The sequence below is a fragment of the Lynx rufus genome, unplaced genomic scaffold, assembly GCF_022079265.1.
Source record: "Lynx rufus isolate CCGP_SWC_20201006 ecotype Redwood Valley unplaced genomic scaffold, mLynRuf1.p SCAF_9, whole genome shotgun sequence".
Classification (NCBI taxonomy): Eukaryota; Metazoa; Chordata; class Mammalia; order Carnivora; family Felidae; genus Lynx; species Lynx rufus.
In genome coordinates this window covers 63,646,006-63,714,346 of record NW_025814897.1, presented here as the reverse complement: position 1 = coordinate 63,714,346, position 68,341 = coordinate 63,646,006, and the positions used below count along the sequence as shown (strand labels likewise).

The 68,341-nt window shown below is 50.4% G+C and overlaps 5 protein-coding genes across 7 annotated transcripts; 4 read left to right on the top strand and 1 right to left on the bottom strand.

Moving 5' to 3' along the window:
- Nucleotides 1-25,714: 25,714 nt before the first annotated feature.
- Nucleotides 25,715-46,052, top strand: DCHS1 (dachsous cadherin-related 1). Its single transcript, XM_047072562.1, has 20 exons — nt 25,715-27,505; nt 33,222-33,410; nt 33,507-33,738; nt 33,878-34,114; nt 34,400-35,425; nt 35,634-35,827; nt 36,074-36,170; nt 36,272-36,429; nt 36,629-37,493; nt 37,586-37,825; nt 37,917-38,042; nt 38,671-38,880; nt 40,136-41,014; nt 41,141-41,254; nt 41,421-41,632; nt 41,721-41,875; nt 42,073-42,203; nt 42,319-42,602; nt 42,968-43,106; nt 43,441-46,052. Exons 1-20 carry the CDS (start codon nt 25,715-25,717, stop codon nt 46,050-46,052), a joined length of 9,891 nt encoding a protein of 3,296 aa, XP_046928518.1.
- A 1,209-nt stretch (nt 46,053-47,261) lies between these two features.
- TPP1 (tripeptidyl peptidase 1) lies at nt 47,262-54,144 on the top strand. The gene is made up of 13 exons (XM_047071174.1): nt 47,262-47,318; nt 47,433-47,504; nt 47,767-47,906; nt 49,065-49,215; nt 49,435-49,562; nt 49,714-49,892; nt 50,079-50,277; nt 50,425-50,613; nt 50,815-50,884; nt 51,324-51,444; nt 51,528-51,686; nt 51,859-51,984; nt 52,153-54,144. Exons 1-13 carry the CDS (start codon nt 47,275-47,277, stop codon nt 52,291-52,293), a joined length of 1,719 nt encoding a protein of 572 aa, XP_046927130.1. The 5' UTR covers nt 47,262-47,274; the 3' UTR covers nt 52,294-54,144.
- Nucleotides 54,145-54,630: 486 nt separating this feature from the next.
- On the top strand, nt 54,631-56,031 carry TAF10 (TATA-box binding protein associated factor 10). Its single transcript, XM_047071106.1, has 5 exons — nt 54,631-54,877; nt 55,019-55,173; nt 55,409-55,473; nt 55,564-55,678; nt 55,861-56,031. The coding sequence occupies exons 1-5, from the start codon at nt 54,646-54,648 to the stop codon at nt 55,948-55,950; spliced, it is 657 nt and encodes a 218-aa protein (XP_046927062.1). The 5' UTR covers nt 54,631-54,645; the 3' UTR covers nt 55,951-56,031.
- ILK (integrin linked kinase) lies at nt 56,002-62,641 on the bottom strand. Of its 3 annotated transcripts, XM_047071103.1 has the most exons (13): nt 62,543-62,641; nt 61,981-62,117; nt 58,625-58,790; nt 58,386-58,481; nt 58,099-58,195; nt 57,915-57,998; nt 57,723-57,808; nt 57,472-57,581; nt 57,236-57,363; nt 57,033-57,154; nt 56,835-56,934; nt 56,597-56,727; nt 56,002-56,412 (listed from the first exon to the last, which is right to left on the bottom strand). In XM_047071103.1, exons 2-13 carry the CDS (start codon nt 62,067-62,069, stop codon nt 56,263-56,265), a joined length of 1,359 nt encoding a protein of 452 aa, XP_046927059.1. In that variant the 5' UTR covers nt 62,070-62,117; nt 62,543-62,641; the 3' UTR covers nt 56,002-56,262. The 3 variants fall into 3 exon arrangements, with proteins under 3 accessions (XP_046927059.1, XP_046927061.1, XP_046927060.1); XM_047071105.1 differs by lacking the exon at nt 61,981-62,117 and having other exon boundaries at nt 62,543-62,638; XM_047071104.1 differs by lacking the exon at nt 62,543-62,641 and having other exon boundaries at nt 61,981-62,385.
- A 150-nt stretch (nt 62,642-62,791) lies between these two features.
- Nucleotides 62,792-68,092, top strand: RRP8 (ribosomal RNA processing 8). The gene is made up of 7 exons (XM_047072260.1): nt 62,792-62,947; nt 64,095-64,461; nt 64,690-65,143; nt 65,233-65,362; nt 65,541-65,647; nt 65,732-65,828; nt 66,054-68,092. Exons 1-7 carry the CDS (start codon nt 62,849-62,851, stop codon nt 66,171-66,173), a joined length of 1,374 nt encoding a protein of 457 aa, XP_046928216.1. The 5' UTR covers nt 62,792-62,848; the 3' UTR covers nt 66,174-68,092.
- Nucleotides 68,093-68,341: the final 249 nt, after the last annotated feature.

Here is a 68,341-nt window from a genome sequence, read left to right as displayed (position 1 = left end):
AGAATCCACAGAAGAAGATATACAAATAGCCAATAAGCATATAAAAAGATGCTGAGGGGGTGCCCAGGTGGCTCAGTCCCTTAAGCATCTGACTCTTGATTTTGTCTCAGGTCGTGATCTCACAGATCATGAGTTCGAGCCCCACGTGGGGCTCTGTACTGACAGAGCAGAGCCTGCTTAGGATTCTCTGTCTCCCTCTCTCTCTGCCCGTCCCCTGCTTGCTCTCTTTCTCCCTCTGTCTCTCTTTCTCTCTCTCTCTCTCTCTCTCTCTCACACACACACACACAAATATATAAATAAATATTTTTTAAAAAAAGATGTTAAACATTAGTCATTAGAGAAAGGCAAATCAAAACCACAGTGAGATACCACTCCACACCCAATAGGATGATTATAATAAAAAAAGATGAATAATAAGTGTTGGAGAGGATGTAGAGAAATTAGGACCTTCATACACTCCTAGAAGAAATGTAAAACGGTGCAGCTTCTATAGAAAAGTTTGGCAACATTTTCTCAAAATTTCCTCAAAATGTGAACCACGGTTTACAATATATGACATACCAGCAGTTCATTCCTAGGTATATACCCGAAGGAACTAAAAAGATATGTACACACTAAAACTTGTATATAAATGTTCATAGTATTATTCCTAATAGCCAAAAAGTGAGAAAAAATCCAAATGTCTATCAACTGATGAATGAATAAACAAAATGTGATCTATCCATCTGGTGGGATATTAGTCAGTCATAAAAGGGAATGAAGTACTGATACATGCTAAAACATGGATGAACAGGGGCACCTGGGTGCTCAGTCGGTTAAGTGTCAGACTCTTGATTTTGGCTCCGGTCATGATCTCATGGTTCGTGAAATCAAACCCCTCATCAAGCTCTGTGCTAACAGTGTGAAGCCTGCTTATGATTCTCTCCCCCTCTCTCTGCCCCTACCCCTCTCAAAATAGATAAATAAACATTTAAAAGATTGTAAAGTAAAACATGGATGAACCTTGAAAACATGCTAAGTGAAAGAGGCCAAGTCCTTGCCCGGCTAGCTCAGTCAGTAGAGCATAAGACTCTTAAGCAAAAGAAGCCAAACACAAAAGACTACATACTGTATAGTTCCACTATGAACTATGCAGAAAAGGCAAACCCACAGATACAGAAAATAAATTATTGGTTGCAAGGGGCTGAGGGGAGGAAAGAATGGGGGTTTCAGAACAGAAAAACTTGGGAGGTATGTCCACCCTGGAAAGGATTAAACAGCAGGGAAGCAGCCGAAGGAAAACTTAACAATGGGCAAGATCAGTGTGGGGATGACCAAATGAGAAAGGAAAGATGACCCAGAAGGCCTGACTTGTGAACAATGATCCTGAATGACAGAATAAGGGCTGACAGTTCTCGCTGGCTCTGTTATTCATTTAATTCTTCTTAGTGCCAGAAGAGGCACTGGGTAGCATCAGAGCTCAGTTTCAGACTGCTCCACTCCTTAGCCCCCTGTTCAAATGCTCATGAGAAGCTGCAATCATCAGAACTCTTTGGTCCAGCCCAGCCCTGGAGAAACTGAGCAGGAGTATTAACAATGGCCAGAGTCCAGCATGGTCTGAATTGGGATCTTCCAAGACCAAGTATATTTTCCAGCCTCTGAAGGACTTCAGTTCCCCATAGACATTCTAGGACAGAAAAAAGGAAACTTTGATTCTCTCCACAGGGCAAGAGCCAGAGGAAACAGAAGAGGATAGGATCTAGAACATAGGTGGAGGGATTAAGCATGGAGAGGAGGAAGGACTCCTATCCTCTGGAATGGGAAGTAAAGAAAGCCAGTTTTTTTTTATTTAATTTTTTAAAATGTTTATTTATTTTTGAGACAGAGAGAGACAGAGCATGAACAGGGGAGGGTCAGAGAGAGAGGGAGACACAGAATCCGAAGCAGGCTCTGGGCTGTGAGCTGTCGGCACAGAGCCCGACGCAGGGCTTGAACTCATGGACGGACCATGAGATTATGACCTGAGCTGAAGTCGGATGCTCAGCTGACTGAGCCACCCAGGTGCTCCGCGAAGGCCGGTTCTTTCAATTTCAATTCACAGTGATCAATTTGCTGAAATTACCAATTTTGTCAATTTAACAAAATTTTTTTTCTTTTAATTGTATGTATAGTTTACAACAACTTGCATGGTTGGGCAGATTTTAAGTACTTTTGGAAGATTTCTACAAAGTATCAGTTCACTCATTTGAAGTTTAGCTTAGCTTACTTTTAGTTTTAATTTATTTGCAGCTGTTTCACTGAAGTCACTTTGGCATGGCTGGCCAAAGTTCAGTGTATTCTAAGTTTTTCCTTCGAATCTATGACTTTTGGGAATGAGAACTTGGGTAGTTTGCTCTACAAGTGTTATGCGATGACTCAAATGTAAAAAAATTTTGGTAAACAATCATGGTGGGGGGTTCTATCTTCTAAAAGATTTTCTTTTCCTGTTTTTTTTAAAAATGTTTTTTTTTAATTTATTTTGAGGGAGAAAGAGGGAGGGAGAGGGGCAGAGAGAGAGAGGGAGAGTCAGTCCCAAGCAGGCTCCTTGACATCAGTGCAGAGCCCGACTTGGGGCTCCATCTGATGAACTGTGAGATCATGACCTGAGCCAAAATCAAGGGTCAGTCACTTAACTGACTGAGCCACCCAGGTGCCCCTTTTCTAAAAGATTTTCAATCCAATAATTTGCCTTTTTATTTTTTTCCCAATAATTTGCCTTTTTAAAAACTTCTTTTTGTCCATTGCAATTTTAATAAATATATAGTTGTGGGCTGATTATGACCATACTGTTATTTTTTTTTTAATTTTTTTTTCAACGTTTACTTATTTTTGGGACAGAGAGAGACAGAGCATGAATGGGGGAGGGGCAGAGAGAGAGGGAGACACAGAATCAGAAACAGGCTCCAGGCTCTGAGCCATCAGCCCAGAGCCTGACGCGGGGCTCGAACTCACGGACCGCGAGATCGTGACCTGGCTGAAGTCGGACGCTTAACCGACTGCGCCACCCAGGCACCCCCATACTGTTATTTTTATACTGGTTGGTAGATGATATTAAGTTACTATAATAAGTGATAAAGTTAACTATATAAATTCCAATATAAACTCATTAATTCAAGATAATTATTCTAAGATATCATGATGACGATTGGTAAATGAGCCTTGTGCCATAGTGACATCTAAGAAGCATTGGTAGAATTTCTGCCAGTTCCATTCATATCAGAATAGGAAGACTGTACTTTAGAAAGATCTTACTTATTCTTATCCTTGAGAATGTAGTTATTACTTCTAAATAGTTTTTACTTTGATTTTGTTTTTTATGTTTTAGTTTTATTGCAATACAATTTATATACCCTGAAATTCATCTTTATGAAGTGTACAATTCACAGTGGTTTTTAGTGTATTCAGAGTTGTGTATCCATCACCATATATTCCAGAGTATTTTCATTGAACCAAACGAAACCCCATACCCTCTAGCAATTACTCCCCATTCTTTCCCTGGAGTCTCCAGTCTCAGGGCTCCCCAAGGTCCAAATACAGACAACCACTTCACACATGCACCAACCTTTGAGAATCACACCATGTTGTCATACAAGCCTCCACCCTCCTCAGCACTGTCATGAAATGACCTCCCTTCCTTATCATCAAGGACTTTAGTGTGGCTATGGCTGTGTCCTCTGTCCTCTCACAGCATCCTCAACTGGCCACCAGTCTCCTTACCAGTGTCTCCACTCCTTTAACACTCACCTGAAGTTCCCTAACATATTGCCTCTCTCCCCAACTCCCCTCCAGAGAGAAGGAGATCGATCATTTGATGGCCTCAAATCCCTGTCCTGTCCACCCTCCTCCCCCACTGCCATCATACCCTCACACATGAACTTTCTGCATCCTCCCCACCTTCCCTTCCTATCTCTTCTGCTAAAAAACAATTGTTTCTTGTACTCATGATGACTTCTCCAGTCCCTCTTCTCTCCTCTGGGACCTGCTCCACCAGTCATTGCCTCTCTGTGAGATCCTGACCTACGGTGTCAAACATGGTCCTGCTGCTTTCTTCCAAGCAGCTGTCCATTAGTCCTTCCCTTCCCCACTCTTCCTCCCAGCCACCTGCTGCTGCCTCTCTCTCCTCACTGCACTCACTGAGTAGTGCTCCTTGATTCTGCTACCTCGGTAATATCCTTTCTTCAACTGTGGAATAGAAGCCCACTTCATATCAGTCATACCCTTAACAAATATTGACTGAACACCACCTATGTGCACGCAAGCAAGTCTGTGCTACAAAGGAGAACACACCAGATAGACTGTTTAGTGACGTATTTAGGTATTTAATCAAGTATTCACACACCAGAAACTTGCAATTGTGATAACTACCACAAAGGAGGAGTACCAGGCACCATGAGAATCCATCAAATGTACTGATCTAGTTGGAGAAGTCAGGAAGGAGGTCTGTGACTAAGTGATGCTTCAGCTGAGGTCTGAAGGTTAAGTGAGAGGTCACTTAACCAAGGAAAGAACCAAAGCATGCCCTGGTCAAAAGGACAAGTTCATGCCAAAGCATTTTTAACAATCATTCTAAATAGGAGCTGCCATCCTCTTAATTGATCTTGACTCTGCTCCCAAGATTGATCTAAATGGGCATGTGAGTCAGCCCAGACCATCTGGAGTCTTTCTCCAGGATTTCTGATTTTTTTTTTTTTGGTGTTTAATAAGACCTACTTACCTATTTTTTAGACTAATCACATATGTAATATTAATTTTAAGATTAGTGTAAAACATCAGGAAGGATAAGAGATGAATCTTCCAAACAGAGTAATTCCAAATAATATACTACATAATATAATGTAGATCATATGTGCCCCCCGTCCAGGAGGTGGAGCTTAATTTCCTCCTCCCTCACTATGGGACTTAGAAACTCACTTTCAAAGAACAGAATATGGAAAGAGAAAAAAAAAAGTAGCTTTACAGTACAAAGATCTGGCAGACACAACCTTAATGAAGCGATCAAAGTCAACATCACCAGTGATAATTCATGTTGCTATCATGTACACCCAATATAATGGAATGAGAAGGGCACTGTACCTCCCTGGCACCTCTTTCCAGGTTAATCATAAGAAAAGCATCCAAGAAACCTGAACTGAGGGATGTTTCCCAAAATGACTGGCCAGTACTCTACAAAATTGTCAAAGTCATGAAAAAAACAAAAACAAACACAAAAAACAAAGACAGAGAAACTGTCACAGACCAGAGGAGACTAACTAATCGTGAAGATTAAATGCAATGTGGTATCCTGAATTGAACCCTGGGATTGAAAAAGAACATTAGTGGAAAAAAAAACTGGTGAAATCAGAATAAAGTCTGGAGTTCAGTGGACAGTGATGTACCAGCGTTAACCTCTTGTTTTTGACAAATGTATCATAATTATTTAGGATGTTATCATTAGAGGAACCCGGGTGAAGGGTACGTGGGAACTCTCAATACTATCTTGGCAACTTTGCAATCTAAAATTCACTCCAAAATAAAATAAAAAATTTAAATAAGTAGGAGAAGATGAAGCAAAATAAAATAAAATGAAAAACAGAAACTAGAGACACAGAGGAAGTCTTGGTGGTATTTGAGTTTCTGTTCCATTTGCCAGTCAACTCCCAGGTTTGGTACCCTGGGCCACTAAATATACCCTTCTTTCCTCAGGGAATTCAATTGGGTTTCTTTCACAGACCATGAAGTGTTCACTCTTACACAGTCACTACCGTTTTACCTCCACTCCCTCCTTCTCCCTCTGTGGTCTGGTTTCTTTCCCATTTTCTCTCTCTCTCTCTCTCTCTCTCTCTCTCTCAATCTCTCCTTTCTCTTAGCAAATTTTATTTATAAAATACAGTATTATCAACTATAGTCACCATGCCATACATTAGATCCTCAGACCTTATTTGTCTTCTAACTGAAAGTTTGCACCCTTTTACCAATCTCTTCCCATTTTTCCCATCCCCCACCTATCCCCTGGTAACCATCATCCTATAAGCTTCTGTGAGTTCAGTTTGTTTTTTTTTAAAGATTCTACATGCAAGTGATACAGTGCAGTATTTGTCTTTCTCTTTCTGGCCTATTTCACTTAGAATTATGGCCTCCAGTTTCAGCTATGTGGTCATGAATAGCAGGGTTCCCTTCATTTTTAAAGCTAAATAATATTGTTTTATTATCTATCTATCCATACCACATTTTATTTATCCATTCATCCATTGACAGACACTTACTTAGGCTGTTTCCATGTCTTTGCTTCTGTCAACATTGCTATAATGAACATGCGGTGCAGATATCTATTTGAAATGATTTCATTTCCTTCAGATATATACTCAGAAGTAAGACTGCTGGATAATGTGGCAGTTCTATTTTTAATTTTTTGGGAAACCTCCATACGTTTTTCATAGTGGTCATACTAGTTTACATTCCCACCAACATTGTACAGGGGGTTGTTTCTTCACATCCTCACCAGCATTTGTTATCTCTTGATTTTGTTGTTTATTTTGTGCTTTTGGAATAGACATCCTAACAGGTATGAAGTGATATTTCATTGTGATTTTGATTTGCATTTCCCTGATGACCAGTGACGTTAAACATCTTTTCCTGTACTTAGTGGTCATTTGGATGTCTTCTTTGGGAAAATATCCATTAAGGCCCTTTGCCCTTTTTTAAATTAGGCTATGGGCTTTTTGCTACCGAGTTGTATGAATTTCTTATATGTTTTGGATATTAACCCCTTATAGGATATGTGGTTTGGAAATATTTTTTCCCGTTCCACAGGCTCCCTTTTCATTTTGTTGATGATTTCCTTTGCTGTTTGTTTGTACTTTTGTTGCCTTTGCTTTTGGTGTCAAATCCAGAAGATCATTGCCAAGACCAATGTTAAGGAGCTTACCCTCTATGTTGAAGTGCTTCTAGGAGTTTATAGTTTCAGCTCTTACATTCAAGTCCTTAGTCCATTTTGAGTTGATTTTTATGTATGGTATAAGATAGTGGTCTAGTTTCATTCTCTTGTATGTGTATAGCCACTTTCCCTAATACCCTTTATTGAATACGGTATCTTTTCCTCTTTGTGTATTCTTGGCAGCTTTGTCAAAAATTAATTGACAATACACGCATAGGTTTATTTCTGGGCTCCCTATTCTGTTCCATTGATCTACGTGTCTGTTTTTATGTCAATACCATACTGTTTTGATTACTAAGCTTTGTAGTATAGTTTGAATTCAGGAAGTGTGGTGCCTCTAGATTTGTTCTTCACCTCCTCTCTTTTGATCACTGAGGTCATCAGCTCCACCCTAATTCCAAAATCTAATGGAAACCTGCCATACCTCATCTTATTGTGGTATTTTTACTCTGTTGACAATTCTCATTTTGTAGTGGTTTCTTTCCTTGTCTTCTGTGAAAACACATTGGGCACCACTCTCTTGTTCAATTCTTACCTTGTCAGTTGCTTCTTCCCAATCTCATTCATGAATCTTCTTTTGTTATCTACCCCTTAAAAGCTGCCCACAACCTGTTTTCACTACATATTCTCCATAAGTGACCACATCCATTCTCATGGTTCTACATAACCACCTTTAGTCTGGTGGCTCTCAAATATTTATCCTCTGAAAATACTCAACTGTCTCTTCTGAGTTCCAAATTTTATATTTAACCACCTACTAGACATCTTCATTCGGCTATTTCACATATGCCTTAAACTCATCGTTTCCGGGGCGCCTGGGTGGCTCAGTCGGTTAAGTGGCCGACTTCAGCTCAGGTCACGATCTCGCGGTCCATGAGTTCGAGCCCCGCATCGGGCTCTGGGCTGATGGCTCAGAGCCTGGAGCCTGCTTCCGATTCTGTGTCTCCCTCTCTCTCTGCCCCTCCCCCGTTCATGCTCTGTCTCTCTCTGTCTCAAAAATAAGTAAAAAACGTTAAAATAAAAAATAATAAAAAAAAAAGAAAAAAAAAACTCATCGTTTCCAAAACCAGATTCATTATCTTATCTCTCTCTTCACAAACCTGCTTTTCCTTTGTTTCCCCAACTTTACGAGCAACATCACTACTACATGACCCAGGAACACGGAAAGCATCTTAGAATCCTCCTGTCACTACTTCTTCTAGTCAGTCTATAATTTCTCTCATAGTCTACTCCTCTTTTCTAATCTTACTATCACTAACTTAGGTTAGACCCTCACTACAGTATAAGCTGGGCAACTGAAACTAACTCATATCTCATCTCCTGTGATCCTCAGTATTGCAGCCATAATGATGTTAATGTCACATAACCTACTCATTTTATTTCCTGTATTAAATAAAACTTTCAATGGCTGCTCAGAGCCTAAACCCTTTGTATGACGTATAATATCCTCCATGATTTGGTCCCATTTACTTTTTCTGGTTTCTCCTTTCATACTAGCCAATATTCCCTACACTCCAGCTAACTCAATCTACTCAGAACCACCACCACTACCACTTATACACCAATCTCCATGGCCAGAAACTATTTTCTTTAATGCTGTTGTGCTTTGGAACATGGTGCTGCTGTTTATTCTGCCTGAAAGTTGTTTCTCCAACTTCTTCATTTGCTATGCTTCTACTCATCCTACAAGATCCAGTTCCAATATCCTCTTTGTGACACCATTGGCTGACATCCCAACCCTGAGCTGGATGAGGAATCCCCTCTATGTGCACAATCCCATATTTTCCTCTATCATTATACTCCCCAGTACCAATTTGCAGATATGTCTTCACAGTTTACTCTTTAGTCATATCTTAAATATGTATCTTAAGTATAGAGCTGGCACATAGTGGGCACTTACATGTGTCTTCAGTAAATGAAGGAAGCAAGAAAATACATTTAGGTCCTCCCATTTGAAAAACTCTGGCCTCCTAAAATACCTGTCTACCCCCCCCCCTTGCTATTGATCTCTCTTCTTGCCTGCAGTCAAGCCTCTTTAAGGAGCAAGCAGGCTGTACTCAAAGTCTTCAGGCCCTCACCTTTCGCTCATTCATTTACTGAGTGCTGACTAGTTTCCACTGCTACAACTCCACCAACCCCATCGTCCCCAAGGTCACCAGCAGCCTACCTCTGGCTAAATCCAGTGGATACTCTTCAGTCCTTACCTCTAGCATCTTCTGTGCCATTCAACCTTGATGACCACTCCCTGCTTTTGTGACTTCTTTCTTGGCCTTTCCCTTGGCTTTAGTGGTACCACTCGCTTCCCTTTCTTTTCTCTCCCTCTCTGGCCACTCCCCACTTTTCTTTGAGGACTGCTCCTCCTCTCTTCAACCTTTAAATATTGGAGCTTCTCAGGATCTGTCCTAAACACCCTTCTCTTCCCAATGTACATGCTGCCCCTGAGCAACCTTAGTCACTCCCTTAACTTCTCTTGCCATTTGTCACATTTACAACACAAGCAACCCAAAGATAAGGTGATACCTCATTTTCCCAGTGAGAAAATCCAAAGAGCTTTTGACCAACCCAAAAACTTATACCTTTAGGGATGAGTATGAAATAATCAAAAGTCTACTTCTATTAGTTAATTTACTACACATACACTATACATACTACAATAGTTAATTTACTATACACATATTTAAATTCAGGCATTGATTTATAAAATAATAAACTACATATATATTAATATATTGGCTTACATATAATATAAAAATATATTGGCTTATAGATTTGCTTTTTTTCCATTCTCATAATTCAGTAAACAATTTTATTCATACTCTTGGCATGCATCTCCAAAGCAGTGTCTTTCTTACTATTAGGGTCACTTTTAGTCATCTTACCCATTTTCCCAGAATGGATGATCTTCTCTCCAGTCTAAGTGAAGAGTTTGGGACAGGACACAGCACAATTTGAATCCACATATGATTCAGTCACTGGAAACTTTATCCCAAGTCACAAGGGCCATTTACATCACACTAGGGCAGTTGGTTTTTGGCCTGTATCCTGCAACAGTATGTTCTTGACCTCTAAAAACCACTTAGTGTATTATTGCCTTTTAAAAATAATTTCAGTTGTTAATTTCTCTTACTGAAGTAACATTCATACAGCAAAAGCATAAATCATAAGTGTTCCACTCAATAATTTGTCACAAGGCGAAACACAACATCACTGAAGTCAAGAAATAGAACACTTCCAGCACCCCAGAAGCCCCTCCCAAGTACTACTGTATTATTTTTTAAAGCAATCTTTTAAAAGCATATTTAGAGGCATCCAACATATGCAGTTGTGAGGTCATACCACCAGGAATAGTTACCAAAGCTGTGTTAAACATCTTTGACAATGGATTCTGTGACAAGTGATCTATACAAGCATCCAAAATAGCATTGTCGAGGACATTTGAGGTTAATGAGTCTTGCCACAAGAGTAAAAAATAGCACTTATTGAGCACTTACTATGTGCCAGGTGCATAGTCTTCTCTGTATATTAAATCATTTAATCCAGGGGCGCCTGGGTGGCTCAGTGGATTAAGCGATGAACTCTTGATTTCAGCTCAGGTCATGATCTGAGGGTCATGAGATGGGGCTCCTTGCTGAGCATGGAGCCCACTCAGGATTTCCTCTCTCCTTCTCTCTCTGCTGTTCCCTGCTCTCATTCTCGCTTTCATATTCATGCTCTCTCTCTCTCTGTCTCTCTCAAAACAAACAAACAAACAAACAAATAAATAAATAAATAAATAAATAAACTTAAAAAAATAATTTAATCCTTAGACCCACTGTATAGATGAGAAAACTGAGGCAAAGGCAAGTTAAGTAACTTTTCAAAAGCCACAAAGCTTGTAAATGGCAGAGTCTGGACCCCAAACCAGGCAGTCTGGCTCCAGAGTCCACAAGCTTAGTCACCATACCATACTGCCCTATCCAGTGGTTTGTTGTTCAAAATAAATGAGAGCAAACCCTGTAATATGAGAGACTTTGTAAGGACTCAAATATAAGGTTACTCCCTCTTTCCTGAGGGAAGATTTTGGAAAAACAAAAAAGGCAAAACCTCACCCTGTATTCAAGCTTATACGGTATTTGCAGATGACTCCCAAATATTTATGCCCATCCAGGCCATTGTTCTAAGCTACAAAACCTACCTACCCAGCAGGCACTTCAAAGTCAGCAGCCCAAATGTAAAGTCATCATCTTTCTATGTCAACCTGCAAGCTACTGCTGCTCCTTTTGTCTCGCACAGTGAATGTCATTGCCATCCACTCAGCTTGCAAACCAGAAATCTAGATGTTACCAAGGACTCCAGCCTCTCCTTCACTCCTCTCTTTCCAAATCGCACCCCCTTCTGCTTTAACTGAAACTTTGTTTTCTTTTCTCAGAAGTTCCCAGTCCCTCTGTACCATTTTTACACCTCTCAAGCACAGAAGACTTTTGGACTCAGCCTACTCACAGTCATCAGGAAAGACAGAAGGGGAAGGGTCAAAACTCTCCCAGTTCTTTGATCCTCTCCACCTCTGTCTGATTTCACTCCTTCCCATTTTCTCTTCCAAGTTGTCCCTCGAGCCCCTTCCCAACTCCCTGCCCAGTTCCTATCTCATTTTCCTTTTCTGGGGACTATCTCCCGAGTTAAACCATCAGCCGCAAATCTCTTCTTTCCAAACCTTCCAATCTGTAGCCTCAAATTGGGGATGAAAGAAGAGGGGAGTGAAAGAGAGCTGAGCCATGAAGAAGGGAAAAGGGACAGTGCATGGGATTAACAGAAGTGACTAGGAGGGAATGGAAAGACGAAGATGGAAGAAGAGGATGGGGAAAGAGGAGGATCGAGAAAGGGATGGCAGAAGGGAATGGGGAGAAGGTGAGTGGAAAGGGGCAAGAGGAGACAGGGAGAATGGGAAGGCAGAATGGGTCGGTGATAAAGGGGAAGAGAAGAGAAGGACAGAAGGGGATGGGGAGACGGGGAAGGAAGCCGGGTACAAGAGAAGGGTTGAGGAAGGAGATGGGGAGAATTTGATAGACAAGAGGCTAGGGAGAGAGAGGACTGAGCGGAGGGGATGGGAAGGGAAGAAACGGGTGGAGAGAAAAGGCCGAGGGAAGGGGTGAGAAGCAGGGGACGGGGAGAAAGGGAGAGGAGATGGAGAAAAAAGGGTGGGAGGGAGAAGGGCTGGGCGAGAGAGAGCGGGAGAGCGGGACAGCGAGGGGGAAGAGGGACGTCCGGGCAATAGGGGCTGGGAAAGAAGATGGAAGAAGAGGACGAGGCAGAGGATGTCGAGATCGGGATGGGAGGAGGGGGCCGGGCGCAGTGACCGGGAGCAGGGACGAGAACGGGGACGTGAGGACCGCGCGGCGCTGGGGCTGGATCCGGCGCCGAGGACTGGGGCCGGGAAGTCGAGGGGCGGAGGGAGGACGGGCGGGCGCTGGGGGGGCCGCGGCGCGGAGCGCGGGTGGGGGCGGGGGCGGGGGCTCCGCGGGCGGAGGGGCGGGGGCTCGGGTTACCGCGCGGAGGGCGGGGGAGGGGAGGGGAGGGGGCGCGGGGCCGCGGCGGCGAATCTCGCATCCTCCGCGGGGCGGCTGTGGAGGAGGCGGCGCCCCGGCGGCGGCGGCTAAGGGAAGGACGGACCGACGGCCAGGGGCGCACGGACCGACGGCTGGCTGCCCGGAGCTGATCGCGGGCCCGGAGACGGCGGCGGGGGACGATGCGCGGCCCCAGGCCCCGCGCGGGCGGGCGCTGCCCGGGGGGCTGACCGCGGCCGGACGGCGCCCCAGGACCGGGCGAGGGAGCCCGCGCCGCGCGGAGGTCAGTGCCCGCGCCCGCCCGGCCCGTCCGGCCGCGCCCGCCCGGCCCTCCGGCCTCTCCCGGGCGGCGGCGGCGGCGGTGCAGCCGGGGGCTTTGTTCTGAGCCGGAGACAATGGGGGAGGGGGGGCCTGGGCCTGCGGGACGAGGGCGAGCGTGAACGTGAGCGTGGGGGCAGGGCCTGGGGGTCTTTGTGTGTGTGACATCGAGTCGGGTGTGCGGCGTGAGAGTGTGAGGGGGGTGTGGGTGCGGGGTGCGAGCAGGGTGTGTGTGTGCTACTCCGAGTGTGAGTGCATCAGCAGAGTGTGAGTCAGTGCGTGTCACTGGGAGGTTGTGTGTCCGTGTGTGTCTGTCTGGTTGTGTGTGTATGTGCGTGTCACTCCGAGGGTGTGTGGGTCAGAATGAGTGTGTGTCATGGTGAGCAAGTCCCAGTCAGGGTGTGTGTGTGTGTGTGTGTGTGTGTGTGTGTGTTGCCTGCCTCTTTGGAAGCCATGTGTCAGAATGTGGAGGATGGGTGTGTGACAGAGACAAACTGAGACAGAGACAAAGAAACTAAGGGGGAGAAGTAAAGAGAAACAGAGGAGAAACAGGCAAAGCCTGGAGTGGAAGTGGGGCATCCAGCCTGGTGCTCTGAGTTTGTGCCCAGGATGCTTAGATGAGAATCTTGTTCAGGAGACAGAGGGAGGTCACCACAGGCCTGGTCCCACGTGGAGGGGGTGGGGAGAGGGAGGTCTAGAAGCACAATGAAGTCAGTGTGGTGTGGGTTGGGCCTGCAGCCATGGGGTCATAGGCCAGAAAAATATTGTTACTTATGTCAACTCCCCAAATACCCACAGGGGACACGGTCATAGCCCTACTCAACCCACAAGGGACACAATCCTAGGCAACACACACCCACCAGAGATACCTTCACAGCCATCACATACCCCCAGGAAGTACTGTCAGAGCCAACACACGCAGATGATGCTCTCAGGACAACACACACCCACAAGAGAATTGGTGCAGCCAACACATCCCCCCCACAAGATCGTTGTCAAGGCCAACACGTACCATGGGAGACACACTATTACTGCCAACATCTCCTTGTAGACACTGTCACAGCCATGCACATCCACTGGAAACAGTCACAGCCAACCCATCATCTAGGTTATACTTCATCATAGCAGGTGTTCCAGAGTCCTGACACTGACAGGACACTGTGTTGCAGTGGCCCTTACCACACACCCACTGGAACAACCCCTGCTTTTTTGGTGACATGAATATACCAGGAGTGAGCTGTCCCAATTTCTAAACAAGCTCCCATTAACTTACGATGCTCTCACTCCTCCTCCATAGACCCCTAGGCTCAACGTCTTGTTCCCTGAAAAGTGGGGACCTGGATCAGTCTTCCCTTCATCCTATAGCCTGCCTTGATTTGAAGTGTCCTTCTAATACCCCAGCCTCACAGCTTCTTGAGCTCCTTAGCTCCTGTTATCTCCTTCTTCCCTCCCAGGACTACTTTGTAGAACTGGTCCATCTCTAAAATTGTAAACCCCTCCTTTCCACTCTCTGCCCACAGCCTCCTGTGTCCTTCCAGCTCTCAGATGCCCTCACTCCCATTATACTTACTCTTCAACCTCATAATGGCCTCTTGCCCTTGACCTCTTTGCTTTTTCCTCATCTGCCCCTTTCTGGCTTTGTGCTTTCCTTCCAGTATACACACCCAGGACTATCCCTTCAGACACTCCTTGGCCACTCTTTGTCTCATTGTCCTTGAGCCCACCCACCCCACAAAGTCTCAACCCAAATTCTCAACCACACCAAGTAATGCTTCTATAAATTCATGCTTCTATAAATTCCACCCTCAACTGGCCCTCCATAAATAATTAGAGGAAATGTTTTCTGTTTTCTTCATACCCCTTAACCTCACATCCCTCAGCCCATTGTTTTCAGCAGATTAGTCAATCCACTGGTTTATTCATTCAGCAAACCCATATTAAGTACCTGCCCTGTGCCAGGCAGTGTGGTAGGTGTGGCATTACAAGGGTGAATGAAATGGACATGGTCGTTGCCCTCACGGAGCTTACAGGCTATCTGGTGAGTGCTGTGCCACGGTAGCACACAGCAAGGAAAGCTAAGAGAATATAGGGATGTCAGAAGAGGCTTTCTGGAGGAAATGACGTTTAAGCTTAAGCTCAATGGATAAATAGGGAGTCAGCCAAGCAAAGGAGAGGTGGAGATGAGGTAGACTGGGTGGAAAATATTCAAAACCATGGGAGCAAACATGGAAAAGCCCACTTGCAAGAAGTATTTTATGTCCAAGAGGTAAAGCAATCCAGTGAGCCTGGCACTAATAGTATGTTGTGAGGAGAGGTGAGAAAGTCTGGGAGAGGTGGAGAGACAGCTAGTCAGATCATGTGGTTCTTGTAGGTCACAGGAAAAAGATTATCTAACCCCACAATAATGGAAAGTCTCCTAATGTTTTGAAGCTACAGTGTGATATGATCAGATCTGGTTTAGAACTACCAAGTCTGACAGTGTGGAGACTGAAAGGAGGGATCTGTAAAGGAGGATCATTGGCTGTTGCAGGAAGCAGGAGAGGAGGACACTGGCCTGAACTGGAATGGTAGCAGCAGAGAGGGAGAAAGTAGATGGTTTCAAGAGTTGTGTAGGCAGCAGGGTCAGCAGGGCTCAGCAGTGGGGTGGATGTAGAGGTGAAGGGGAGGGAAGCAGTAAGAGTAGGCAATCTGGTCTGTTCACTCACTGAGAAAAGTGAGGCCATCCAATTTGAATTTCCTCAGCTTTCTGCCTCCACCCTCAAATTTTATCTGCATTCCCCTCAATCTTTTCTTTTTTTTTCCTATGAAGAGGTGTCTCTTCTGTTTAAGACTACTTCACCCATCCCCTCCTGCCTCCATGGGGACATCACTCCCCTAATTATTCTGTGTCTTATTCATTCTCCAGTTTCTCCCTTTGTACCCATTCCTCCTGCGAGCATACACAGAGCCTCCAGTCTCCCCTGCCTCCCTGAAGCCTGTAGTCCCCAATGAGCTAAGAGACCCTCTCATGTTGCTTCACTGTGAAAGGGTCTTCTGCATGGAGCTGTTCCCACTTCCTCACTTCCCCTTTACTCTTGCCCCTCCAGGGTCATGGCTGTCCCTAAGAGAAAGTGACCTCTCACCTGCCAAATCTAGAGGTTCTTTTCAAAAGTCCTCAACTGCCTGACCCCTTGGCATGGTCTGACATTGTTGACCATTCTTTTCTCTTTAGTCATTCTTGTCTTATGGCTTCTGAGCCACCATTTTATTCTGTCCACATTTAGTGAGGTCTCAAGTGCCAACCACAATGCCAGGTGATGGGAATATTATGAGAGAAGACACTATTCATACACTCAGGAAGTTTAAACCTCAGTGGAAGAGCCAGGCAGATAAACAGATGATTACAATATGATGGGGTCCATGCATCTCTCTCCCAGAGCTCCTCCTTGCTGTTCCTTCTCAGTCTGCTTTGGAGAGCCCCTAAATGTTACTGTTCCTTAGGGTTCTGGTTTGGACCTTCTTATTGTCTCACTGTATACACTCCTCTAGGTGATCCATCTCATTCATTTCCAGGGCTTTAATTATCATCTCTATAGGCTGATGACTCCCAAATGTCTACTTTTTCCGGACCTCTCTTCTGACCTGCAGACCTCCATATCTGCTTCCTACCTGGTCTTTGCTATACAGCTCAGAAGCACCTAAATGTCCAAACCTGAACTCATCATTCCTTCCTTCCACCACCACTGTCTGCATTGAGTTATCAAGCTACGCATCCAGAAGTCAACTTCAGCCAATGCCTTGCCTTTGCCATCTGTCTTTCTCCAACCCAGAAAGTCACTGGAACCTGCTGGTCCTACCTCCTTTCCAGCGCTCTCTGGGATCCCATCCCCTTTGCTCCATGGCTTCAGCTACTGCCCTCACCTCATTGTCTGTTCACAAAAATTACTACAAGAGCCTCCTAACTTGTCTCCCTAGACTTCTACTCTTCCTCTTCCAGGCTATTCTTTTCAATGCAGCAGGAGGGATCTCTCTAAAGTGCAAATCCTGCCATGCATTCCCTGCTCAGTATTCTGCAATGTTTTTCCATTATCTTGGGTGAATTCTCCACTTTAATGAGGCTCAGGAGATCCCTCACGATCTGACTCCCCTCGGCCTTCCCAGTCTCATCATCTGTGTCATTTCCCTACCTTCCTCACATTCCAGGTTCTAGCCATATTGAATTCCTTGTAGTTCCTCAAAGACATGGCATTCTGCTAAGCTTCTAGCCCTTTGCACATACTGTTCTCTGCCCTAAAAGCCCTTTACTCCCCTCTTCTTATGGCTAGCCCCTTTCCATCCTCAGATCTAGTCTCAAACCCCACCTTTCCTGACTTTACCGTGCAGGCTTGGGATCCTCTTGTCTGACTGTTGTCATTGCCTCTTCCCCGTTCTGTCTCTCTGACTGGGCTGGGGCCTCTTGATGGCAGGGTTGCATATTATATATCTTCATCTCCCTGGGACCCTTCACATTCACATTCATGGCAATGAACAAATGCATGAATAAATGAAGCTGCTTACTGCATATACCTCACCCTCATTCACTCTTTAGAAGATTGACATCTGGTCTCAGCTGCCCACACAATCGAGACATTTCCACACGTACCCACTTGTCCCACTGGAGACATTGCCACTCCTCTCCCCCACAAACTGTCCTTCCTCACCCTATGTTCTCCTCCGCTCTGCCCTTCACATGGGCTTCTCTTTTCCTGGATCTTCTTCCTCTCCCTCTCTGTACTTGATTTCTCTTTCATTCAGTTGGCAAATATTTAAGAAGCACCAGAAATTTGCAGATACAAATATATTGCTCCAGGTGCCTATTGGGGTTCCTGGAAGGAGAGGAAGATGAGGAAGCTGTGACCTGCCTTCAGGCCACAAGGCACGATAGTGCCCACCATCTGCTCCACTCCAGCAAGCCCCCTTCCTGGGAGGTGCCATAGGCTGCTCCTCCCTCCACCACCCCTCACACACACCCACTGTGGGTCCTCCCAAATCCTGGCACCCTTGGCCTTGCCCCTCCCCATATCAGGTGCCCAGACACCTGTGTGTGCCCTCTTCCTCTTCCCTATCCTTCCTGTGGTAACAGAAGCAACTGGACTGTCTGATGCCCTGAGACCTGCAAGCAAAAGCCCCTCCCAGGAGTTCATGCTGCTGGATCCTATCTTCTTCCTGGCTTCCCTCTGCCTGCCCCTTACTTCAGTTCTATGGTCCATGTTTCCTCGGTAACCCTCTGACTCCCAGGCATTTTCAACTACTGACACTTGGGAGGGACTACTACTGAGTTCCTATGTCCACTGGTGAGAGGGTACCTCCTCCCACTGGTCTGCTTGGAACCCCCAAGCCTGGGTCAGGATGCCCCTCTGTGTTCACTTGGCACACTAGAATGTCCTTGTTTATGTTTGTCTCTCTAGGCTGCTCATGGAAGGAGCTAGACTGCATCTCCCATTTGGTTGGTGAGGAAGGAGGAGGGGAAGAAGGAAAGGGAGGAAAGGAGAGGGTGTAGGTGTGTGTTAGTTCTGACAGTGCTTCCAGGGGGGATGTGACGGCTATGAAGTTATTCCTTGTGGATGTGTGTTGCTGAGGACTGTGTCCTTTGTGGGTTGAGTAGAGCTGACCTTCCAGCCCCACCATTTACCACCTTAGCTTCTCTGAGCTCCCCTTTCCTCAGGTGAAAATGGAGGCAACATTCAGAGAGTTGCTTGAGAATTTAGAAAGAAAACAACTGGTAAGTGTTGAACGGTTAACTTAGTTTACTTCCAACATCTCAGTTCTTCTGTGTTCCCCTGACCCTCAACCTCTCACTTCCCTAAACTTGTTCTTTCCTCTTGACATCTCTGGGTTGCTGCTACGTTTTCACCTTCTTTTCTTGCTCCAGCCTCACTGGCCTCCTCTGCAACCCAGACTATCAGGGTCATCCCTTGCTGCCCATCACCACCAGCCCTTGCCCTCTCACCCTGCCATGCCTGTCCCAGATCATGTCTCCCTACCTGTGGACACCATGAAGGCAGGGACTCTGTCTGTCCAAGTCACTGCTATATCTCTACTGCTTAGGATGATGGTTGGCCCGTTGTAGGCCTTCAATAGATATTTGTTGAATAAATCTATAAATGAATCATTTCACATGCATGCCCTGGGCCAGCTTCTCCCCATTTTTTCTTTGTCTCCTAGAGACCTCCAAGCATCCTCTGGCCCCTTCTCCTGTCTCACCACCTGACTCCATGCCCACCTGACCCTCTACTTGGACTGGCGTTTCCTCATCACAGATCTCCTCCTCTAACCCACCTTGTGCACACTGTCAGAATTATTCTCTTATAGCAGAATTCTGCTTGTTCTCCTTCCCTGTTGTGTTGCCTCGCCCTTCATCAGAGCATTCCAAGCCTTCCAGTAGAGAAGCAATATAAGGTAACGAAGCACTAACTTTGGAGTCCATCAGAGCTGTGTTCCACATCTCTCTGCCACCCACTCTGACCCTCAGTTTCCTCATCTGTGAAATAACACTTATCCCAGAGTTGTCGTGTGTGTCTGGCACACAAGAGCAGCTGATATTTATTCAGCCTTCACTGTATGCCAGACGATGTGCTAAGTTTTTGGTAACATTCTTTCATTTAACTCTTGTGTCAACCATATAAAATGGACACTTTAATCCCCTCATTACCAAGGAGGAAACTAAGAAAGGTTGAACAATTCACCCAGGACTACACTGTAAGTGGCAGAGTCAGAATTTGCACTGAAGTCTGTCTCACAGCAGAGCCTATCTTCTTAATTATGCTTGGGCACTTACAAAACACATACTGTGTGCCAGACACTGTTCTAACAGCAAACACTGTAGGAAGTGCTATTATTGTCTCTACTTTATAAATGAAGAACTGGAAGCTCAGAGAAATTGAGTGGCTTTCCCAGTGTCACAAAGCTAGTAAGTGTGAAGCTGGGCAAAAAACATTTGGTTTGGCCCCAGAGTCCACGTTTTCACCACTATCCTGTCCTGCCCTACTGTGATATATTGCCTCCCTATCATAGAAGTGCAGCGTGTAGTGATGAATCAATCTATGCTGTGTTGTTGAGTTGTTTAGTTGATTTATTCTTTATCATTTCCCACTGCAGGAGGCTTGCACCCTTCAGACTCTCCTGAAACTATTCTCTCCAGATCTCTAGTGAATTCCTTACTGATAAAATCAATGGCCACTTCTCAGCCCTCGTCTTGCATGAAGTCTCAGCAGCCCTGGACACTATTGATCCCTCCCTTCTTGTTGAAATATTTCCTCCCTTAACTTCTGTGATACTGCCTCCTCTTCTTCTTCTCTGAGAAGAATAAAGGTCTCCTCAGTCCGCCCCTTAAATATGACTACTCCTCAGGGTTCTATGCTAGACCCTTTTCTTCCTCTGCACATCCTAGCTGATGGGTCTCCAAGCCCATGGTTTTCACCTACCCCTGATTTGGTAGGTGAAAAATCCCTGTCTCCAACCCAGACCTCTCTCCTCCAGACCTGCAAATCCAATTGTGTCTGGGACATCACCATGTGGGGATCCCAATGGGCACCTGAAAAATGGCTTCTCCTCGGTGGTATCCTAATGGCACCACTTTAGTAACCAGGCCAGAACCCTGGGATCAGTCTAGACCCTTCCATTCCCTCACCCTTCCTGACGCATCAGTGGCCAAGTTTTAACCAACTTCACCTCCATTATCTGTGTCTTCTGCTACTGACCTGGGCTGTCACAGACACCTCATACCTGGTCTCTCTCCTCCCATATGTTCTCTTCTTCAGGCCTCCATTGTCTTGCTAGCACTCCCTCCCTTCAGCTCCCCTGCCATTTCTTCCTTTCTTCATCCTTCCCTTCTCTCTGCATCCTAGGCAGCATGGAGTGCATAGTCTTGGGATCAAATTGGGGCTGTGTTAACTCAGAAAAGTTGTTTCACACTGAGGAAGGCAGGACACCTTCCTCACAGGGTTGTTATGATTAAATGGGGGTATGTCTGTGAACTACCTGGCATAGAGCCCAGCACACCATTAAAGCTCAGAAAAGGGACTTTTCCTCTGCTTGTATCTGTCCCCAGCCTCTCTGAAGTGGCTCCCAGGAACCAGTCCTCAGGAGGAACACAACCCTCCCATGAGTTTTCTCAGGGATATCCTGGAAAGCAAGTTTGTCAGCCTTCTCCTTCCTCCCTTCCTCACCCTCCTCTCCTCTCTGCCCTCCAACACAGCTCTGTCTCCCACCTCTATTTACCTCCCCCACCTCTCCAGGCTAGCTGTGTCCACTCTGACTTAGCTCCCCCCTCTGTAGTAACTGCACTCACCCTCTCCTTTGCCCTTTGCCACATGTGCTCTCTCCTTTGTCACACTGGCTTACTTTCTCTCAGTCTTGCCCCAGTCATCCCCACCAGCATTCTCACGTCCCTTCCTCTCCCCGTTATGCCTAGCCCTCCCTTTGCTCACCAAGGTTACTCTCTTCCTCCATGATTTCTACACCAATCTGCCTTTCTAGTCCCCCCCCTCACTCTGTTGTCTTTCTGGTCCCTGCCCCTCCCTGGCCCTAGGACAGGAAGTTGAGGGAGGAGGCCTGGGCGGTGCCAGCTCCCCCAGCCTGCTTCCCTTCGGTACCTCGGCCACTCCTCTACTTCCTTCTGGAGCACCCCCTTCCTTTATGGTCCCCCTACTCCTCCCCCAACCCACCTCTCTTTCCTCTCCCATGTTCCCCCTGCTCCCAGGTCCTGTAGACACACAGGCTGCGGTGGGGGGAGGATTGACATCACATCGAAGGCCCCAATGAACAGCCTCGCCCCTCCCCCTCCTAATGAGAACCAGCTGTGGTTCCAGAGGCCCAGATGTGGGGCTAGAGAGGGAGAGCGGGATGGAGCCAGAGGACAGAGCAACAGGACCAAAACACTGAGGGCATGCAGCAAGGCAGAACTTGGTGGGAGAGGACAAGTGACCCATCTGGGGGAAGAAAGAAGACAGGTCTGGGCAGGAGACAGGTGGACTACTGAGGCCAGATCTGGGGGAAGGGACAGGACAGACCTGGAGAAGGAAAGAGACAGGAACAGGGAGGAGGAGCCAGTCCTGGGGAAGAGGCACTGAAAAGCACCGGACAGATGGGGAGATGGTGAGAGGAGAGTTGGAGACAGGATGAGACAGTCTCTGGAGAGAGTCTGGAGTGCGAGTTTGGAACTGGAAGTCCTGGAGCAGGAAGTGATGAGGCACAGTCCAGACAGAGGCCCCAGGGACCTAAAGGTCACAGCTGCAGCCACAGAGCTGACCACGAGTGCCCCGGCAGCATGTGCGAGAGCATGCCTGTGTGTGGGTGGGTCTGCGAGTGTATGGCACATGCCTGCCGGTGTGTCTGCACACGTGAAAGTGTGTCTGTCTGTGTACCTGGTTGGGATGTGTATGTGAATGTGCCCGTGTGTATATTGTGGGGGGATATCATGCGAACATGCCTGCCCATGTGAGGCTGGTAAGAAAGTGTCTTTCTGTGTGTACAAAAGCAGGCCTGTATGTGTCTTTGTATGCCTGCATGTGTATGTGGGCGGGAGTAGGTTCCATGGGAATGAATATGCCCATCTGTGTGTGTGAAAACATGCTTCTCTGTGGGGGGGGGGTGTATCTGCATATGTGCACTGGCTGTGTATATGTCAACGTAGCCCCTGTCCAAATATGTATGAGTGTGTGCTGAACGTGCCTATCTGTATGTGAGTCTGTGTAGCTGGCTGTACATGGGTCTGTGACTGTGAGTATGCACCTTTCTGTGCCCATTGTGAGATTATACTGGGGGTGTTTGCAATGGACAGGAACCCAGGTTATACAGGTTAGGATAAGGGGCAACTGCCTGGGCCTGAATGCCTCTTCTTTCAAGGCTGATGATTCACCTGAGCTTTTATCTCATACCACTCATACATCCTTTCATTCAGAAAACATATTGATCACAAACTATGTACCATGCTCCGTGCTACACACAACAGTGAATAAGATACAATCCTAGCCTCTCACATAGCTGACATCCTGTCTCTGGGTGGGGAGACAGAGAATTATAATACAGTAATAAATACATCGGCCTCACTGTCCATTATCTTCTCTCCCCATCCACCATAACTGCTTTTTCTCCACTGATTGATTAAATAAATACAACCAACTCTTAACCCTTGATCCTTAACCCAGTCTCTAGGCCCAGATCCCTGACCTGAGCCCCTGGGCCAACCCTGTGCACTCACCCTCTCTGCTCTCTGAGTCAGACCTATGTTCACTCACTTCCTTGTTCTGAATTCCTCCGACCTATTATCCAATGTGGCAGTTCCATGAGCTTCTCAGACTTGAGTCCCCAGGGAGAGTGCACACAGAGCAGCCCAGAACTCTGAAGCCAGGATGAAGGGATCCATCAGAGATGGTGTTGAGAGGTGCTGAGAAAGCAGCTTCCAGATGCCCGGCTCTGAGCTCCTTGGTTCCATTGCCTCTAATTCTCACAGAATCATCTGGATTAGGAAAATAACTCAAACTTCAGAATCCCTACTGTTTTTATTGCCTCACACAGGTGGGAGGGATGGGGAATGGAAGTGTAAGTGAGAGGTCAGAAACTCCCTTGAGAGGACAGGAAGTCCTAAAGCAGAGCTAATACATAAAAACCTGAGGACACACTTCTGTAGCCACAGGACTGACCTTGGTGCCTCAGGGGCACAGGCTCACATGTGTTTGTGTATGTCATCTGAGTTGGCATGTCCATGGACATGCTGTCTGTGTCAGCACCTGAGTGTAGTGGTGTAGAATTATAAGGCTCTGACCTTGCACTCAGCATTGATTGCCTGCTCAACCATGCTGGACAGAGTCCAACTAAGACCCTGAAGTTGCTGCCCTCAAGGAGCCTGTAATTCAGGGCTGCTATGCAGTTTATTGCCAGTGTGCACCTAGAGCAGTGAGAGCCCAGAGGCTCTGATGGTACGACGGGCTCTGCAGGTAGGGGGAGAGAGACATCATAGAAGATTCCACAGAAGACAGGTCATTGGAATTGGATCTTGAAGACTGAATAGGAGATGGCCACTTGGAGAGGACTTTTAAAGGATATCACAAGACGAGAGAGCTGTGCATACAGGGTGAAGAGTGGGGATGGCTTTAGTGTTGGGATGCAGGGTGTGGTGGAAGAAAGTAAAGGTAGGGCGCACTGGAGAGGTGGCAGGCTCAGATCAGGAAGCTATACATTAAGGACACTGTACTTTATCTTTTGGGCTAGAGGTTGCCTATGAACTCCCTGAAACTGCAGACACAGTCTGCGTATATGTGTACGTGCATTTTTTTTTTCTGGAGAGGAGCAGCAGTTTTTTGCTGTCAGTAATGGGGAACCCATGGAAGCCTGTCTTCAGGAGTGATTTGGTTAAAGCTGCATGGATAGCTCTGGTCAGGTGGAGATGGGTCAAAAGGTCCAAGCCAGGAGGCAGGGGGAGGAGTAAGTAAGGGGCTGCTGTAGGAATCAAAAGGACAGATGACTGTGTTCAGACTAGGTCAGCAGCTGCAAAGCAAGAGGAAAGAGCAGACTTGAGACATGTCTTATTGAGATGGTCAGGTGTTGATGACTAACTAGAAATCAGACTGAAAAAAAGCAAAGAAGCAAGAAGAGCTGCTGAGTGGTTGTACTGTTCACAGGAAGGAGAGTGAAGGAAGAAAATCAGCTTGAGGTGAAGGTTAGGGATACGGTGTTCTGCAGCTCTCCCTGTAGGCCTGGAATCCACAGCCACATACTCTGTATGATCCATTCGGCCAACTCTCACTGGTTCTTCAAAGGCCCCTTCCTCTGGGCTTCCACAGCACCTCATATGCCATCTGACACAGCACTAGTTACTAGTGTGTCTCCCTATCTAGACTGGGACCTGCCTGGGAACAAGACCGTGCTCTTTCTTTCTTCCTTGGGACCAGCACAGTGCCAAGCTTATAGCGGGTTAATTCTTGAATATGTCACCTACACACTGATCTAATCCATCCTTCACCCTTAAAGCAAGTTAGCTCCCTAAAAACACAATCTGTAGGAAGGAAGGAGGGAGGGAGGGATGAAGAGGATTTTTAGGGTGGTGAAACTACTCTGCGTTAATACTATAATGCATGTTGTTATATATGTCCATTATACACATATACATTATACATTTGTCCAAACCTATACAATGCACAACACACGGCTGAGTGTCCGACTCTTGATTTCAGCTCAGGGCATGATCCCAGGGTCATGGGATTGAGCCCCGCATCAGGCTCCAGCCTGCTTAAAATTCTCTGTGTCTCTCACTCTGTGCCTCTCCCCTGCTTGGGCTCTTTCTCTCTCTAAAGTAATCAATTGATTAAATAAAATAAAATAAAATAAAATAAAATAAAATAGGAAAGTCTTCAACATATTTAAATGCTGACAGAAGTCTCCAAAAGGTGATGATTGAAGGTGAGGTTACCAAAAACACATGGTTATTGAGGTATTAGTCCTGAATGAGAAGAAAAATAAGAAAGGATTGGCCATATTTTTAAGTCCAGAGATGAAAGAAAGGGAGTCCAAGGGCATTGAGACCTGGACAATAGGAACAAAACAGTCTGCTGGGGGAGGAGGGTTAGCGTGGGATGGCAAGCTGCCAGGGAAAGACTGGAGCGGGTCCTGAGGAGTTCTGAAACAGGCACTTCTTGGACTCAAGATGGGTGTGCAACAGCACAAATGCCCTACGGCAGGGCTGAACATGCCTCAGTCTTGCTGTGGCTTAGGTCCCAGTCTCCCCGGACCATTGATTCCGTTCCCCACCTCCCCAATCATGACTTTTTTCCTTCTGCTTTTCTCCCAGGTCAGGGAGCCCGAGCTGGAGCCAGGGCCCAAGCTGGACCTGATCCAAAACCTGAGATCAAGCTGGGCCCAGAGCCTGGCCCAGAGCTGGAGCCCTAGTCACAACTGGATCGCCCCTGTCATGCAGAAGGAGCCGGGCATTGCGCCTTCCTGCACTGGCATGCAGAGCTCCAGGCACCTCCCCCTGCTACCACTGCTGCTGCTGCTGCTGCTGGGAGCCAGAGTGTCAGGCGCCTGGGGTCAGGCCGGGAGCTTGGACCTACAGATTGATGAGGAGCAACCGGCAGGCACATTGATTGGGGACATCAGTGCAGGGCTTCCACCAGGCACAGCAGCACCTCCCATGTACTTCATCTCCGCCCAAGAGGGCAGCGGGGTGGGCACAGACCTGGCCATCGATGAACACAGTGGAGTGGTCCGTACAGCCCGTGTCTTGGATCGTGAGCGGCGAGATCGCTACCGATTCACCGCAGTGACTCCTGATGGTGCCACCGTAGAAGTTACTGTGCGAGTGGCTGACATCAATGACCATGCTCCAGCCTTCCCGCAGGCTCGGGCTGCCCTGCAGATACCTGAGCATACAGCTCTTGGCACCCGCTACCCGCTGGAGCCTGCTCGTGATGCAGATGCTGGCCGCCTAGGAACCCAGGGCTATGCACTATCTGGTGATGGGGCTGGAGAGACCTTCCAGCTGGAGACACGTCCTGGTCCAGATGGGGCCCCAGTGCCAGAACTGGTAGTTACTGGGGAGCTGGACCGAGAGAACCGCTCACATTATATGCTGCAACTGGAGGCCTATGATGGCGGTTCACCCCCGAGGAGGGCCCAGGCCCTGCTGGATGTGACACTGCTGGACATCAATGACCATGCCCCAGCTTTCAATCAGAGCCGCTATCACGCTGTGGTGTCTGAGAGCCTAGCCCCTGGCAGTCCCGTCTTGCAGGTGTATGCATCTGATGCCGATGCTGGTGCCAATGGGGCTGTGACTTATGAGATCAACCGGAGGCAGAGCGAGGGTGATGGACCCTTCTCCATTGACGCACACACAGGACTGCTGCGGCTGGAGCGGCCACTGGACTTTGAGCAACGGCGGGTCCATGAACTGGTGGTGCAGGCGCGGGATGGCGGGGCTCACCCTGAGCTGGGCTCAGCCTTTGTGACTGTGCACGTGCGAGATGCCAATGACAATCAGCCCTCCATGACTGTCATCTTCCTGAGTGCAGATGGCTCCCCACGAGTGTCTGAGGCTGCCCCACCTGGCCAGCTCGTTGCTCGCATCTCTGTGTCAGACCCAGATGATGGTGACTTTGCTCATGTCAATGTTTCCCTGGAGGGTGGAGAGGGCCATTTTGCCCTAAGCACTCAGGACAGTGTCATCTACCTGGTGTGCGTAGCTAGGCAGCTGGATCGGGAGGAGAGGGATGCCTATAACTTGCGGGTTACTGCCACAGACTCAGGCTCACCCCCACTGCGGGCCGAGGCTACCTTTGTGCTGCATGTCACTGATGTCAATGATAATGCGCCTACCTTTGACCGTCAGCTCTACCGACCTGAGCCCCTTCCTGAAGTTGCACTGCCTGGCAGCTTTGTGGTGCGTGTGACAGCCCGGGATCCTGATCAGGGCACTAATGGTCAGGTCACCTATAGCCTGGCCCCTGGAGCTCACACCCGCTGGTTCTCCATCGACCCCACATCAGGCATTATTACCACGGCTGCCTCGCTGGACTATGAATTGGAACCTCAGCCACAGCTGATCGTGGTGGCCACAGATGGGGGCTTGCCTCCTCTCGCCTCCTCCGCCACAGTCAGTGTGGCCCTGCAAGATGTGAATGATAATGAGCCCCAGTTCCAGAGGACTTTCTACAATGCCTCACTGCCTGAGGGCACCCAGCCTGGAACCTGTTTCCTGCAGGTGGGTAAGTCCCGCACACAGCGGGATGTTGCTGTGTGCAGGAATGGATGAAAGGGTCACAGGGGACCTCAGAACAGAAACCAAGCCTTGCAGGTGCATCTGTTTATGGTGACTTATGTCAGAGGGTTTGATCCTATCCTGTGAGCTCCAAAGTCTGTGCAGAGTGTGAGGGCTAACGACAAGATGAGAAAGCAGGGTTTGAGAGCTGGGCCAGGTGAGGCAGTTGAGAGAATTAAGATTGGATCAAGAGAAAAAGTGTCCTGTGGTGTCAAGAGGTGAGAGAAACTCTATCAAATCTCAAAGCTGTTCTGAAAGGCAGAGATGGAGATTCTGTACACCCATGTGTTTCCTGTTCCCCTAAGGGGATGCCAGTATTTATGGAGCCCTTGTCCAGTGCTGTGCTCAGCTGGAAGAAATCCCCATCCCTCTCCCTGGAGCTGAGCCTTGATGAGACATTTGGGCTCAGTCACAAGATAACAAGAAGTATTAATAAGATCCCAATATCCAGAGCAGGAAGGCCTCTCAGAGGAGGAGGTGAGAGCCCTGGACAGATTCTGGAAGCCATAGAGTGCTTGTGAGTCAGGCCTGGAGGAGACAGAGGGGGCATGAAACTAAAGAGGCAGGCCAAGGCCAGATTGCAGAAGTCCTTGGACACCAAGCCGTGAGGTAAGATTAGGACTTTACTTGGAAGGCAAAGGAGGTCACTGAACTTCTTTGAGCCAGAAGAGGGTGTGATCATATTGGTTTTTTTTTAAATATTTTTTTATTTGTTTTGAGAGAGAGAGAGAGATCAGGGAAGGAGAAGAGAGAGAGAGAGGGGGCGAGGGAGAGAGAGAGAGAGAATCCCAAACAGGGATTCCACACTATCAGTGCAGAGCCCGACAGGGGGCTTGAATCCATGTACCATGAGATCATGACCTGAGCTGAAACCAAGAGTCGATACTTAACTGACTGAGCCACACAGGCCCCATTGTTTTTGTTTTTTAAAGACTACTTTTTGGGAGCAATTTTAGATCCACAGCAAAACTGAGTTGAGAGCAAAGATTTCAAATATACTCTCTGTCCCCATTCATATAACCTCCCCGACCAGAGTGGTTCATTTGTTACAACTGATGAACGTACATTGACACATTATCACCCCAAATCCCCAAAAATGATTTACATTAGGGTTCACTCCTGGTGTTGTACACTGTATTTTTTTGGACAAATGTATAATGTATATGTGTATATAATGGACATATATAACAACATGCATTATGGTATTAATGCAGAGTAGTTTCACCACCCTAAAAATCCTCTTCATCCCTCCCTCCCTCCTTCCTTCCTACAGATTGTGTTTTTAGGGAGCTAACTTGCTTTAAGGGTGAAGGATGGATTAGATCAGTGTGTAGGTGACATATTCAAGAATTAACCCGCTATAAGCTTGGCACTGTGCTGGTCCCAAGGAAGAAAGAAAGAGCACGGTCTTGTTCCCAGGCAGGTCCCAGTCTAGATAGGGAGACACACTAGTAACTAGTGCTGTGTCAGATGGCATATGAGGTGCTGTGGAAGCCCAGAGGAAGGGGCCTTTGAAGAACCAGTGAGAGTTGGCCGAATGGATCATACAGAGTATGTGGCTGTGGATTCCAGGCCTACAGAGAGAGCCGCAGAACACTGTGACGTGTTCAGGTGACTGCATTGTTCAGGTTGGCCCCAACTATGCTGATAAGAGTTGCAGAGAGATGAGACAAAATAGTAGACAGGGACCAGATTGCAAGCTTTGACTTTGTTTTAAAAATCACAGGGGGCCAAAGAGGGGCTGTAAGCAAATCTGGTACGCCTTTTGAAACGATTGCTTTGGCTGCATCATGGAATATGGAGTATGCAAGAGAGGAAACAGGAGGTAGCAAGGCCTCTCAGGAGACTAGTGCTTGAAGTCTTTACATCTCAGAAGTCCACCAGACCCTTGCGCATCTTCTCAGGGCCTAGACTTCAGGCCAGTGCCTAGATCCAGCTGACGCCTTGCCTCTGGCCAGACTCTGGGTATTTGCCTGCCTGCTGCTATCCAGCTCCCACCCACTCTCCCATGTGTTTACTCTCCCTCTTGGCCTCGGACCAATGGGTGATGACTTCCAAACTTTTTCCTCCTCATTAGTGCCTGAAGCTAGAGGGTAACTCTCCAAGGGGTTTCCTGGAGTTTTTACTATTCATAACTATAGGGAGGTGGGAGTTAAAAATGATCACCGAGTGTTCATACCTGTTCATATCTGAATATTAAGACAAGAAGTCTTAATATTCAATTCACTCAATATACATTTATCAAATATCTACCATGTGCAAGTCATTGCATTAGGGACACAGAATACAGTCATGAATGAGTCATTCACCCTGCCCCCTGCTTCATGGAGTTTATAGTCTAGAGTGGAGATTCATGTGCAAAGAAGTAGTTGTACTGCAATAAGAAAACCTCCATGATGGGGTCTTATGTGAGGTAGACAGGCAGTATGAATGCATCCCAAAAGAGGTGAGCCTCAAGCTGAGACTTACAGGATGAGCAGCAGTTGGTGAGGAGACCAGACAGTGGGGAGTGTAGGGCGGTGGTCCAGGCACAAGTGACACACATGCACAGAGCAGTGGGAGAGCCTGACTTGTTCAGGGGCCTACAAGTGGCTCAGTGTCTCTGGAGGTTAAGGTTTGGGATGGGAGACTGGGAGGGAGACTGTGCAGGTAGGCCAGACAGTGAGGAGTCAAGCCAAGCCAAAGGGTTTGAGCACTTTTCTTTGGAGAACATTAAAGATTTTCAAGTGGAAGGGTAATATGATCATATTTGCTTTCTCAAAAGATGCTTTTGGTAGTCAGTATAGAACAGCGGTTCACAACTGGGCATGATTTTGCCCTCTGGAGGGGACATCAGGCTATGTCTACAGACATTTCATTCTGACACATGAATGTCACAAGTGGTGTGATGCTACTGACATCTAGCGCACAGAGGCCAGGGATGCTGTCAAACATCCTGTAATGCACAGGACAGCACACAACAAAGGATTATCTGATCCAAAATGCCAGTTGTGCCAAGGATGAGAAGTCCTGGTGTAGAAGATGGATTGGAGGCTCAGGCACCTATGAGAAGGGAATCACAATAGTCCAGGGGAGAGATGGCTCAGGCCTAAATCAGGACAGTGATAATGGTGATGGAGAGGATTAGACAAATAGGAGAGATAATGAGGATTTACTTAGTCCCTAGTTGATTGATATACCGGGAGAGAAAAAGGGAAGAACAGATTTCTGGCTTGAGCAACTGCCTGGATGGAAGAGTCATTAGAGAGGGGTTGGAATGATCATGAGTTTAGTTTTAGACACATTGGATTTAAGGTGCCACTTGGGACATCCAAGTGGAGATATTGAGCAGGCATCGATGTGCAGGTTTGGAGCTCAGAAGAGTGGTCCAGGTCAAAGTGCAGATGATGGTCAAAGCCACAGAAATGGAAGAGAAGGTCCTGAGGGAGCATGTCGAGTGAGAAGGCCAGGGAGAGATCCCAGGGAGCAAATGTGTGAGAACAGTCAGGGAAAGGGGAGGCGGAGGAGTCTGTGGAGGGGGAGGCAGCAGAAGGAGAAGTGGGAGACACCTGGGAGGGAGGTCAGGGTGGGGTGGATGCAGTAAGTTTGTGGTCTGGTAGGAACTTCAGAAAATTCACAGATAAGGGTGTTTACTTCCTCCTTGAAGTAGTGCAATGGATGAGAGCTAAGGGCGGGTGGGGATTAAAGGAGAGCTAAGTGGGAGAGGGGACTGACCAAAGTTGGGCTGGGACGCAGGGCTGAGCGCCTGCTGAGAAGAGAAACTGCATTTGCAGTGGAGCCTCTGAGCTGGAGCTGCACAGGCTGGGAAATTCACTTCTGCCTTGGTCATTTCCAGTCAGTGGCCTGTATGCCTTTTGGGGTCACTTCCTGACAACTTCCCCTGACCACTATTTATTGCTTTCTTCCTGCAGGGAGTCAGAGGGCAAAGGTCTTTAACAGCTTCTGGAGATGATGCAGCAGCTGTGCTGCAGCCCGCCTGGATTGATGCAGGGGGATGTTTGTCTCCTGGGATATCTGGGCCCACAGCCACAGTAAAGAGTTAGAGCAGGAGCTGTTTTCCAGGGTTCAGCCATGGCAGGGTCTCTCCGGAGGGTAAACAGTGCCACAAATCACTTCTGTCAAGGGCCTGGGCAACAATCAGAAGTCCTTGGCTAGCCTCCTTTCTGAGGAGCATTTTCTGGCTACGAAAAGGGAACTCTCCAGCTTCCTCTTACAGCATACCGTGACCCTAAGACCCTTGTACACACAGAGAATACTTTGTCACAGGCTACAGCAGTCAACACCAGCTAACACACTGTTGGGGGTCTAATGTGCACCCAATGTATAAAACTTAGTTTGAAGGAGGTTTTTGTTGTAAGGGCAATCAGAATATCTGTTTGCTCATTCAACAAATATATATAGAGTACCTACTGTGTGCCTGGCCCTGTCCTAGGCTCAGAAGCTTTTGGAATGGTGTCTCCTGCTGCTCTGCTTCTGAAATGTTCAGAGGCTCCTGACATTGGTGTCCAATAGTTTACCTTTTCCTGAGCCAGTCTAGGAGATGCCCAAGAATTAACCAGGAAAGCCTTCCCCTACTTCTTGGTTTTGTGGAGCCTCCTGGACATAATGCCCTTGATGCCCCATGGACTTGCAATTCTCCCTCTCTCACTTCCAACAAGGTTGGCTTGAGAGGCAGTGGATGCCACAGGTGCGTGAGCCACATCCATAAATCCACAGAGCAGACCCCGATCCCTCCAGCGATTAGATTCCAGTATCAATCAAACCCTGCTCTGGAATGGCCAAACTCCAGAAAATGCAGGGCTAGAACATCAGTCCCAGTAGGTGCATCAGTCAGTTAGTTCTCTGCTCAGAGTGATTATGAGACTTGGTGATGGTTATTAACTCCCTGTGACCCACCTGGAATTTGCAGTCATAGCCCAAGCACTCTCCTTTGTCAGTGCAGTTTGACCTCATCATTTGCAGATTCTGCATTTGTGAATTTGCAGACTCTCTAAAATTTATTTCTAACCCCCAAAACAATACTTATGGAGCTTTTGCAGACATTTCTGGACATGTGCAGAATGATGAAAAATTCAAGTGGCCTGATGTGCACATTCCAAGCAATGCTCTGCCTTCATATTTCAGCTCATACTGTAAACAAGGGTCCTTTTTGTGGTCTATTTGGTGCCACATTTTTTGCATTTTTGTCCTCTTTGTTTGGTGATTTTGCTGTTTAAAATGGTCCCCAAGTGTAGTGCTGAAGTGCTGTCTGGTGTTCCTAAGCACAGGAGGGCTGTGATGTGCCTTATGAAGAAAATTAGTATGTTAGATAAGCTTCATTCAGATATGATTTATAGTGCCATTGGCCATGAATTCAGTGTTAATGAATCAACAATATATATTACATAGGTGTCTTTAAACAGAAACATGCATAAAACAAGGCTATGTATTGACGAGCTGACAAAAATGTTGTGATCAGAGGCTCACAGGAACCTAAACCAGGTGGTGAGGTTTGAGATGTAGTTGGGTTTTGGCCCATGTCCTATTAGTCCCCTGTATGTGTCCACCATCCAAAGACCCTGGCTCCCAGCTGGCCCAGGGCCTGCTTCTTCTAATTGCCACTTAACTCTGGCTCTTCTGGTCAACAAGATGGACATCACTCACCCCAGCCTCTCCCCAGGTGACAGCCACAGATGCAGACAGTGGCCCATTTGGCCTCCTCTCCTATTCCTTGGGTGCTGGACTTGGGGCCTCAGGGTCTCCCCCATTCCGCATTGATGCCCAGAGTGGTGATGTGTGCACGACCCGGATCCTAGACCGAGACCAGGGGCCCTCGAGCTTCGACTTCACAGTGACAGCTGTGGATGGGGTGAGTGGGCAGACCATGGGCAGTCTGGGTGTTGGAATAGGGCATTCACCAGAGCCAGACAAGGTCCACCTGACTTATGGCTGCATGTCTCCCTAGGGAGGCCTCAAGTCCATGGTATACGTGAAGGTGTTTGTGTCAGACGAGAATGACAACCCACCTCAGTTTTATCCACGGGAGTATGCTGCCAGTCTGAGTGCCCAGAGTACACCAGGCACAGCTGTGCTGAGGGTGCGTGCCCATGACCCTGATCAGGGGCCCCATGGGCGACTCTCCTACTACATCCTGGCTGGCAATAATCCCCCACTCTTTGCCTTGGACGAGCACTCAGGTGAGGATCCTCCCATTCCCAGGCCTTGCCCCCGGACCCCTCTCCCCACCTGCTTACATGAAGTATTGCCCCCTCTCCCATAACCTTTTTACTTCTATTCTGTTTCCTTATACGTCAGTGCTTCTATCCCTTCTCCCAGGGCTGTTGACAGTAGCCTGGCCCTTGGCCAGACGGGCCAACGCTGTGGTGCAGCTGGAGATTGGGGCCCAGGATGGAGGTGGCCTGCAGGCAGAGCCCAGTGCCCGAGTCAACATCAGCATTGTGCCTGGAACCCCTGTACCACCTGTATTTGAGCAACTACAGTATGTCTTTTCCGTGCCAGAGGATGTGGCGCCAGGCACCAGTGTCGGTGTAGTCCAGGCACGCAACCCACCAGGTATCATTTATCATTATACCCATTTGGTGCTGTACCCAGACACACCACCATAACCCATCTCAAAGTACCCTAGAGTATCACAGCACAGATAACACGCAGGTTACAACCCCAGCACCTCCCTGGACACAGTGCAGGCCCTCTGCTTCATCCCCAGGCACATGAATGTCCCAGTAGTTTGAAAGACACAGGTGTGGACAGTGCTTCTCCCTCCTTGGGATCAGAGTCTGGGCCCCAACTCGTTAGATGCGTCCCATCTCTTTCCTGACTCCTCTCTCCTCTCCTCAGGTCGCTTGGGGTCTGTGACCCTTGCCTTATCAGGTGGGGATCCCCGAGGACTCTTCTCTTTAGATGGGGCCTCGGGGCTGTTACAAACACTTCGCCCTCTGGACCGGGAGCTGCTGGGACCGGTGCTGGAGCTGGAGGTGCGGGCAGGCAGTGGAGTGCCCCCAGCTTTTTCAATGGCTCGGGTGCGTGTGCTGCTGGATGATGTGAATGACAACTCCCCTGCCTTCCCTGCACCTGAAGACACAGTGTTGCTGCCACCAAGCACTGCCCCAGGGACCCCCATCTATACACTTCGGGCTCTGGACCCTGATGCAGGTGTTAACGGTCGAGTCACCTTTACCCTGCTAGCTGGGGGTGGTGGGGCCTTCACTGTGGACCCCACGACAGGCCATGTACGGCTTATGAGACCTCTGGGGCCTCCAGGGGGGCCAGCGCATGAGCTGGAGCTGGAGGCCCGGGATGGAGGCTCCCCACCCCGCACCAGCCACTTCCGACTACGGGTAGTGGTACAAGACTCGGCGACCCGTGGGCTGGCTCCTCATTTTGACAGCCCCATCTACCGTGTGGACCTGCCCTCAGGCACCACCCCTGGAACTCAGGTCCTGCAAGTGCAAGCTCAAGCACCAGATGGGGGCCCCATCACTTATCACCTTGCAGCAGATGGGCCAAGCAGCCCCTTTGGCCTGGAACCACAGAGTGGTTGGCTATGGGTGCGAGCAGCACTGGACCGTGAGGCCCAGGAGTTGTACACACTGAAGGTAATGGCAGTGTCTGGGTCCAAAGCTGAGTTGGGGCAGCAGACAGGCACAGCCACCGTGAGGGTCAGCATCCTCAACCAGAATGACCACAGTCCCCGCTTGTCTGAGGAGCCCACCTTCCTGGCTGTGGCTGAGAACCAGCCCCCAGGGACCAGCGTGGGCCGGGTCTTTGCCACTGACCGAGACTCAGGACCCAACGGACGTCTGACCTACAGCCTGCGACAGCTGTCAGAAGACAGCAAGGCCTTCCGCATCCACCCCCAGACTGGTGAGCACTGGGGCCCAAATTCTGAGATCTCATAGCCTCATCCTCAGACTGGTGAATACCCAGACAGAATTCCCAGACCCCTGCCAAGAGGACCAGGACTCAGCCTGGACTTTCACCCTGGCATTCCCTCCCACACTCCCTAAACCCCAGCTTCTCAGATGCAGGCCTCAGGCTGTGCCCATACATGACCCTTATCCTGCACTCCCAGGAGAAATGACCACACTCCAAACCCTGGACCGAGAGCGGCAGAGCAGCTACCAGCTCCTGGTGCAGGTGCAGGACGGGGGGAACCCACCCCGTAGTACCACAGGCACCGTGCACATCGCAGTGCTCGACCTCAACGACAATAGCCCTACCTTCCTGCAGGCTTCAGGGGCTGCTGGCGGCGGCCTCCCTATACAGGTATGTGAAGTGGCAGGACCCTGCCCTGAAGAAGTGTGAGAGGCAATGGGGTGGGGGGTCATCTCCCCACAGAGCTGTAGGTGTAGATCAGAGAGACTGGCTCTTGGAACAGGTGTGAGAGCAGAAAAGGGGCTCTGCCTGCATTCAGGTGAGGGGAACTTGACTCTGAGATGTCTCAGGTGAGGGAAACTTGACTCAAGAACACAAGGAAGGACACAGCTGTAGGTGAACTGTGTGTCCCCACAGGTACCAGATCGAGTGCCTCCAGGAACACTGGTGACGACTCTGCAGGCCAAAGATCCAGACGAGGGGGAGAATGGCACCATCCTGTACACACTAACTGGTATGATGGGGGAGACGTGGAGAGAAGGGAGTTGGTGGGTGATGGCATGACCTCCCCAGCTCTGGGACTCATGCCCTCACCCTTCGTATACCTGTCCCCAGGTCCTGGCTCAGAGCTCTTCTCTCTGCACCCTCACTTGGGGGAGCTGCTCACTGCTGCACCCCTGATCCGAGCAGAGCGGCCGCACTATGTGCTGACTTTGAGCGCTCACGACCAAGGCAGCCCCCCTAGGAGCTCCAGCCTCCAGCTGCTGGTGCAAGTAAGGCTGCTCTTCCTTAAATCTGTTTACTTCTCCTTGGCCACCACTATGAGCTCCCTCCAAGAGCCACGCTTTCATGGAGTCCTTGTGCCCTCTAGTCAGTCTACTCCTACTGCCCTACCAGCTACCCAGCAGGCCAGCCCAGACCCCTTTAACTTGGCTCCCCTCGATTCTGTCCTTCCTCCTCTGTCCACAACAGGTGCTTCCATCAGTTCGCTCGGCTGAGCCCCCACCGGATCCATCAGAGCCAGACCCAGCGGCTCCGGTGCCCGTCGTGCTGACGGTGACAGCAGCGGAGGGGATGCAGCCCGGATCCCTGTTGGGTTCCGTGGCGTCGCCAGAGCTGGCGGGGGTGGGCGCACTCACCTACACTCTGGTGGGCGGCGCCGACCCGGAGGGCACCTTCGCGCTGGACGCGGCCTCAGGGCGCTTGTACTTGGCCCGGCCCCTGGACTTTGAGGCAGGCCCGGCGTGGCGCGCTCTCACTGTGCGCGCTGAGGGCCCGGGAGGCGCGGGCGCGCGGCTGCTGCGCGTGCAGGTGCGCGTGCAGGACGAGAACGAGCACGCGCCAGCCTTTGCGCGCGACCCGCTGGCGCTGGCGCTGCCGGAGAACCCGGATCCTGGCGCGGCGCTGTACACCTTCCGCGCCTCGGACGCCGACGGCCCGGGCCCTAACAGCGATGTTCGCTACCGTCTGCTGCGCCAGGAGCCGCCCGTGCCTGCGCTGCGCTTGGACGCGCGCACCGGGGCGCTCAGCGCACCGCGAGGCTTGGACCGGGAGACCACACCTGCCCTGCTGCTGCTCGTGGAAGCCACCGACAGGCCCGCCAACGCCAGCCGCCGCCGCGCAGCGCGCGTTTCTGCGCGCGTCTTTGTCACGGATGAGAATGACAACGCGCCGGTGTTCGCCTCCCCTTCACGTGTGCGCATCCCCGAGGATCAGCCGCCCGGGCCCGTGGCGCTGCACGTGGTAGCGCGGGACCCGGACCTGGGCGAGGCCGCACGCGTGTCCTATCGCCTGGCAGCTGGTGGGGACGGCTACTTCCGGCTACATTCCAGCACCGGTGAGTTGGGCGCAGAGATTGGGACGAGGGAGGGTGCTGATTTGGAGGGAATGTTGAGGTTTGCTTCCAACCTGCCCTACCCGCTCACCTAGGAGCGCTGTCGGTGGTGCGGTCCCTGGACCGCGAACAGCGAGCTGAGCACGTACTGACGGTGGTGGCCTCCGACCACGGCTCCCCTCCGCGCTCAGCCACGCAGCTCCTGACTGTCAGTGTTGCTGACGTCAACGATGAGGCACCCGCTTTCCAGCAGCAAGAGTACAGCGTCCTCTTGCGTGAGAACAGCCCGCCTGGCACTTCTCTGCTCACTCTGCGGGCGACCGACCCAGACCTGGGTAAGACCTGAGGGGATGAGTGGAGAGAGGTACATCTGGAAGGAAAAGGTGTATTTACCCGCTGACCCCCCTCCTTGCTGCCCTTCTTCAGGGGCCAATGGGCAAGTGACTTACGGAGGCATCTCTGGTGAAAGCTTCTCCCTGGACCCAGAGACTGGAGTTCTCACAACTCTTCGGGCCCTGGACCGGGAAGAACAGGAGGAGATCAACTTAACAGGTACACACTGACAGGACCCCAAAAGCCTGAGGTGTTATAAACAGCCAGTGTTACATGGGTAGATGCTCCAAAGTACCTTCTAGAAGCTTCCACCTATTACAGCACAGCTTGTTATATTTTTGGATCATCTTGGGGCAGATTGCGAGGTGATCTGACTACTAGACTGTCCCCGTTGTCATCACACGAAGTCTCAAATACATAATGTCACAGCTGTGCTCTTTAGGATTCCCTCAGATTATACTGTGGCCATTTAACAGAGAAACCTATTGATTGTACCAGAGAGGTTAGGTGACTTGTGCAAGCTAACACAGCTTGGAAGTGGTAGAACTGGGACTTGAACCCACGTTTTTGATATCTCACTTAGTGCCTTTTCTGTCACACTACTACCCATCCAAGATACATCTTGCATGCACTAAGTTTGGGAGATTAGAAGGAAAAAAACATCTTCTGACTTGTATATTTATGTGTACATGTATATGTGTAGGCACCCATGTGCTTGCGGAGTGTGGAGAGATGGACATTTTCTGGCTCATATATACACCTGGTGAACATGTGTGAACAATGTGTGGTATGGGTTTCTCCATGGGATGGGAGCAGGCTAGATCTCATTGATTTTGCTTCCCCACAGTGTATGCCCGAGACAGGGGCTCGCCCCCACTCTTGACCCATGTCACAGTGCGGGTGGCCGTGGAGGATGAGAATGACCATGCCCCAACCTTTGGGAGTGCCCACCTCTCCCTGGAGGTGCCCGAGGGCCAGGACCCCCAGACCCTTACTGTGCTGCGGGCCTCTGACCCAGATGTGGGAGCCAACGGGCAGCTGCAGTACCGCATTCTGGGTGAGAACTGTCCCACACCCACACATCCAGCACCCACTTGCCCAGTTCTACTCCTTGTTGGCTTATGTCAGCCACAGTGTGTCTGGGTTTCCTTTTCCTTCTCTTTGTCTCCTACTTTTTCATTCATGTATATATGTGTTTCTGAGTGTCTCTTTCTATGCCTCTTCAGTTCTTTATCTCCCTTTGTGTCTCTGTCTTTATTTTCCTGTTTCTTTTTTTTTCTTGTCTCTGTAGAGCACTTGTTCTCAAAATTTTTCCTTTCAGTAACTCTTAATATTCTTAGTTTTTGAGAATTCTAAGCATTTTTGTTTGTGTGATATCAATATTTATTGATATAATAATGTGATACATTATTATACATATATATATGAATACATACATAAATACATATTTATAATAAACACATTACATAAATACTTTTTATACTAGACATTAAAGCTAAGAACCATTTTTTATTATTTTTTTAAAGTTTATTTATTTTGAGAGAGAGGGAGAGCGCACGCACAGGGGAGGGGCAGAGAGAGAAGGAGAGACAGAATCCCAAGCAGACTCTGCACTGTGAGCACAGAGGCTGATGCGGGGCTCAAACTCACTGTGAGATCATGACCTGAGCCAAAATCAAGAATCAGATGCTTACCTGACTGAGCCACCCAGGCACCCCATTTTTTGTTTTTTATTTTTTTTTTTGAGAAAAATTTTAAAATGTTACTGTAAAACAAGCCAGTGAAGTACTGCTTGCCATATTTCTGCATAAGTACAAAGAAGTATTAGAGGTTCAAATAATTTGCTGGACAGCAATGAGATTGCAAAGATTATAGCAGATGTAACTAAAGGTAAGCCAGCAAAAACCGAATTGAGTCTCTGAAAACACGTTTATGTTCTAAACTTTTTGCCTATACTCTAGAAGATGTAAGAATCATAAGCACACATTCCATTAACTATCCAAGTGATGTCATCACATGTCATGTAGTATTTGGATTCCACTGTACACTTGTGAAATACTAAGAATTTAAAAGGCATATAATGTCTTAGTATTGATATGAAACTAGTTTGATCTTATATATTCCCTGGAAGGAGTCTCCAAACACACTCTGAGAAGGGTTGCTTTAGCATATCTTCCTTTATCTTCTGTGGTTCTTTTCTCTGCCTTTCTCCCAGTTTCTCTCCCCACCACTCTGTCCTATTTGCTGTTGCCTGTAAATCACCCCCATTCCCATGGACTCACACGTTTATATGCACATGTACTTCTCTGCAGATGGGGACCCATCAGGAGCCTTCATCCTAGACCTAGCTTCCGGGGAATTTGGCACCATGAGGCCACTAGACCGAGAGGTGGAGCCAGCATTCCAGCTGCAGATAGAGGCCCGGGATGGAGGCCAGCCAGCTCTCAGTGCCACTCTACTTGTGACAGTGACCGTGCTGGATGCCAATGATCATGCTCCAGCCTTCCCTGTGCCTGCCTACTCTGTGGAGGTGCCTGAGGATGCACCTGCAGGGACCCTGTTGCTGCAGCTACAGGCTCATGACCCTGATGCTGGGGCCAATGGCCGTGTGACCTACTACCTGGGTACAGGTGCAGCAGGAGCCTTTCTGCTGGAGCCCAGCTCTGGGGAATTGCGCACAGCCACAGTTCTAGACAGAGAACAGTGTCCCAGCTATGCCTTTTCTGTGAGTGCAGTGGATGGTGCAGCAGCTGGGCCCCTGAGCACCACGGTACCTGTCACCATCACAGTCCGTGATGTCAATGACCACGCACCCACCTTCCCCACCAGTCCCCTAAGGCTGCGTCTGCCCCGCCCAGGCCCCAGCCTCAGCACCCCAACCCTGCCTCTGGCCACTCTGCGAGCTGAAGACCGTGACGCTGGTGCTAATGCCTCCATCCTATACCGGCTGGCAGGCACACCACCGCCTGGCACCACTGTGGACTCTTACACCGGTGAAATACGTGTGGCCCGCTCCCCTGTAGCCCTGGGTCCCCGGGATCGTGTCCTCTTCATCGTGGCCACCGACCTTGGCCGTCCAGCTCGCTCTGCCACTGGTGTGGTCATTGTTGGGCTGCAGGGGGAGTCTGAGCGTGGACCCCGCTTCCCTCGGGCTAGTAGTGAAGCCATGCTCCGTGAGAATGCACCCCCAGGTGGGTCCCCAATAATGTCTTCCAGCTTTGTATCCCTGGATGAGCTGGGGTTACTTACTAAAAATGTCTCCTAGTGGAGACATTAGTCTGGTGCTCACTGTCCAACCAATACCATCATCTCCGCAGGGACTCCCATTGTCTCCCCCAAGGCTGTCCATGCAGGGGGCTCAAATGGACCAATCACCTACAGCATTCTCAGTGGGAATGAGAGAGGGACTTTCTCCATCCAGCCTAGTACAGGTAAGGGGCAGGAGCAGGGGCTCTGTGAGGGAACAGGCTCCTGGGGAAGCTTCCTGGGCCTGAGAAAGCTCTGGTTGTGGAGGGGCTACCCTTGAGGAAGGGCCTCAGCGAGGCAGGCTCCAGGGCAAGCAAGAGCTATCCGTGATGCTTTCTGCCGCCCCCACAGGAGCCATCACAGTTCGCTCAGCAGAGGGGCTGGACTTCGAGGCAAGCCCACGACTGCGACTGGTCCTGCAAGCAGAGAGCGGGGGAGCCTTTGCCTTTTCTGTGCTGACCCTAACCCTGCAAGACACCAATGACAATGCTCCCCGCTTCCTGCGGCCCCACTATGTGGCCTTCCTGCCTGAGTCCAGGCCCTTGGAGGGACCCTTGCTGCAGGTGTGGGGTGTGATGGGAAGATGGGGGGCAGGGCTGGCCGGACTTGTCTGTGGCCAGCTCAGTGCCAGCAGCCTCCTCCTCCCACCAGGTGGAGGCAGATGACCTGGACCAAGGCCCCAGTGGACAGATCTCTTATAGTCTGGCCGCATCCCAGCCAGCACGGGGATTGTTCCATGTAGACCCAGCCACAGGCACTATTACTACCACAGCCATCCTGGACCGTGAGATATGGGCTGAAACACGGTAAAGGCTGGCTCTGTAGACTCCTGACACCCCATCCTGTGTCCATCCAGTTTCAAGCCCTGCCCTGTCCCCCCCCCCTCAACTCCTAGGCCACATCCTGAGTCCCCCAGACCTCTAGCCTGTCGGGTGTCCTCTTAGCCCTGCCCAAGGTTCTCCCTTATCCCCAGGCCCCACTCTTGTTTGTTCTCTGTGTCCAGACTGGTACTGATGGCCACAGACCGAGGAAGCCCAGCCCTGGTGGGCTCAGCTACCCTGACGGTGATGGTCATCGACACCAATGATAATCGCCCCACCATCCCCCAGCCCTGGGAGCTCCGAGTGTCAGAAGGTGAGGGCTGGGTAAAGTGAGAGGTACAAAGGGTGGTAGGGTGGCACTGTACCCTACCCTGGGGCTCCAGGGGTGTCTGGGACCATGCCAGACACACATGTCCTATGTATTACAGATACGCTCTTGGGCTCAGAGATTGCACAGGTAACAGGGAATGATGTGGACTCAGGACCCGTGCTGTGGTATGTGCTGAGCCCATCTGGACCCCAGGATCCCTTCAGCATAGGTCGCTATGGAGGCCGCCTCTCACTCACAGGCCCCCTGGACTTTGAGCAACGTGACCGCTACCACCTGCAACTGCTGGCACATGACGGGCCTCATGAGGGCCATGCTAACCTCACAGTGTTTGTGGAGGATGTCAATGACAATGCACCTGCCTTCTCGCAGAGCCTCTACCAGGTATTGATGTCCCCAGATGTCCCCACACCTGGGCCCAGTGTTGTTCACGTTGGAAGGAAGTGACACAGCTAGAAGTGTCTGAGCGGGGGGAGGGAGGGCTGGATCTTGGAACTGACCTGAGGATGGACCCCTGAGGATGGGAGGGTCCCGTCTCAAACCAGTCTTCCACGTCCTAGGAAATGTGTCTAGGTACTTCATCCTGTGCCCAGAAATGGAGGAAGGTGGGAAGTTTGAGTACTGAGTATGGGCTTCAAGCTGGCATGGATGCCCAGCAGGGCTCATGGGATCAGGCTCTAGAACATAGGCTGAGTGGACAGTAGGGCAGCTGGGAAGCTTGGCCATAAACACTTGTCTTCACCCCTCAGGTGACACTGCTTGAACACACACCCCCAGGCAGTGCCATTCTCTCCGTCTCTGCCACTGACCAGGATTCAGGTGCCAATGGTCACATTTCCTACCACCTGGCTTCCCCTGCTGAGGGCTTCAGTGTTGACCCCAACAATGGTACGTCCTTCCCAGGATCTGACCCCTTATCTTTGACTGTGATGGGCCATATTTTGACCTCATTCCTAGAATTTCTTGCCCAAATTCTTAACTCCTGGATCCCTGACCCAGAGAGAAAAATTTCCCCTCCTTAGTCTCTATTTTAAACCCTGTCTTGACTGCATGTCTAGAAGCCATTTCCTGAATCCTGGAAACCATTTCATAAACTCCCAGCGCAGGCTATTCCCTGGAGTCTGAGTTTCAAGGCCATTTCCTAGGCCCCAAAGGATCACCCCTCTGCTCACCTACAGTCTCTGCTGAATGCATATTTCTCTCCATTCCCTTCTCATCTCAGGGACCTTGTTCACAACAGTGGGAACAATGGCCTTGGGCCATGAGGGGCCAGGAGTGGTAGACGTGGTGCTGGAAGCACGAGATCATGGGATGCCAGGCCGGGCAGCACGAGCCACAGTGCATGTGCAGCTGCAGGACCAGAATGACCACACCCCTAGCTTCACATTGCCACACTACCGTGTGGCTGTGACTGAGGATCTGCCCCCTGGTTCCACCCTGCTCACCTTGGAGGCTACAGATGCCGATGGAAGCCGCGCCCATGCCACCGTGGACTATAGCATCGTCAGTGGCAACCGAGGCCGAGTTTTCCAGCTGGAACCCCGGCTGGCTGAGGCTGGTGAAGGTGGTGGACTAGGTCCCCGGGCATTGGGCTGCCTGGTGTTGCTTGAATCTCTAGACTTTGAAACCCTAACCCAGTACAACTTAACTGTGGCTGCAGCTGACCGGGGCCAGCCACCTCGCAGTTCAGCTGTTCCTGTCACTGTCACTGTGTTGGATGTCAATGACAACCCACCTGTCTTCACTCAAGCATCCTACCGCATGGCAGTTCCTGAGGACACACCCATTGGAGTTGAATTGCTGCATGTGGAGGCCTCTGATGCTGACCCGGGTCCTCATGGCCTTGTGCGTTTCACGCTCAGCTCAGGTGACCCTTCTGGGCTCTTTGAGCTGGATGAGAGTTCAGGTGCCTTGCGACTCGCCCACCCCTTGGACTGTGAGACCCAGTCTCGACATCAGCTTGTAGTGCAGGCTGCCGACCCTGCTGGGACACACTTCGCTCTGGCACCAGTGACTATCGAAGTCCAGGATGTGAATGACCATGGCCCAGTCTTCCCTTTGAGCTTGCTCAGCACCAGCCTGGCAGAGAACCAGCCTCCAGGCACTCTTGTGACCACTCTGCATGCGATTGATGGGGATGCTGGGGCTTTCGGAAGGCTCCGCTACAGCCTGTTGGAGGCCGGGCCAGGGCCTGAGGGCCGTGAAGCATTTGCACTGAACAGCTCAACAGGAGAGTTGAGGGCACGAGTGGCCTTCGACTATGAGCATACGGGAAGCTTCCAGCTGCTGGTGGGTGCTGCCGACGCCGGGAATCTCTCAGCCTCGGTCACTGTGTCAGTGCTGGTGACAGGGGAGGATGAGTATGACCCGGTATTCCTGGCTCCAGCTTTCCACTTCCAGGTGCCAGAAGGTGCCCGGCGTGGCTACAGCTTGGGTCATGTGCAGGCCACAGATGAGGATGGAGGTGCTGATGGCCTGGTGCTCTATTCCCTTGCCACCTCTTCCCCCTATTTTGGTATCAACCAGACTACAGGTGCTCTCTACCTTCGAGTGGACAGTCGGGCACCAGGCAGCGGGACAGGCACTTCTGGGAGTGGAGGCCGGACACGACGTGAGGCACCACGGGAGCTGAGGCTGGAGGTGGTGGCACGGGGGCCTCTGCCTGGTTCCCGGAGTGCCACAGTGCCTGTGACTGTGGATATCACCCATACTGCCCTGGGCCTGGCACCTGACCTCAACCTGCTGTTGGTGGGGGCTGTGGCGGCCTCCCTGGGAGTTGTGGTGGTGCTTGCTCTAGCAGCACTGGTCCTAGGGCTGGTGCGGGCCCGTAGCCGCAAGGCTGAGGCAGCACCCGGTCCAATGTCACAGGCAGCGCCCCTGGCCAGTGGCTCTCTGCAGAAGCTAGGCCGAGAGCCGCCCAGCCCCCCGCCCTCAGAGCACCTCTATCACCAGACTCTCCCCAGCTATGGTGGGCCAGGAGCTGGAGGACCCTACCCCCGTGGTGGCTCCCTGGACCCTTCACACTCAAGTGGTAGAGGCTCAGCAGAGGCTGCAGAGGATGACGAGATCCGCATGATCAATGAATTCCCACGTGTGGCCAGTGTGGCTTCTTCCTTGGCTGCCCGTGGCCCCGACTCAGGCATCCAGCAGGATGCAGACGGGCTGAGTGACACATCCTGTGAGCCACCTGCCCCTGATACCTGGTATAAGGGCCGCAAGGCAGGGCTGCTGCTGCCAGGTGCAGGAGCCACTCTGTACCGAGAAGAGGGCCCACCAGCCACTGCCACAGCCTTCCTGGGGGGCTGTGGCCTGAGCCCTGCACCCACTGGGGACTATGGCTTCCCAGCAGATGGCAAGCCATGTGTGGCAGGTGCACTGACGGCCATTGTGGCTGGTGAGGAGGAGCTCCGTGGCAGCTATAACTGGGACTACCTGCTGAGCTGGTGCCCTCAGTTCCAGCCGCTGGCCAGTGTCTTCACAGAGATTGCCCGGCTCAAGGATGAAGCTCGGCCATGTCCCCCGGCTCCCCGTATTGACCCACCACCCCTCATCACTGCTGTGGCCCACCCAGGAGCCAAGTCTGTGCCCCCTAAGCCAGCCAGCACGGCTGCAACCCGGGCCATCTTCCCACCAGCTTCTCACCGCTCCCCCATCAGCCACGAAGGTTCCCTATCCTCAGCTGCCATGTCCCCCAGCTTCTCTCCCTCACTGTCTCCTCTGGCTGCTCGCTCACCCGTTGTCTCACCATTTGGGGTGGCCCAGGGCCCCTCAGCCTCAGCACTCAGCCAAGAGTCTGGCCTGGAGCCACCTGATGACACGGAGCTGCACATCTAGCTGTGGCCCAGGCTGGGCCCCGACCTGGGATGCGCACAGTGTCCCCAATGCAGGCCCCATCTGAGCCTGCCCTGGGCAGCCTCGGACCATGATTGGCCACGGGGGAGGCCAGCTCCCCATCCTAAACTCCTCCAGTGGCAGCAGGTCCCACATCTCACCCTGGCCCCATCAGAGCACCAGTGCCACAGAGGCCCTGTTTGGCACTGACCCAGGGCCAGGTCCAGTGTGGGGAGAATTATGAAGGAGGCAGCAGCCCTGGGTTCTCCTCAGTGAGGGCTTCCTGCCCTGTGCCAGCACCTTGAGGTGGAGCTGAGACTTTATTTATTGGGGGGTAGGGAGGATGGGGGGAGGTCCCTCCAACCTGTTCAGGCCCAGCTCCTTTGGGTTCCACTGACACCCCTGCCCCTGCCCAGAACCAAGTGCCAATTCTCACTCTGGAGCCTTAATAAACTGCAGTTTGTATCCAGTGTCCGGCTGTACTCTGTGGGAGCTGTCAGGATGGGGGGGGGGGGTGACTGCAAGGCACCCTATACATTGTGGACACCTCAGGAGGCACGGAGGGGTATTGGACGCAGGGGCATCTGGGGTGGGGATGGCACTGGGAGCCCGGGCCTAGCCTGAGGCTAACTATCACATCTCTGCACTTGGCCTTTCCCTCTAACAAGGGCCGGAGGCCAGGGAGATGTAGCAGTGACCTAGAGAGGTATTGGCGAATGGGGAGAGATCTTGGGGATGATCAACTCTAGGCTTGAGGGTCCACATGTAATAAGAGCTCAAGCTTGTTGAACCTTTTCCTCATCAGGCTCTGGTGAGCAGTGTGTCTGCTTTATCGCTGTGAATTTTCACTGCAACCCTATGAGACAGAGGACTTTTAATACAATAGCTTTCATATTCTAAATGAAGCCTAGGCTCCAGGAGGTTGAGTGGCTTTCCTGATACCATATAGCTAAGCAGGAACCCATGTCTGTGGGTCTGTGTGCCCCAGAGCCCCTCTCTTCAGCACTGCCCTATACCCCCACGGTGAGTGCTGGCTGGACTCTGGCAGCAGTGGGGAGCCCTGGACTTACCCAGTGCTCCTTGAGCCACGGAGGAAGGATCCTGGTGGCAGCCCCACCCATTCTCCAGCATTCAGGACCACCCACTTGAGGGAGGAGCCAGCACAGTCACCAGTTTCTAGGCAGATGCCAGGTGGCGGAATATTAGAGCTCATGTGATCTGTCACATGACAGCAGACCTCCAGAAAGGCAGAATGAGACTCCAAGCCTGGTGAGAATTAGGGGGCCCTGGGAGGAGGGGATCATGTTGGAGGGAGTACGTGTTGGAGGGTGGGAACGCAGTGACAGTCCAGCTCCGGCTAAAACCCGCCTGCTGTCTCTGCAGCTTCCTAGGGCTCCTTGCCCTCTTCGTCACTGGCAAATGCAGTTACAGCCCGGAGCCTGACCAGCAGCTGGCGTAAGTTGACTTAGCACAGACCTTCTCCTTCCCTATGCCCTGTTTTGCACCCACTGTCTTCGTCCCAGCCTCCCTCAATCTCTTACCAGCTCCTGGTATCCACTGCAAAGTCTTATCCCCAGTTGCCAGGCTCAGTCCTTGATCATTGACCTCTTGTGAGCCATATCTGCCTCTGGGATCCTACCCCAGGTCTCAGCCTCTAATCCTGAACCTTCCATCCCCACACTAACAAAGACCATGTTCATGACTCCTGACCCTGCAGGTTGCCCCCGGGCTGGGTGTCCCTGGGCCGTGTAGACTCTGAGGAAGAGCTGAGTCTCACTTTTGCCCTGAGACAGCAGAACGTGGAAAGATTATCCGAGCTGGTGCAGGCTGTGTCGGATCCCGGCTCTCCTCGTTACGGTGCCTACTGGGACTGGGGCTGGGATGTGGGATGCAATGGAGGGACCCAGGGCTGGGCTGAGCATGGGATGGTGCACGTAATGTCAGGGTCGTGCTCTGGGTGCCTGGGGAGGTGGTGATATAGGGCAGTTGAATAGCAGTGGCTCTCGTTGAAGAGTTTCTGAATTTAAAAAAGTGAACTGGAAATAAACTGTCCAAAACTCACTCAAATTCTTTCCCCAAAAACTTTCCACGTGTGTCAGGCTAGAAACCTGAAAATTAAGAGCACAGTCTGTGTGATCAGATCTGGATTCAGATTCTGACTCTACTACTTACCAGCTACCAGACAGATTGGGAAGTAGTATGCAGTACAGATAGGTACCCATCAACTCAAATTCCTTACCTACCTTACCCACAACATGCCCATTTCCTCCTCCAGTCAGACTCGAGGGCTGTCAGTTCAGCTCTGAAAGAGCCTCGTCCACTTTTTACCATTGCCTGTTACTGCCAATACATTTGTTTTTTTCTTGCACCCAGACTGTTGCCCAGCCCCCTGAGCGGTCTGCAGTCTCTTCCCCTCCATCCCATTCCCCACCATGCTCCCTACTCTTCTCTAAAACAGTGTTTTGCTCCAGTGGTCATGCTGGATAGTGTCCCTCCCCTGCATGAAGGGGTGGGGAGTGGTGGGGGGGGCAGTCTCAGATTTACCCCGGAGCTATGTGCCTGGTGCTGTGCAGGAAAATAGTGACACACTATCATGTTAAGCTTAAAAACAAGTATGAAGACTGGAACTAAATTAGGTGTCATCTTATAATTGGTTCTGAAAGTTTTGAAAACTTTTACTGTAAATAAACTTAAAATGAAAAATTTTAACTTCTTAACCTTACATGTTGGTTATGATCATGGCAATACATGCTCTGATGCAGCAATTGCAAACTTGTGACCTTTAGGGTAAATCCATATTTCTGGCCATAACATTCCAAGTCTCCCTAGTCTTTTCTTCCCCTGGCCCCCAAATATAGCTTGCACAACCTGCCTTTTTGCTAGAAAGTTCTCACCCATCCCTCAAGACCCTGTTCCAGTTTTCCTGGGAAGTCCCAATGTCTCCTGGTTGAGGTCCAAAAAGGCAACTTGGAAAAGCAATGAATGAAGGCAAGATCCTCTACTGAATCTATGCAGGAAAATACCTGACCCTAGAGGATGTGGCTGAACTGGTCCGGCCATCACCATTGACCTTCCGCACAGTCCAAAAATGGCTTTTGGCTGCTGGAGCCCAGAACTGCCATTCAGTGACCACACGGGACTTTCTGACTTGCTGGCTGAGTGTCCGGTGAGAGGGAATGATTGCCCCATGGAGGGTACCAATCATCCCATCAGGGAGACATGTCACCCCAACGGGAGAGAACTGAGACCTAGGGTGAGGGGGGGGCAGGTACTTGTGGGCAAGAGCTAACACATGGGGAGACAACAACAAACAGTGATGTTCAGGCAGCCTCCTCTGCTCTTGTCCATGCTTTCTGACCTCTGTTTTCTGATCTCTGACCTCCAGACAGGCAGAACTGCTGCTCTCTGGGGCTGAGTTTCATCGCTATGTGGGGGGACCTGGAGAGATCCATGTTATAAGGTCCCCACGTCCATACCAGCTCCCGAAGGCCTTGGCCCCTCATGTGGACTTTGGTAACACCAAGTGGGGCTGGTGGGGGTTGAAGCACATAGAGCCAGGGGCTAGAAAAGTTTAGATGCCATGGCGGGTGTGGGGTGGGGTCAGTGGTAAAGTGGGGGTTGGAGTCTAAAAGATCTCCTCCTCAAGGCTGACCCCTCCCCACAGTGGGGGGGCTGCACCGCTTTCCCCCCACATCATCCCTGAGGCAACGCCCTGAGCCACAGGTGTCAGGGACTGTTGGCCTGCACTTGGGCGTGACCCCATCCGTGATCCGTCAGCGATACAACTTGACAGCACAAGACGTGGGCTCTGGCACAACCAACAACAGCCAAGCCTGTGCCCAGGTGAGCTGTGCAGAGAGCTCCAGGGGCCTCACACCCTATCCAAGGTGCCTCCCCAGTGTGGGGCTTGCTCCCTGACTCCACCCCTGGGTTCTCACCCACTATCCTGTGACCTGGAGCAGTGTCCCCTGCCCTGACTTTGAGGCTGAATCCTCTGACCGATGATATCTGCTCTGATTCCCTTTGTAGTTTCTGGAGCAGTATTTCCATGACTCAGACCTGGCTGAGTTCATGCGCCTCTTTGGTGGGAACTTTGCACACCAAGCGTCAGTAGCCCGTGTGGTTGGACAACAGGGCCGGGGCCGGGCTGGGATCGAGGCCAGTCTAGATGTGGAGTACCTGATGAGTGCCGGCGCCAACATCTCCACTTGGGTCTACAGTAGCCCTGGTACTGCCAAGGGGACTGGTTGGTGGGGAGGTGGGTGGTGGGGAGTGTTGATCACTACTCCCTCAAGGGAATCCCATGAGAGAGAGAGAGATCCTGACAACCTCCTAAATGATTGCCCTTGTGCTTTCCCCCACCTCCCAAATCCAGGCCGGCATGAGTCACAGGAGCCCTTCCTGCAGTGGCTCCTGGTGCTCAGTAATGAGTCAGCCCTGCCACATGTGCACACCGTGAGCTATGGAGATGATGAGGACTCCCTCAGCAGCGCCTACATTCAGCGGGTCAACACCGAGTTCATGAAGGCTGCTGCTCGGGGTCTCACCCTGCTCTTTGCATCAGGTGACCTCCTACTCTAAACTTTGACCCCACAGGAACTCTTGTGATCTCTGACTTATAATCTGAACTCAACAGGGACCACTGATCTGACCTCTAAACTTTGACCTCTTGCAGTAATAACTCTTTAATTTCTTCTCTGACATCTGAACACACATATCAAGCTCTGACCAATTAATCTGAGTGCTAAACTTGGTCTTTCTCTAGGTGACAGTGGGGCTGGGTGTTGGTCTGTCTCTGGAAGACACCAGTTCCGTCCCAGCTTCCCTGCCTCTAGGTAAGCACTCCAGCTCATCACTTACTTGTGACCACCAATCTTCCATCTATGACCTCATAATCTGGAATCTTTGCCTTGACCCCACCAGGTGCTCCTGTAGCTCAGCCCTCAGTTTAACCAGCTCTGGTTACTGCACTCCCCTCTTCTTCCTATAGGTCTAGGTCCCTCGGCTCCTGAGTAAAATGCAGCTCCCAGTATTCCTCTTCCTCAGTTCCCAAGCATCTTAGTAGAAGATTTGGTGAATGTGCTGTAGAGAAGTGTGCACCATCACCTCAGGCCATGCCCCGAGGGCGCAAAACCTCTTAGTCTTCCCCCATGTACATGCTTCCCCCCAGAGTCCAGTGCCTCTAGCAAGACCTAGCCCATACTTACCCATCTCCACATATTTTGGAGGTCCCCTGGGCACCCCGACAAACTGAGTGTTGTCTTCTGCTCTCAGCCCCTATGTCACCACAGTGGGAGGCACATCCTTCCAGAACCCATTCAGAGTCACAAATGAGATCGTTGACTACATCAGTGGGGGTGGCTTCAGCAATGTGTTCCCGCAGCCTTCATACCAGGTGTGTATGTGTATTTGTGTGGATGGATGGGTGGGAGGGATCCTCAATTCAGCAGACAATACTCACTCAACAACACCTTTCAGGAGGAAGCTGTAGCCCAGTTCCTGAGTTCCAGTCCTCATGTACCACCATCTAGTTACTTCAATGCCAGTGGCCGTGCCTACCCAGATGTGGCCGCACTCTCCGATGGCTACTGGGTGGTCAGCAACAGCGTGCCCATTCCATGGGTGTCTGGCACCTCGGTAAGAATCAGCCTGGCTCCAAACCCCCACTCAGGAACCATCCTCACCCTCTACAAAGACCTTGCACCCAGAATCCCTGACTCTGCAGAGACCTCTGATCCTTTCAGACATTCCTCCCCCAAATCCAATCCCTCTGAACCCCTAACCTCTACTCCCACCCTCACTTTTGCAGGCCTCTACTCCAGTGTTTGGTGGGCTACTATCCCTGATAAACGAACATAGAATCCTCAGCGGCCGCCCCCCTCTTGGCTTTCTCAACCCAAGGCTCTATAAGCAGCGTGGGGCGGGACTCTTTGATGTAAGTATGGAAGGGAAGGGTGTGGACATTTTAATGAATATGGGGAGTACAAAGATGAACTTGAGGGCAGTTCTGATGGGGTTCTGAAATGTGAATACAAAGTAAAGGAGCTTAGTCTGTTAGTACTGGTACAAGCAGGCCAAGATGTGATGCCCACCTTTTCCCTAGGTAACCCATGGCTGCCATGAGTCCTGTCTGAATGAAGAGGTGCAGGGTCAGGGTTTCTGCTCTGGCCCTGGCTGGGATCCTGTGACAGGCTGGGGAACACCCAACTTCCCAGCTCTGCTGAAGACATTAATCAACCCTTGACCTGTTCCCTGCCCCCCAGCTGGTGGCTCGGTCCCTTATTCTGCACTGTTGGAAGCCCTGCTGAACCATCAACCACTGACTGCTGCAGACAGCTTATCTTCCTAACCCTGAAATGCTCTGAGCTTGACATGTCTCCCAACCTTACCCTGCTCCATCACACTCAGGTCTCCCTACTCCTGCCTCATATTCCTCTTACAGATGCTATTACCAGTAGTGTTACAGATGTTATAACCAGTACTGTTATAACCTACCCCACCCAAACCCCCTCCTATTTCTCTTTTCTCTTTTCAACCAAGCTTTTTCAAACTGTTGTCTGTGCTCTCTGTGTACACTTTCACTTTATGTTCTCTCAGTTCACTGCAATGAGACCTCTGCTCTCACTTTTACACTCTTTACTTCCCTGGCAATTACAAACAATGGTTGTCCTGCTGCTTCATCCAGTGCTCACTTCCCAGTCTTTGCTTTATGGGCTCTCCGTCAGAACTGTCCACTTCTCCTTCTTTAGACTTCAGGACTTAACTTCTTTTCTGACTGTTCCCACTTCGTCTTTCATTCTCTCCTTCCTCACTAAATGTTGGTATACTTCATTGCTTCATCTTTAGTCTTTTGCTCTTCTCAATGTTCCCTGGAACAAATTAATCACCTGGTATCCACAGCTATCACAATCTCACAAAATCAGACTTTATATCCAACAGTAATTGATACCTCAAATGCAAGTTGTATAATACTCAATACTTCATCTCCCTCCTTTCCCAATTCCAGACTGTTCTCTTGTGTTCTTTCTTGGTAAATGATACTATGCTTCTTCCAACCAAGCCAGAAATCTAAGTGTTATCCTAGACTCCCATTTTCTTCACCTCCTCCTCCCCATTACTACTGTCAATCAATAACTCCTACTGACTTTACCTCTTAAATATAGCTTTAGCAAGACGCAAGTCCTGCCAGTTGTATTTCCTAACTATATCTAGAACTCATCTACTTCTCTCCATCTCCACTGCTATTACATTAGCTTAGAGCCATATTCTCTCCCCTGTGAATTGTTCAGAGACCCTTGCACAAAGTGTCCTTACTTCCTGCCCATCCATTCCACAAAACCATTTTCCCAGAGTAAAATGCAAATCTCATCAGGTCATTTACTTAAAACCCTTCAAACATTACTGATCAAATTTGGGCTTTTTGCTATGATTCACAAACCCTATCTTTTCCTTGCTATTTGTTCTTGAATAACAAAGTGTTTACCCTCCTTGCTCTCCCTGCCCTCCCCCACCACCACTTTCACTTTTGCTCAAGCTATTCTGCACCCTTAACATGAACTCTGACTCCCTTTGCCTGATTGGCTTCCAGGATTCTTTTAAAGACTCAGCTCAGAAGTCACCTCCTCCTGTGAACCTTTTGGCTCTCTGAAGTTAGTTGAAATTAGTTAGAAAAATTTTAGCTTTTTTCAAACCAAATCTGTTTGATTTTTGGTTCTGATGTAGACTACGAGAGAGCTTTGGGCAAGTAAGTTCATCTCCCTGAATCTTTTCTCTAATCTGTTAAGTGGGGATATCAATATCTGCCTCTCACAATAACCAGGAAATAATTAAATGGAATAAAGTTGATAGAGTGCCTGACACAAAGAAGTAGGCAGTAGATGTTCGTTCCCTTCCTCCCTTGCACCGCATACTGTGTCTACCTCTAGTATTTTAACTCCAACATAGTACTGAAAATGCTTGTTTACCTGTTTGCCTCCCTTTCCAAGACTGTTGGTGCCTAGAGGCCTAGAACCTCGTCCTACTTAACTTTGTATTTCCAGGCCCTAGCTCAGTTACGGCAATTGGGAATTAAATAAATGTTGCGTTGAAAACCCCACCCTCACTCGCTGTGATTTTGCATATGTGGTTTACTCAAGCTGAAATATTTCCCTCCCCATCTACAGCAGCACCGTGCGCTGTCCTGTTGCCCTTACTTCTCTGGACAGCTGGAGGGGAGTGGGGCTTGCGTTCCAACCCGTAAAGGGCTGAGTAAGGGAACTAGAAAGGATGCAGACTACCAGGCAACCGGTGGTCGAGGACTGTCTGAAAGCAGTCTTCAAGCGCCAGGTTGCACAAGTGGTCCCAGACCCGCAGAAGAGCGTCCTCGACATTCACGGTTCCTATGCCGGCGTAAGGGCCTAAGAGTACAGCGCGAGGGGGGAGTGGCCCGTCTGCGCCATTTCCCGGGCAGACTGACAAGTAGGACGCGGGAGGCCCGAGAGACTGCAAACACGACTTGGGAGGGGCGAGGCGCGGGGCGTGTGACGTCACCCATGGTGTGTGCGTAACGTGAACGGAAGCGGAAGCGGCTCTGTTCGCCGCCTCTCCCACCGGCCCGATGAGCTGCAGCGGCTCCGGCGCGGACCCCGAGGCGGCGCCGGGCTCCGCCGCCTCGGCCCCGGGCCCGACGCCCGCGGTCTCGGCCCCCGCAGCGCTGCCCGCCGGCACCGCTGCGGAGAACAAGGCCAGCCCTGCGGGGACGGCAGGGGGACCTGGGGCTGGAGCTGCGGCAGGGGGCACGGGACCCGTGGCGGCGCGGGCCGGGGAGCCGGCCGAGCGGCGCGGGGCGGGTGAGGACTGGGACGGGTGAGGGTGAGGGCAGCGCCTAGGTCTTGGGCCCAATAGTGGGTGAGGGCAGAGGGTTTGAGGCAGACCTAGCTGGGGCCCCGTGCCTCCCACCTCCGTGTCTCAGCTTGCTGGTTCTCCTCCAGCTCCGGTGTCGGCGGGCGGCGCGGCGCCCCCGGAGGGGGCCATGTCTAACGGGGTTTACGTGCTGCCGAGCGCGGCCAACGGAGACGTGAAGCCGGTGGTGTCCAGCACGCCTCTGGTGGACTTCCTGATGCAGCTGGAGGATTACACGCCTACGGTGGGCTTCCTGCCTGAACGAGGCTATTGACCCGCTGTCAGGCCAACTTTCCGCTACGCCACCTGGATTTCTAGCTTCCTTTTGTACTTGGTCCCCTACTAGCTCTTTGGTTTATCCCTTCTGCCCACCCAAACTGTGAGCTTCCTGAAAGCCAGGCCTTCCACCCATTTCCCTCACCCTCTCAGCTCGGCACTGCACAGGGCGAACGCTGACGGTCGTCTCCTTGATCTCTCAGATCCCAGATGCAGTGACTGGTTACTACCTGAACCGCGCTGGCTTTGAGGCCTCGGACCCACGCATGTGAGTACAGTCTGGGCAAGTTAGAGTCTTGGGTGCTTGTGCGGAGTTTGTTGCCCCATCTCTTTCTCACACCGGTTTTTTTCTCTCTAGAATTCGGCTCATCTCCCTAGCTGCCCAGAAATTCATCTCAGATATTGCCAACGATGCCCTACAGCACTGCAAAATGAAGGGCACAGCTTCTGGCAGCTCCCGAAGCAAGAGCAAGGTGTGAGGGGAGGCTCATTGAATCAGTAATTACCTCCCACAGCATCGGAGGCTTAATTTATCCTGAAACTCCTTTGGGGAACCTGAGCCCTAGGGGAGGTGAAAGACCTACTCAGGGTCACCCACCTGGGACTGAAATCTGGGATTCCTATGCTCAGCTGGTGCTCTTCCCTCTTCCCTCAGGACCGCAAGTACACTCTAACCATGGAGGACTTGACCCCTGCCCTCAGCGAGTATGGCATCAATGTGAAGAAGCCGCACTACTTCACCTGAGCCACCCAACCTAAATGTACTTGTCTGTCCCCTTGTCCCCACACCAGCCTGTTTTCATAATAAACTTTATTGTGACAGGCAGGGCTGGTCCCTCCCATGCCGGGAGATACCGTGTGGCAAGTGACAAAGCTCTGAGCCTAGCCCCTTTGGGGGCTGCAGTGGTAGGGATGGGGGCAGGGGGATGGGCCCCATGGCTGGGGTAGTACCATGATTGGAGGCAGGGGAGGCAACCAGAGGCCTGCTGCTTTGGGGAGACACACTCCCCTAACCGTGTCCTGACACCTCTGGAGTTTAGGCAAGGACTTTCCAGCTCTACTTGTCCTGCATCTTCTCCAGGATGGGCACAATCATGTCAAACTTGGGCCGCTTAGCAGGGTCTTCATTCATGCAGATCTTCATGAGCTTACACACATGGGGGGAAATGCCTGGTGGGATGGTAGGCCGAAGGCCTTCCAGTGCCACCTGCAAATACAGGGAAAAATAAAATGGGTCTCAGGACTTGAATATCCTGTGGGGAGAGGCCTCTAGTCCTCAGGACAGGATTACCGTATATTCTAACAAAAATGGGAAGAGCCCAGCCCTGCTATAGTTATTGTCACTACCACCACCATTCCTCTGACACCAGTGCATACAGTTGTGCTCTCACCTTCATTCCAATCTCCATGTTGGAGAGGTCAGCAAAAGGTACTTCCCGTGTCACCAGTTCCCACAGAAGCACTGCAAAACTCCACATGTCTGCTGAGCGTCTGTTTGTATCTTCAGGCTTCTTCTGCAGAGCTGGAGGAACAGGACTTATCTATTCCAGCTGCCTGTCCTGTCTCTGCTCCCTTCCATTACTACTGAGCTGGCCCTTCTCTACCTCCCAACATGATGCCCTCACTCACCTTCAGGGGCCACCCAGGCAGGTGCATACATGCGCCCAGGGCATTGGAAGGAGAACTTGACGTCGGCCATGCTGATTCGGGCAGTCATGTCCTCATCAATCTGAGGAAGAGAAGATAGATATGTGGAAGGAGGTAAGTCCTATTCTAGACAGCGAAAGGGCTCTGGGGGCATGGGCCAGGAGTGAAGTGTGACCTTACCATTACACTACGGCTGTTGAGTGCATGTCGTGGGATGAGGGGCTCTAGAGTGTGTAGGAAGGCCATGCCCCTTGCCATGTCCAATGCAAACTTCACAGCCTGGCTCTGGTCCACAACAAAATCTAAGGAGGCAAGAGTTAAATAGTTTGGAAAGGCTCACACACCCTGCCCCCATCCCTTGAAATTTGGCATCCCCTACTCACTGGTGCCTTCATGTAACACATTGTACAAGGATCCATATGGCATCCAGTGTGTGATGAGGGTGGGGTGTGGAGCAGGTGGAGACTGACAGGCACCTAGCACTGGGAGCACATTCGGATGCGAGAAAATCCTGGAAGAGGGAGAGTATCCCTAGCTGAGATCAGCATAAAAGATCTCCCTTTGGGTGCTATTCCGGGTTCTTCAGAACCAGCAGCTTCCCAGTTAGGCCCTGCCGCACCTGAGCCGGGGACACTCCTCATTGAAGTCCCTGCTCTTCCTTGTACTCCAGTCTCGAACCTTTAGCACCTTCACGACGATGTCATTGCCCTGCCAACGGCCCTTCCATAGCTGAGAGACAAGTAAGGTTTAGGAGGCTTTAACTAAGGCCACTGCTTTCTTGTCCACTTACCGGAGGAAAAGCTTAAGGCAGGTGAAGAGCAGGTAATTGGTTAGGGGTTGGGGAGGGAGGGGCAAGAAGGGCAGGGTCACCTCTCCAGAGTGATTCTCGTTGAGCTTCGCCAAGAAGTTGAGCTGTTTGAAGTCAATGCCGGAGTGTTTGTTCAGAGTCCCATTTCCTGAGAGTGTGGGCAGGTCAGGTACCCAAGCTTCCCCCTAACCCAGCCCCAGGAGCTCAAGGTTATTCCCTCAACCACCCCTCCCCTCCCCTTACAGCTGACTCACGGGGCCGAGTGCGGGTGGTCCCCTTCCAGAATGTGTCCTTGTATGGAATACGGTTAAGATTCTGGCCCATCTTCTCTGCCCGTTCTGGGGAAGAAAAACAATTTTCGCTTCAGTTGTAGTATGGGGCGAGGATATAGGTGGGGGGACAAGACAAGAGGGTACAAACTGGGGGTGGGGGACAGACCTCGGAGGAGCTCTCTCAGGGGTGCCTTGGCTTTGTCCACAGGCATCTCTCCATACTTGTTACAAATGCTGACAAGGGCACCGTTAGCCACTAGGTCCTAGAATGAAAAGGTGGTTGTGATGAGGGGCCCTGCTGCCTCCCTGAGGGTCACAACCAACCATGAATACAGATGTAGTATTAACTCTATTCAGCAGTACTCACAGGATGGGTTGAAGGTTCTAGAATCTCCCATTCAGGCTCAGACTTTGCTTCCCACTCATCCCAGGGCTTCGGGCATGAGCACTCACCTCTGCGACCTGATCTTGTCCCCAAAAACAGGCATAGTGCAGGGGCACATTCCCATGCTCATTCACTGCATTGATGTCAGCTTTATACTGCAGCAGCTGGTCCCATGGACAAGTAGAAGAGGCAGAAGACACAAATGACAGACAGGGGTTGAACCATGCGAGGAGAGAGGAGTACATGTGCTTGTGACTGACTTCCAGGCATGTATAGGATGTGGGCTAGAGGGAGCATTCATAAATACCTTCTGCACAATATCACGGTGTCCATGACTGGCTGCCAGGTGCAGGGGGGTGTCATCCCCACGGTTCATCACATTGATTCGTGCCCCCCTCATGATCAGCATCTCAACCACAGCAGAACGGCCCTCTCGGCAGGCCCAGTGCAAGGGGGAGAAGCCATGATCGTCCCTTTAAGGAAGGGACAATGGTTATTGATCTGGAGGGGGGATGGGAACAAAGGCTTTGACAGAAGAAAAACTGATAGTTATTCTGCATATTCTCTCCCGGAAACCTTACCTCTCCAGGACTGATTCTCATTCATGCCAGCAACTTCCAAAGCTATCTAATTAAGACCTTCCCCTGAGCTTCAAACCCAACCAACCACCACCTGAAATCCCAACAAAACCATATGATTCATTGTCTTCATCATCTCCCATGAGCCTTTCTCTCATTAAATGGTACCATTCTTCATTTGGTTTTCCTCTGTATTCCTTTTGCAACATCTGTTGGTCCTTTCTGTTTCCACTGCATCTCATACATCCCCCTCCTATACCACTTGTGTACTGGATTTTAAAAATTGAATGGGCTGTCTTGTCTGCAAGACTGTGAACTTCTTGAGAGAATAGACAACAAGTGTTTAATGCATATTAATGCAAGGGAAGGGTGTCTTGGAGAAGGAAGGCCACAACTCATGGGAAAGGGAGCAAGCTTCCTGATTGGCTCTGGTACTGAAACTTAAGATCTAAAAATGGACTGCAATGAAAATAATGTTTTGGAAGGGTTTATAATGAAAAAGAGAAGTTCTTTTGATAGGTCATTACTGATGAGGCAGCTATCAAACCAGGATTTGGTTTGGTAAGACACGATTCCTCTATTCAAACAATCCTGGGCCCGGAAAATGAGAATGGAATGAGGAGAGGAAAATGAGAATGGCTTCTTTGGAAAGAAAACTGGATCAGAATTTTTCCCCCTAAAGGACATGTATTTTCTAAAGTAAAAGAACTGTACAAAAAGAAAAAAACACTTGGTGGGAGCTGGGTCTGCCTGACAGCCTGGGGCCATAAAAGGAAATTCCCTCCAGTACCCAGCATGGGCTCCGGTGAACATCCAAGGGGCGGGGCAGGGGGCGGTCCGTGGTCTGGGACTGCAGCCTCCGGATGCCTTAGTGCTGCGGTCACTTCCCTTGTGGGAGCTCTGGGCATGGCCTGAAGTAGATCAGAGGTCTGGCCACTGCAGGCCACACAGATGTCCCCCTCCCTCGGGATGAGAGTGGGGCGTGGCCTTTAACTTAATGACTTTCCTCCACAGCTGCCCTCATCAGCTCACTTAGAGATAGCCAAAAGGTTTCCTGGGAGGTGGATTTCCCCCTCCTCCTCTTCTCTGAAGCAACTACTATCCTCTACTTATCAGTCAGTTTTGCCTCCCAGCTCTTTAATTTGTGCCCGGTTTATCAGCCTCCTGCAGTCTGTGGCAAGGAGCAGGCCAGAGCCTGAGGGCAAAAGTATGGGCACAAGGGTTCTGCTCACTGTCAGGTTGCCTGTCATCGCAGGGCCACAGGCTGTAATCCCAAAGAGGCGTACAGGGAATTCACCCCACCTCATATCCAGCATTTAGCCTGCTTGGGCCCCCAAAGCCTATCTCCTCAAACCAGCACCAAAGCCTTCCAGTTTCACTAATGCCAGCCCTTCACGTTTTGGCACCAGAGTTTTACACGATGCAAGTCCCACTGGACAACTTCAACTAAGCCTTTATAACCCTACCAACAAAATAATAAGGGTACTCACTCTTTACCAGAGCACCCTTTGAAGAATTATGAAAGAATTATGGAAATTATGAAAGAATATGAAAAATGGAAAAAGTGACTGGGAATTATGGAGGAATAGCATAGAGAACATGAGTGAAGCATGGATGAAGATGATAGATGATCCCTACCTCTCAAACCTAAATAGTAAACTCTCCCAACCTGAAGGAATAAAATTTTTAAATAAAAAAACCCTGAATTAAAACCACCAACCTGAATCATCAACACCACTACTGCTTTTCTTGCCTTCCTTTCTCAGCCAACCTTGTCTACATTCACTTTCTCTATTTCCTCACCTCCTGTTCAACCTGCCACCAGGCTGCTGCCTTGAGGGCTGGCATTATGTCTGATTCTGGGCCTCTAGAACCCAGCACAGGAGGTGTTCACAGTACTTTAAATGAAGGAACCCGGTGGTGTCTGGTTTCTTCCTCCGTTTCCCTGTATAACAGCCTTCAGAAAGATCATCCAATATATTAATTGTAAATTCATTAGTTACTTCAAAGTGCTCAAGTTCATTGACCTCTCAACAGCCTATTCTACTGTTGACCACTACCCCTTTGTTGAAAATTCACTTGTCCGAGCTTAACTAACATATTTTCCTGTTTCTCATACAACCTCCAGTGGCTCCTTTTCAGTCTTGTAGGCTTCTCATCCCCTCTCCTTCACACCTGTGTCTTCAGGTGTTGTCTATACATTAATACCTCCCAAATCTGTGTCTCCAAGTCAGATCTCTGTCCTTAAATCCAAATCTGCATAGCCAACAATCTATTCAACATTTCTACTTTGCTGTACAGTCACTTTAACATATCAGAGCGGCACTCATCATCGTTCAGTCTTGTCCAACTCCGTAAAAGTAACCACAATCCACCCAAGTGTCCAAGCCAGAGCCCTTGGTCATCATCTTTGACCTTCCTCACTCTCCACACCAGGTCTCATAAATTCTTTATCCTAAAGATTTCAGGAATCCGATCACTTCTTTCTTTTTCATCTGCCCCCATTCTAGTCTAAGGCAACACCACTTCTGGGATGGGCTAAGCAATTCCCCCTCCACATGGCCACCTGCTCCTCAAAAGTTATCCAAGATGACACTTAAATGAACAATCTCATCATATCACAGCAAGGGTTTAAACCCTTGTTCTTAGAAAAATGGCCTTATTATGGCCTAAATATCCTTGCATGATCTGGCTGACCCTTGCAGCAGACCTTTCCAGTCTTATCTCCTGTGGTTCCCCACTCATACCCAATGCTTCAGCCCACAGAAGCTCAGAGTTCCCTCCTGCAGCCATATGGACCTGTAGACAATTTCCAGACACTCTTGCCTCCTAGCTTATGCCAGTGCAGCTCACTGAAACTGGAAAGCTTTCTGCAGCCTCTGACTATGAAACTCTTGTTGAGGAGCAGTCAAGAGTCAGCAGAAACAGTTTTCTCTGTGGAGACCCTCTGCCCCCCACAGGCTGTGCTTTGCACTCTTCATGCTGGGTAGGAAAGTCAGCTGCCCCCAGCCAACGTGAGTACCCCACATCGCGGAGAGGAGCAGGTCTTTGCCCTTCTTCTCACCCACCAGCCACCTCAGCTCACCCCTGGTTGAGGTCGTTCTCCGTGTTGTCCAGCCACAGGCGAACGGCCACCGCGTTGCCCTCCCGGCACTGAGTGAAAATGTCGTCCATAGCAGCGTCCCGGCGCTGAATCCCCTAGATTGGGGAAGCCTGGGGACTCTGGAGGGATCCAGGGAAGGGGAGTGAACCCCGAGCTTTGTCCCCCACCAGAGATAAGTGTTTGTGTAGGGGGCAGAGGGTCCCGGCTGCCTCTCCGGCTAGTGGAGGTCTGGAAAGGAGTTGGGGAAGACGGGATGATCCCCGACTGTGTACCCTGGGCGCGAAGGAAAGGCGGGTCCGAACGAGGTAGGGGGTGATTAGGAAGTAGAGTCCCCTGAAGGGATGTCAGCGGGCAAGCACTGGGACCCTACCCGCCAACAGAGCTGGGGGAGGGGGAGTTCAGGCGCCCTATACCCTGTGAGAGGCGATCGGGGGTCCTTCCCGGGGGTGGCCCTCCTTCCCTACTCGGTATTCGGGCCGAGTGAAGGCTGACGGGTTGGCAGGGGTCGAGCCTTGGGGAGCGGCACGGGTGCTCTAGCACTCACCGGGACTCGGGCTGAAGGAGCCTTCTCCGGGGAACTCCCGTCCGGCCGCGCCCGCCGCCCAGCCCCGCCCCTGGCCCTCTCGGGCCAGCGCGGGCCCCCAACTCTCCCTCCCGCCTCCCTTGACCTTCTAGCCAGCAGTGCCTAAACTCGATGGTTTTCGGCGCCGCGCCGGCCTCTCTAGCCACCCAGACTTGCACTCTTTGGTTTCCGGCTCAGTTCCGGCGACTACGCGCGGTCGGTTTACAGGAGACTAGCGCTGCACGTGGAGAGCTGCTTGGCTCTCGCGACTTCGCCCACCCGACCCGCATGTTCGAAGAGCCGGAGTGGGCCGAGGAGGCCCCAGTAGCCACGGGCCTCGAACCTGTAGCTGCACGACCTCGGCCTGCCGCAGCCTCGCAAATCAAGGTGAGTGACCCTGCAGGGGTACCGGGAGCTGTTTCAGGAGGAGAAGCTTACCCTGGTGGATCCGAGCGCTGGGACACTACGTTGTGTGTGGGGGGCGGGGGGGGAGTGCGCCTGGGCCAACTGAAGATTTGACTGAGTGAAGTTACTGAAGTTACTGAAGTGAAGAGGGTTTCTTGGACAGGAAAAGCACGAGCAAAGTCCCTGAGGCAAGAAAGCATGTCCTGTAGTTAGGGTCACACACACAATGATCCGTGTGGATGGAGCATAGAGAGTAAGAGGGTATGCCTTTGAAGTTGGAGAGGAGAGTAGAAGTTTTGCGCATTTTAAGGATAGAGGCCAATGAAATGGATTTAGTAGGGGAGTGATTTCTTAAGATTTGCATTTTGAGAAAGTCATTGGTTGCAGTGTGGAGATTGGACTGCAAAGAGCAAGAGTAAATGACAATAAAGGATTATTGGCACTACCATTCTAAAGAAGTGGTGCAGAGTGGGTACTGAAAACCTTCAGGCTAAGTGCCTCGCCTAGGACTTCCCAGCAGGACTTCAGTCCAGGCCTCTCAGACAATAGACCTCCTTTAAGCCTTTGCACATGTGAAGGCTGTTGTACTTCCTCAGGCTCTTCCTACCTTTCACTCAACCTCCAACATGGAATTGGACTGCTTTATTCCCTCCTGTTCATCCCCTCATCCCACTGCTTTAATCCATGCCACTGGTCTCCGTCCATCGGCAGCTTGTGCCTTCAGGTTTGTTCTCTACACTACATCTACAGCTAGACTCATCTTAAATACACATGTGTGATCCTGTTACTCATTTTCAAAAACCTCCCTAGCTTTTATAGAAAGATAACCAGCTGGAGGCAAAAGCCTGACATTGAAGGTTGGAACTGTTGCTTGTGGCCTTACCACATTCCTGGGGAAGCTCCATTTTCTCATCTGCAATTTGAAGAAAGTGAGGTGGATGCTTTCTCTGCTCTCCAGCCTCCCAAAGATTGAGATGGTGACTTGAAAGTTGTTCACGGTCTGACAGGCTTCGTGACAAGCTAGTGAAGTTGACTAGGAATAATCCACATGCGTCTCCACCTCTCCCTTCTTATTCTCCATTGCCCTCTATTCACCTCACCCCTGCTTTCATCCCTTGTTTTCCCCCAGGGCTCCAAGCACCGTCAGCTCTTGGCCACGTTACGGGCCCTGGAGGCAGCAGCTCTTCCCCAGCAATCTCCTAGCCTGCCTGGCAGTGACTCTGAGGAGGAGGTAGTGGAAAGGAAGAAGAAACACTCAAAAAAGGCCTCATTTTCCAATGTTTCTATTGAAGTAGAGAAGAAGAGGAAGAAGAAATGTCAGAAACAGGGCCCACCTGGCAGTGACTCTGAAGAAAAGGAAGTAAAAAGGAAGAAAAAGTGCCTCAAAGGGGTTTTTAATGCCAGTGACTCTGCTGAAGAAGAGAAAAGGAAGAGGAAACACCAGAAACAGGTCCGCTCAAACCCTGCCCAGCACCTGGACAATGATGACCAAACAGGTACTAATGGATATGTACATGTGTGGGGGACAGGGAGGGGGATCAGTGTATCCTAATAGATGACAGAGGTTACCTGCCACCATTAGGTTTGGGATTAGGCAATAAGAAGTACTTTCGTGCAGGCAACAGTCCCTTTCTCAAGGATAGGGGTATGGCCAGGATGATTGCCAAACCTCTGAATTCAGGGGATCTTACCCCAAATATGCTTTCCCATCTCCCTCCCTGTAGGTCCCAAAGCTTGGAAGAGTAGAGATACAAATGACCTATCCCAGCCAAGCGCTGGGACCACTTCTGCCAACCCCCCCCACATCTTGAGTCGCAAGCAGTGGCGGAACCGACAAAAGAATAAACGTAGGCATAAGAATAAGTTTCGGCCACCTCAGGCACCAGACCAGGCTCCAGCCACAGTCTCCACAGAGGAGACAGAGATGCCTCCTGACCCCAGTCCACACAGCCATGAGGATCGGGCGGGGGCTCTGCGAGCCCGCATGGCACAACGGCTGGATGGTGCTCGATTTCGTTACCTCAACGAACAGCTATACTCAGGGCCTAGCAGTGCTGCACAGCGTCTCTTCCAGGAAGACCCTGAGGCCTTTCTCCTCTACCATCGCGGCTTCCAGAGCCAAGTCAAGAAGTGGCCACTGCAGCCAGTGGACCGCATTGCCAGAGATCTTCGCCAGCGGTGAATGGGGGTTGGGCACTGTGAGAAGCGATGTGGGTCAGTCATGGCTCAGACTAGACCAGTAAGTGATCCCTCCCCTCCACTCCCAGGCCTGCGTCCCTGGTGGTAGCTGACTTCGGCTGCGGGGACTGCCGCCTGGCTTCAAGTATCCGGAACCCTGTACACTGCTTTGACTTGGCCTCTCTGGACCCCAGGGTCACTGTGTGTGACATGGCCCAGGTAAACCCCCTCTTCCTCTCTGTATCTGAACTGTGTCTAGACCCAGCCTCTGTGTGCTAATCTCTAATGCTCCCTCTCTCCGCCCTGCCTGCCCATCCTGGTGTCTGGCACTAGCACTCAGTGTTAGATATCTGAGTCCCATATCGTGTGCTCTTTATAGTACTCCTACTCTCCACAGGTGCCTCTGGAGGATGAGTCTGTGGATGTGGCTGTGTTCTGCCTTTCACTGATGGGAACCAACATCAGGGACTTCCTAGAGGAGGCAAATAGAGTGCTGAAGCCAGGGTAGGAGCTCTCAGGACACGGATGCATATATATGTGCACATGCCTGTGTCCGTGCATTTACATAGAACTTTTTATCCTTCTCAGGGGTCTTCTGAAAGTGGCTGAAGTCAGTAGCCGTTTTGAAGATGTTCGGACTTTTCTGGGGGCTGTGACCAAACTGGGCTTCAAAGTCATCTCCAAGGTGAGGGCCCCAAGAAGTCTCCCTATTTTTGTCTCATGTGGTCGTTTTTTAGAGTAATAGTGTTCGGGAAGGAGGCTATAGGCACAGACACAGACATTTGCTTCTTGAAGGCATGACACATGAGAGAGCCCTGGAAGCTTTCTAACTGAGGGCGGGACATGGACAGAAGTATTTTGAAGAACTGGGGTGAGGATTTGGAGCTTACTAGGTCTTTTCTGCCCCTAGGATCTTACCAACAGCCACTTCTTCCTGTTTGACTTTGAAAAGACTGGGCCTCCTCGGGTCGGTCCCAAGGCTCAACTCACAGGCCTGAAACTTCAGCCATGTCTCTACAAGCGCAGGTGACCTCTGGGGCCCCCTTGAAAGGGAGGCAAGTCTCGAACTCCAGGCTCAGAACTCTGAAGACTGTATCCAGCCAGGCTCTGACCCAAGAACGGGTACATCCCTTCCTCCATCCAAAGAACGAAGTGTGATGAAACCCCCTGGTTCAGCCCTGCTCTGTTGAAGGCTTCTTGGTTCCAAGATCATAAAGTCATTTGGGCTAGCTAAAGAATAAGGAGTTTATTGTGAAAATACAAGAGTGCTTGGGAATTAGGGATCCTCTAAATGTCATGGGAACTAGGTGGTTTGGAATGCAAGGCATCTCTGGGTTTGTCTCCTCTTTCCATCTCTCAGGAGCTACGTGGACTTTCTGCCCTGGCATCTCTGCTCTCTTCAGATTTTCCATCTGCTGAGGAAATCTAAAGCCAGGGCTGAGTACATAGGAGGTGCTTAATAAACTGTAGCTATGGCTGTGATATGTTGTAAGCCTTACTATTTTCTAAAAATCTTCCCTAGGTAGGGTTGGAGGTTGAAAAGTAAAGAATGAATTTGTTGATTGAGGAAGACTCTGGGAGAGCTCAAGATAGGGCTTTCAACAGGTTTTACTTCCCAGGGTATTTAGGGATTGCTGGTAAGATTCTGAGCTGTGCTTGGAGGAAGATGGTGAGGAACGTGGGTCTCTTCATAAATAACAACTGGTTGGTGCCATGGTAGGGTGGGGGTTTGGGCTGTCCATTGGCAGAAGGGTCTGTCTGTTGTTTCTGCCTTGCAGTAGGCCCAGATAAGCATGTCTTGGGATGGCTATGGGCAAGGAAGGCTGGCGCTGGAAAAAGATGAACTGGGATGGTAGACCCTTGGCCTCTCCCAGAGGGTATTTGCTGTGGATCCAGGTATAAAGATATAGCCTCTTTATCTGTTTCAAAGAGCAAAAACGGAGAGTGCCCAATGGGACACAGCTTCTAGTGCTCTGAGCCAGTCGGTACCTCCATTGAGATGGAGACTCTGAGGAAGGCTGTCGGCCAGAGGACATGTTTGGAGGCTAGGCTCTGAACCATTCGACACATACCGCACAGTGTCTTCCCATGTGCTCTTCTCTCTGCCAAATACTTGTCTGACTGGCAGAGTCTTATTCATCCTTCCAAATAGCCTCGCTGTTCCCTACTCCACCCTTTCCAAAGCAGAATTAATTTCTTCATCTGCGCTCTCTAAACTGCATTGTGGTGGCTTTGTGCATTAGGCTGTAGTCTTCTCAAGTCATACTTATTTTTGTATTCCCAGAGCTTGTTGCTGAGGTGGTGATAAGGCATGACAGGATCCATTTGAGTGGGACTGATGAGAGTAGTGTGTTGCAAGAACCCAGGTTTGGGGACAGGATGTAGGCACTGAGGACTAGGGACAATGGAAGAAATAGGCAGATAGGAGAACGTGAGCAGGCAGAACAGGGGAAATGTTGAAGGTTGGTGAGAGAGAGGAATCTGAACTGAGTCTCTGGTTTCTCGCTTGAGCAAATAGTTGAGCTGGTGCTGCCATTCAAAATGTTGGGTTTCAGGTACCTGTTAGGTGTTCATTTGGAAGAGGGACGTAAAAGTGCCGGGAGAGAGCTGGCTAGCATTTGGGAATCAGCAGTTTAGAGGTGGTAATTCAAGTCAAAGGAATAGGTAAGATATCCAGAGTAAGGTAGTGAGAAGAGAAGATGGCTCAGAATAAAACTGAGGAATATTTAATGGATGGGCAAAGGCAAATGGATGAGTGCAGGTTGACAAGATGAGAAGGTTAGGCCAGAAATGGAGGAGTAAAACCAGAAGAGTGGATGCTTTCAATACGAAAGGAAGGGACAGAGAGGTTGTCAGCTGTCAAATGCTTTTGCAAGATCTGTTAAAATCGGAGGCCTGGGTGGCTCAGTCAGTTAAGTGTCTGACTCTTGGTTTAGGCTCAGGTCATAATCTCACAGTTTGTTAGATTGAGCCCCACTTCGGGCTCTGTGCTGACAGTGAAGGGCCCGCTTGGGACTCTCTCTCCCTCTCCTTCTGCCTTCCCCTGCTCGTATCCATTGTGTCTCTCTCAAACATTAAAAAAAAAATTTAGAATGAAGTCAGATTGCAGTGGCGTACAGATTACTGAATAACACTGAGGGCCTGTGTGAGTTCATATGGGATTATTCATGACTTTATGGTTCCACCAGCCAGCCCAGT

What these genes read in the sequence shown, in the direction of transcription:
- TAF10 (XM_047071106.1), top strand. Translation starts at nt 54,646, where the DNA reads ATGAGCTGCAGCGGCTCCGGCGCGGACCCCGAGGCGGCGCCGGGCTCC. An exon ending in TGGAGGATTACACGCCTACG is followed by an intron (nt 55,174 to 55,408) that starts GTGGGCTTCCTG and finishes TTGATCTCTCAG; the next exon opens with ATCCCAGATGCAGTGACTGG. An exon ending in GCTCCCGAAGCAAGAGCAAG is followed by an intron (nt 55,679 to 55,860) that starts GTGTGAGGGGAG and finishes CTCTTCCCTCAG; the next exon opens with GACCGCAAGTACACTCTAAC.
- TPP1 (XM_047071174.1), top strand. Translation starts at nt 47,275, where the DNA reads ATGACAGCAGACCTCCAGAAAGGCAGAATGAGACTCCAAGCCTG. An exon ending in ACTTGCTGGCTGAGTGTCCG is followed by an intron (nt 49,216 to 49,434) that starts GTGAGAGGGAAT and finishes TCTGACCTCCAG; the next exon opens with ACAGGCAGAACTGCTGCTCT. An exon ending in GTGGGGCGGGACTCTTTGAT is followed by an intron (nt 51,985 to 52,152) that starts GTAAGTATGGAA and finishes CCTTTTCCCTAG; the next exon opens with GTAACCCATGGCTGCCATGA.
- ILK (XM_047071103.1), bottom strand. Translation starts at nt 62,069, where the DNA reads ATGGACGACATTTTCACTCAGTGCCGGGAGGGCAACGCGGTGGCCGTT. An exon ending in GACAAGATCAGGTCGCAGAG is followed by an intron (nt 58,196 to 58,385) that starts GTGAGTGCTCAT and finishes TTTTCATTCTAG; the next exon opens with GACCTAGTGGCTAACGGTGC. An exon ending in GACCACCCGCACTCGGCCCC is followed by an intron (nt 57,809 to 57,914) that starts GTGAGTCAGCTG and finishes CCACACTCTCAG; the next exon opens with GAAATGGGACTCTGAACAAA.
- RRP8 (XM_047072260.1), top strand. Translation starts at nt 62,849, where the DNA reads ATGTTCGAAGAGCCGGAGTGGGCCGAGGAGGCCCCAGTAGCCACGGGC. An exon ending in GGACAATGATGACCAAACAG is followed by an intron (nt 64,462 to 64,689) that starts GTACTAATGGAT and finishes CCCTCCCTGTAG; the next exon opens with GTCCCAAAGCTTGGAAGAGT. An exon ending in AATAGAGTGCTGAAGCCAGG is followed by an intron (nt 65,648 to 65,731) that starts GTAGGAGCTCTC and finishes TATCCTTCTCAG; the next exon opens with GGGTCTTCTGAAAGTGGCTG.
- DCHS1 (XM_047072562.1), top strand. Translation starts at nt 25,715, where the DNA reads ATGCAGAAGGAGCCGGGCATTGCGCCTTCCTGCACTGGCATGCAGAGC. An exon ending in CCGGCTACATTCCAGCACCG is followed by an intron (nt 37,494 to 37,585) that starts GTGAGTTGGGCG and finishes CCGCTCACCTAG; the next exon opens with GAGCGCTGTCGGTGGTGCGG. An exon ending in CAGTGTTGACCCCAACAATG is followed by an intron (nt 43,107 to 43,440) that starts GTACGTCCTTCC and finishes TTCTCATCTCAG; the next exon opens with GGACCTTGTTCACAACAGTG.